Source organism: Dermochelys coriacea, chromosome 8, assembly GCF_009764565.3.
Source record: "Dermochelys coriacea isolate rDerCor1 chromosome 8, rDerCor1.pri.v4, whole genome shotgun sequence".
NCBI lineage: Eukaryota > Metazoa > Chordata > Testudines > Dermochelyidae > Dermochelys > Dermochelys coriacea.
Window position 1 is genome coordinate 61,616,138 of NC_050075.1, and position 72,089 is coordinate 61,688,226.

Genomic DNA, 72,089 nt, shown 5'->3' on the forward strand with positions numbered 1-72,089 from the left:
TGAGTTGATCATATTGGATATGAGGCCTCCAAACTGGAGAAATTAAGGTGGTAAGAAGTCACCATCTATTATTTAAGACGTTTTAGCCAAAAAAAAATGTCAAGGATAAAGATAATTATCATTGGATTTCTGTCAGCTTGTAATTCACACATTCAAGCACCCTAGATATGAATAAAGATGGTATATTTAACTTCCTTGGTTCAAAAGTAGTAAGAAGAACCTTACCTTATAAGAGGATAAGTACTTGTTAGGGCCCTGGAGAAATCCTGACTATCAAGGGGTTTTATCTGTCTCTTGAGCAGCCTGTCTCTTTAATGTTCCAGTCCACAATGCACTGTGACCCTGTCAGATCCTAAACTTATCTCTTGAACCAGGTACTGCCAGGATCTGGGAGTACTGTGAAGATGTAGGTCGGGGGAGGAAAGTATCCTATTTCTCTTTATCCAACCCACTGTGGTTGATGGAAAATGCATAATTTCTGTGAATGCAAGAAGTATTGTGTCCAGTTCTCTTTGTCATGACAAGGTTTTGGATATTAGTGTGCATGTGGAGGGGTAGAATATGAAAAAGCAAAGGGAATAGATAAGGAATGCTAGAGGGCTCAAATGAAAACTAATACTCATCATCTATTTTTACAAAGTCTTTACAAAGACTAAAAAGCTAGGAAAAAATGTGCCTCATCCAATGAATTGTGCCTGGTTAAATCTTTGTCACTGCAGAGGAGGAGGAGTACATTTTTTCACCTACTCTGCCAACTGCACTGTAGAGTTCTCAGATCTAGATTGATGTGTGTAGTAGTGGCAGTCGACCAACCCACCAATATATTAAACAGAGATATCAGGCATGATTAATTAAATTTGAAAATGATGAACCGTTGGTCTTTGTTTGACAGCTTTCTTTTATGTGCGTGTATGTTTGCAATATGTAGGGAGACTGTTCTCTGCTTTTGCTGAATCTGGAAATAAAGAGAAAATAATGGGTGAAAATCTCCTGTCGGTTACGTCCATGCAATTTTATTGAAGTCAAGAGGGTTGCACTGGTGTCAGAGGAAGCAGAAGTTGACCTATTGTTTTCAAAATTTGTAAAGATTCCTTGTTGACTTCAAGAAAGTAGCTGGTGATATGGTAAGTCAGGATTATGCTACTTGGCAAAAGGTATGTAGGCATCCAGTTCTTCTTTTGGACATGTGTTAAATGAAGACTTGCATTCAGTTTAGCATCACCACATTTAAAACTAACTTTTTTGGAGCATCAGAAGCCCTTCTAGCATGAATAAAAATAACAAGCTATATTGTGTGATACAGGGTTTAACAATATAGATGTCAGGAAATGGTAATCCGTCTGATTTTACAGTATCTTGGAAAATGGAACAATTTTTGTGATTAAACAGATGCCTTGTGACCACACCCATCATCAAAGCTTTATTCATAGTAACAAATATCTGGATGCAAACAGGCACTAATATTGTGGTTTGGCTGGGATACATTTAATGTGGGTGTTCAAAGATCCGTAGGAATAAAATTCCAGTTCCTTGTAAAGGAATCTTCGTTTGCTAAAGTGATGGAGACCTGTGCTTTCAGATCAGAAAGAATAGAGATCATGAAATTAATTGACCATGGTTCTAGAGATTGATTACAGATGGTTCTATTTGAATTCATGTGAACCTGAGATATTTGAGGATGAGCTTTGTCTAACTCAAGGGAATATATGTTATTGTTTATGCATAAATTTCCCTCTACTTGGGTGGATGATTTGCCTGTTTGTGATTTCTTTCTCTCTCTCTCTCTCTCTCTCTCTCTCTCGTGTTTTGTTCACAGAAAATAAATGTAGGCCATATTTTTCAGATTTAATTTTTTGGTTAAAAAGCTATGGGGCTTATGTTATTTTTATTAGTATTTTTTAAAATGTAAGGTTTTACAAATGCACATTTTTGGGTTTATTCAAGATCTGTGGTAAAAGGTTTCTCTAAAGACCCTAGAATTATTTAAAAAACAATAATTCTAGCTCTGAAATGAAGTACCCTGAATAATTAGTGTCGACTTCAATGCTAGTTCTATAATGCTATTTTGTTCAAATTGCTAACCAATGTTTAAATAACAATATTTGCATTCATTGCAATTTTGAGGTCAGTGGTGGCAATGGCAAGAATTCAGTCAGTTCTTTTGTATGTCATAAACATACAGCTAAGGGTAGCATAAAATCCCTCCTTTACCTGTAAAGGGTTGAGAAGCTCAGATAACCTGGTTGGCACCTGACCAAAAGGACCAATAAGAAGATCCTTTCAAATCTCTGGGGGAGGTTTTGTTTGTGTGGTCTTTTGTTGTTCTCTCCAGGACAGAGAGGGACAGGGCAGGAAGAACCATCTCCTAAAATTCTACCTGAAATAAGCATCTAGATTACAAAAATTGTAAGTAAAGGAAGGAAATGCGTTAAATTACCTTTTGTTTTAGCTTGTGAATTTTCCCTATGCTAAGAGGGAGGTTTATTCCTGTTTTTGTAACTTTGAAGTTTTGCCTAGAGGGGAATCCTCTGTGTTTTTAAATCTTATTACCCTGTAAAATTACCTTCCATCCTGATTTTACAGAGATGCTTCTTTTACTGTTTTCTTTATAATAAAGTTCTGTTTTTAAGAATGATTGGGTTTTAGTCTCCTAAAAATCCAAGGGTCTGGTCTCTGCGTACCTTGTTTACCTATTTGGTTGGTATATTATTCTCAAGCCTTCCCAGGAAAGGGGGTGAAGGAACTTGGGGGGACATTTTGGGGAAACAGGAACTCCAAGTGATCCTTTTCCTGAATTTGTGTCTAACTCACTTGGTGGTGGCAGCGATACCATCCAAGGATAAGGAAGAATTTGTGCCTTGGGGAACCTAAGCTGGTAGAATTAAGCTTAGGGGGTCTTTCATGCGGGTCACCACATCTGTTCTCCAGTGTGGGAAGGGAACCCTGACAGTATGTTTTGGAGGGAGAAGTCCAAGAGGGGCAGATGGAGCTGAAACAGCACTCAAGGAGATTTTTTTTGCGATAGACTTTTAATGGTCAGACAAAGCCTCTTATGTGCAAGCTACCTCTTTTCCAGCACAGTGAATTTGAAGCATTGACTTTCTGATCATCCAGTGGTGCAATGCTATCCACAAAAAGTCCAGGTCAGATGGTGGCTGACATATGAGGACGCATACCTGTTTGCACTTTTGTCATGCCTTCCATTTCTGGATCTCAAAAGTACTTCATGCGGGTGGGCAGGAATCATTATCTCCATTTTAGACATGGGAGGTTAAGAGGTACCCAAGGACACAACATAACTGGGAATAGAAATTACATCTCCTGACTTCCTGTTCTGTATCTGTATTCAATGGCACATGCTGCTCCCACTATCTGACCTATTCCAAAGCTCCTTGAAGTCAGTGGAAAGACTTTCATTCATTTCAGTTTTCAGAGTAGCAGCCGTGTTAGTCTGTATTCGCAAAAAGAAAAGGAGGACTTGTGGCACCTTAGAGACTAACAAATGTATTTGAGCATAAGCTTTCGTGACCCATAGTGCGGTTTGGTTCAGGCCCATGATATGCTAATTGCATATTCAGCACTACCCGGATAGTATTTTAGATTTGCTCTGGGTGTGTAACTATGTCCCTTTAGCTGGATGGCCTATAGAAGAAACGTATTGTAATGCCATTATTACAGCAAACAGATTTTCATTTAATTCAAGTGATAGTAGCCTGTAGTTTTTGGAGTAAGTGTCCTTATTTTTATTCCCCATCCTGCATGGCTTGTGATGACAATGTCTACTTATAGCCATGGATTTGTTACAACATATTGATCAAGTCAGATGACTTAGTATTTGGTCCAGTGAATGTTCTTTTGGAACATATGCATTATTTAATTATGCTGCCACCCCTTGAACTGTAAGAGTGGTGTTTCTAAATAGTTTGCTATGTCAAGAACATATTTCAGGACATCTGAATTTGATGTGACCTACATTTTGCTCTCAATTTAACTTTAGTGGAATTCCTAGAAAGTGATGTAAACACTGAATGTAGGAGTGTGACAGATATGACAATATGGTGTAATACAGGGGTGGGCAAACTATGGCCTGTGGGCTGGATCCTGCCTGCGAGATTGCCAGCCCCCATGGCGCCGCGGGCCCCGCACTGCTTCTGGAAGTAGCTGGCACCACGTCCCTGTGGCCCCTGCGGAAGGAGGAGTGGGCAGAGGGCTCCGTGCACTGCCCTCGCCTGTGGGTTCCACACCTGAAGCTCCCATTGGCCGCGGTTCCCTGTTCCCAGCCAATGGGAGCTTAGGGTGTGAAACGCACAGATGAGGGCAGCGCTTGGAGCCCTCTGTGCCCCCCCCCACCTGGGACTGCAGGGACATGGTGCTGGCTGCTTCCGGGAATGGCGCAGGGCCAGGGCAGGCAGGGAGCCTGCCTTAGTGGTGCCACCGCCACCCCGGAGCAGCTCCAGGTATGCGGCACAGGGCCGGAGCCCGCAACCCGCTGCACCCTGCACCCCAACCCCCTTCCCTGATCTCGCTCCTGCACCCCAAACTCTGCCCTGAGCCCCCTCCCGCATTCTGCACCCCCTCGTAAACCCCGCACCCCTCGTCTGCCCTTGCCTTGAGCCCCTTCCTGCACACTGCATCCCTCCTACACCCCGAACTCCCTCCCACACCCCAACCCCCTGCTGCAGTCCTACATTCATGGCCCTGCATGCAATTTCCCCACCCAGATGTGGCCCTCGGGCCAAAAAGTTTGCACACCCTTGCTGTGATACCTTGGACAAACCTTACAGAACTAACTTAAACCTTATTGAATTAAGTTTAAGTATTTTAGAAGTTCATTGTATTAAAAATGCAAATGTTTATGTACTATTGAAGGATTGCATGTAATTCCATGAGGGAGGGGGACCATAACCCTCCAGGTACTAAGTTCAGTGGGGAGTGTTAAGTAAACTCACTCGGGTTATAATGCCTCCAGAGAACTACCACCACCTGGAAAGAGAGCTTGAATATACTGATGCAAACTGGATTCTCCAGGGACCAACTGACAAAGAAAAGACTTTTGGATAAATAGCTCGAGTTTAAACTTATTCAGGGCCTTCTTTCTGACCCGGCAAATGGACAGGACCTCTGGTCCAAGCTGCAGGGTGTGTGTGGGGGTAATCCTTAGAGAAGTATTGGGAGGACTTTGGCCCACTGAGGCCCCCCAAAAATGAGCTTATCCAGAGCTGAAGTTTTGATGAACTTGTGACTACAGGAAAATTCCTGCATAGGGTTTGACTGATCAGAGCCCTTGTTGGAGTCAGAGGGTGACCTCGGGTGAGCTTAATAGCTTATTGTGTTTAAATGTTTTCTTTGTAATGCTTGTATCTTAACAATACGTGTACTCTCATAAAAAGAGCGGTGGGGTAACTCAGCTGTGGCAATGATCCTGTGAACCGTCTCTGAGGAGAGAAGTGAAGCAGCCCTGCTGAGGCAGTCTGCCTTTTACTGGGGATCTCAGAGTATAATCATGGTGTTCAGCCTGGAAATACCCCAGGCAGGAGGGGTAGAAACACATGTCTCTATCTAAGAGCAGGGACCCCCGAGGAGCTTGGGGCCTGGAATGAGTACCAGCCCGGAGAGAGTGAATACAGATGTAGTTGCCCTGAACTGTTTCAAGGAAAAATGACTAAATTTCATGATTTTTGCAAACATTCTTCTTTTTGAGCACTTTCGTGACAGTGTTTCTTCTACTGGAGTTTAGCAATAGCTATTAATGCATGTTACTTTGAAACTTGTTACTGTTCATGCCACCTGTGGCACTAAATCTGGAAGATCACTCAAATAGAGTCAACATATTTATTAATGAACAACATTTCATATTGTTTCTACAATAGGGATATGTTATGGATGATCTTAAAAAGGGTCCCAAATTCTCATATTTGAAAATTTTCTTAAATTGGCAAAATCCTGACATCTAGTTACATATCTCATTTGAGGTTATTTTTATTTTAACAAGATGCCCCCAAATAAATCAAACCCTTAGTTTATATCTCAACAAATGTCTATTTGTCATTTTACATTTAAGCAATCATCTTGTTGTGTTCCAGTATAAAGCTTCATTGAAATTCAATGTTATATGTAACAAAACTGAGGATAATCCTCCTATGGGAAAAATTGCTTTTCTTAAGTTCTATGCCTCACAAATGTATGTTCAGTTTTTTTTTTAAAGCCAATAGAGAAAACTATTAAAGGCAAAATTTTATTCTCATTAACACTGGTGTAAAACCAGAAGACTGCCGTTGAAGTCAATGGTTTTTTTCTTGCTTTACACAAGTGTAACTGAGAAAAGTATCCGCAAAAAGAAAAGGAGTACTTGTGGCACCTTAGAGACTAACAAATTTATTAGAGCATAAGCTTTCGTGAGCTACGGCTCACTTCATCGGATGCCTCCGATGAAGTGAGCCGTAGCTCACGAAAGCTTATGCTCTAATAAATTTGTTAGTCTCTAAGGTGCCACAAGTACTCCTTTTCTTTTTGCGAATACAGACTAACACGGCTGCTACTCTGAAACCTGAGAAAAGTATTTGGACCTAAATTCTTCAAAATGTTCACTTATTTGTGGAGTTTGTTTTACTCAGTTAATTTTACACTTTCTCCATTTCTGACTTTCTGAGGCTAAAAAATAAAGCCCATTAAAATATTACTTTTGAGGGCTCAGTCTATCTTCTTCACCAGCTTTCTCATTCTGTTGCTGATTTTTAAAACAAGTGTATTTATTTAAAACGATGTTTAATGCTGTTGTGCTACATGCTACCTTTTTTGTTTGCCTAGTTCTGACACTTATAAGCCCAGCTGAAGCCTATCTCGGACATAAAACTAGCAACAGCAACAATCACATTTATAACACATTGATCTCATTTGGAAGGTTACTCATTCAATTCAGCAGCTGCATTGACTTCTACATTTGTATCCATTTGTATTTCCAGCCATTTTAGAGACACTTGAATCCCAAGCTTTAATAGGTGCCTTCAGATTCAAGATATTGGGCAAATGAACAGTACTCTGTGGCCAGTAACCAAATGGCAATTTGGGCATCAGCTGGGATTTTAGATGTAGCATTTTGAATAGTTTTCAGAGTAGCAGCCGTGTTAGTCTGTATTTGCAAAAAAGAAAAGGAGGACTTGTGGCACCTTGGAGACTAACAAATTTATTTGAGCATAAGCTTTCGTGAGCTACAGCTCACTTCATCGGATGCATTCCGATGTTAGTCTCTAAGGTGCCACAAGTACTCCTTTTTTTTGAATAGTTTGTTTCTCATCACTGGACTCTGCAAGTCAGCACTATGGAGAGCATCCTCCTAGAGTGACTGCACCACAACTAAAGAGGGGCAGATTTTGTCTGGGGCTTACCCAAAGAAGGGCAGCTCTGCTTTGAGAGGGGGAGGAAGAAGGTCAGAAACTGCTGTAAAATGGTGCGTGGTGGTCAGCTTTGCAGCAGTGACTCACCCCAGCACCCAGGAATGTGGATAAAGGTACAAAACCTGGGTGGGGCAAGTCTCTTTGCTCCACGCGGCGAGGAAGCCAGCAATCGGAATTAAGCAGTATGGCTCCAGGGGCATGGAGAAAGGTGAGCTCGGGAAGACGGGGCTGTTTCCCCCTGGCCCTGGAGGCAGGCAGAGAAAAATTATAAGTGGGACACAAGGGCGGTGATTTAGCAAGTAAAACTCTGTGTCTTCTGCAGTCAGGAGGGAGGCAGCCAAGCAAATTGCTGGAGCCTCCTTTTGGCAGATTTTCAGTGCAAGTACTCCATAGGGAGGGCAGCCAGTGACCAGATAAATGGCCTGGTAAAGGACTTAAAAGGAGGTACTGGATAATGGAACAAAATGGGGAGGGGGTTGGGGACTCCTATGATTTGGTAAACTGGGACCACTCCCCTTCCCCGCTCTCCCCCCCCCCCCCGGTTCTCATAGCCCTCCTTAAACCTCTTATGAGGGTGGTGGATGATAAGGTCTAAGCCATGGGTCGGTTGGGGGACCTGGATGGAAACAAAGGGGGGGGGGGGCTGGTGGAAGCCCCAGAGAATTGATTTGAATCAGCATGGATTGCACTGTACACTTTATCTGCCTGGTAGTCCCAGACAGCTCTATAAAGAGTTGTGGCCTGACTAAAACCCATAACAAGTCTCCTGTCCTTCTTGCGGTGTACCCAGACAATGCTGCTGAGGAAATAAAAAGGCTGAAAGGCAACTGTTGGAAGTGGCTGAAGTGAGTGTATGAATGCAGGAGACTGGGAATCAGGATTCTTGAATTCTGTTTCTGTCCTTGCCACAGGTTGTCTTTATGACAGTTCGGCAGGTCACTTAACTTCGGTGTGTCCCAGCTTTCCTATCTGTAAAATGAGGAATAATAGACATGATTCAGCAAGGAACTCAAGCACATGCCTAATGTTAAGTTTGAGTTCAGTGTAGTTACTCACATCTTAAATACCTTGCTGAATCAGGACCCACTGTACCTGCCTCTGAGATACTGAGACTTAATTTGTAGTTTTATAAAGTAATTTGAGATTTTTCAGATGGAAGCTTCAGTAACCATTCAAAGTATTACGATTTGCTGTGGAAATTATTCTTTCTTAATGATTCTGAACTAACAACATGGAGTAACTAAAATATTTTGATGAATGACAATTTGATTTTCTCTGTGTCCAACACCTGATTGAACTGGGCAATAAGTTGGTGCTGTAGCTCTACTCTATTTGTCTTGTTATTTACTAAAAATTAAAAAGCTAAATGCAGACATTTTTGATATTTTAGCCAGGTATAAATTCATAGAACAGAAGAGTTAAAGCTCCTCCTGCATTTTGGCATTATTGTCTTGGGAAGGTGGAAAAGACTATTATACATAGGTTTGAGTAGCAGCTGTGTTAGTCTGTATTCGCAAAAAGAAAAGGAGTACTTGTGGCACCTTAGAGACTAACACATTTATTTGAGCATAAGCTTTTGTGAGCTACAGCTCATTTCATCGGATGCATTTGGATGCATTAGAGACTGGGAATGGATGAGTCATTACACAAAGTAAAACTATTTCCCCATGTTATTTCTCCCCCCCCCACCCCACCCTCCACTGTTCCTCAGATGTTCTTGTTAACTGCTGGAAATAGCCTACTTTGCTTGTCACCATGAAAGGTTTTCCTCCCCCCCCCCCCGCTGCTGGTGATGGCTCATCTTAAGTGATCACTCTCCTTACAGTGTGTATGATAAAACCCATTGTTTCATGTTCTCTGTGTGTGCATGTAAATCTCCCCACTGTAGTTTCCACCAAATGCATCTGATGAAGTGAGCTGTAGCTCACAAAAGCTTATGCTCAAATAAATTGGTTAGTCTCTAAGGTGCCACAAGTACTCCTTTTCTTTTTGTGTATTTTACATAGTGCACTAATCATGTATTTTATTGAATTACTATTGATCAGCACAGGATTTGGGAATAAAAAATTCCGTGATAAAGCTAAGTGAAAGGGCAGATACCGTTACGCAAGTGGAGAAACTATCTGTGTCATCACAAAAGCATTTTCAAGGACATTAAAACATCAGTCTCGACTGCAAGTATTTTATTAGTCTGCTAAGCTTCTTAAGTTTCTGCAGACTTTTCCAGTTCAGACTTTTTCTTATAAAAAAAAAAATTCAAAATTTTGTGAGGTTCTTTTAGCTGTTTTTCCTTTCTTTGAGTGTAGTTTTGTGAGATTTCTCTCCATTTCATAGCAACTGAATAAAAAGAGATTCTTATTCACAGCTGTAAGGGCCAGATTGTGATAACCTTGCTCATGTTCAGTAGTGCCTTACATCTTGAGTTGTCTCATTACACTCTGTATGAGGAATAATAAGGTAATACTCATTGGGTTATACTTGTGGCACCTTAGAGACTAACCTTAGAGACTAACAAATTTATGTGAGCATATTTGTTAGTCTCTAAGGTGCCACAAGTACTCCTTTTCTTTTTGCGAATACAGACTAACACGGCTGCTACTCTGAAACCTGGGTTATACTGTGACTAGACGTAGCTCTGATCAAAGAATTAAACATAAGCCGCACCACCCCAGCAGTAGCCAGATGGTGCCACATCTCTGTGTTACAATTCCTACCCTGTTTCCTCCTTGAGGACATTTACTACCGATCTATATCAGCAGTCAATTACTATCCACGTTGTTCTGACTCTGCTCCAATGGCCAGAGAGCAGTGGGGCTGGAGCCCATTTCCTGATGCTCCTCTACCACTTCCCAATAGAAATGGCCGAGAAACAATTTTTTCCAATTAAAAATTCTAGATATTCACAAGCCCCCAAAATTTCAATGAGAACAGATTGTTTTTTTCCAGCAAATTTTTGTTTTTGTTTTAAAGTTGTTTCCAGTTTTAAAAAAAGAGGGTTTGATTGGATTTCTTCTTCCTCCTTGTGTGTAGCTGGGTAGTCCAAGTCATGGTCTAATTCTATATGAGTAAGGATAGTGCACTCTAGTATTCCCAATAATACCATCCCTTGCAGTAAAAATTAATTGGATTTGGAATCATCAACAGCAGTATAGAAATTAGTAATGGATACAGATTTTCATCTCTTCACAGTTTATTATGCACAAAAATGCCAGTGGGATAAGTGAAGCTCTAATCACAAGAGCTGCATAAGGGGAAGGAGATTCTCTGACTCTAAAGACTGTTGTAAACAGTAGGGAAACAAACTGCAAAGATTAAACAAAGGATGGAATGTTTCATTTTTCATTCTGTTCAAATAACTATATCGATATTGTGCAATACTGCATGCCAGTAAGTTCAGCCTGTAAATTCTTCATAACAGAAGAGGCATGTGATATATAATACAGAAGAATGTACACTGCAAGTAACTTATAAAAGTGCAAACATTTCCTATGAACTTTTTTTACAGTACCACTTTCCCAGATGTGCCCAATTACTGTATTAACTTTCAGAGCTACCCAGACATAGAATTATATATGCAGTCTGTTTTGGATTTTTCCTGCTTTTTGTGAACACTGAAGAAAAGTCTACATTCTAAGCATCTTGAAAGTGTTCCTGTAGGGACCTATATATGGACATATCAAGTTGTCACAAATGCACTGGTCTCATAGGGCAAAATTTTCAAAAAAAAACCTCGCTCATTTCTATACATGACAAAAACAATTATGAGAGAACTGGAGAGTATAATTGCAATTGTGCACATGAACACTTTCAACAAAGGACACCATAAATCCTAACACGCCTAAATCGGGTAAAATTTAGCTTTGGTGGAGCCATCTATTTAAAGTCACAAAAAATTTTTATATGAACTATTAAAAGGCCCCCTGTTTAGAATGCTGTCTGTTTGATTTCTTGCAAATCAAGGCCTTGATCTTGCCAGCACATATACGCACGTTTTACTTTACACACACGGAAGTCACCTCGTTATCTCGTGTAAAGTTAAGCACATGTGCTTGTGGGATCAGGGTCCAAATGACTGAGAGAGAGCGTGGTTTGTGTGTGGATATAGCTAGGGATTGTTTTTTAAAATTTCCTTTCTGTTAAAATTGTAGTATTAAAAATAAGTCAACCAAAATAAGAAATAATAATGGCATGTATTAATAAGAAATAAAAATAAAATAAATAAATATATATAATCTCATATCTGAATAACACTTGTAATGGAAACACCTTATCCACATCTGAGTTACTCATTTGCTCAGGTAACATAAAATTCAGTAATATGTTGTAGTTCATATGCATGCACACACACACACACACGGCTGTCTGATCTCAGTGAAATCAAAATGATCTCTCTGCAAGAGTTAAAAAGGTGAATGTGTGTTTGTGGTGAGAAGAAGTAGGGGGTAAGTAGCGAGGAGGATATTTTACTGTTGGGATCTATTTCTAAAGCTTCAATTCAGGAAAACACTGAAGTATATGCTTAAATTCATCACTATTCAGCAAAGCACTTCAAGCACATGCTTGAGTCTCATTAATTTCAACCTGTTTAAGGTTAGGCAAGTGCTTAAGTGCCGTGCTGAATTGAGGCCTAACAGAAGAAAGTAGCAGAGGGCACATAATACAGTGAATGAACCTAGAAGTTCTCTACTATCTTCTCAGCCACCAGGAAAAGGAAGCAAGATCTGTTCCACCAAACTCCTCTGCTCTTAGCCCCACTCCCATTGTGACAGAAAAATAAAACTTAAATTTTAATGGCAATTTTGCCATTTGATTTCAGGGATGGCAGGATCACGCCTACTGTGGCTGATATTTTTGGAGTCCTTATTGCAAATCTCTGGCACATTTATCAGTTAAAGATGACATGCCATGTAATGGTTCGTTTGCTATCATAGTTACTTATCGTTGATGAATAGCACTTTACCGGTATTAGGATAATAAAGTAATTATTCCTGGACAGTAACGGATAAATCCCTTGAGATTCTTCCACTCTTGTATTCTACACTTTTTTACTTTAATTTTACTGAGGAAAAGGGGCTTGGAAGGGATGTACTCTTGCTGATAAAATGAGTTTATTGAACTTCAGGTTGATACATTTTGTGTAGAGTAAATGTGGGTTCACCTTTGTGTTGAATGATCCTAGGAGAATCATGTGGAAAGGGATAGGGAAAGGAAGCGAGTCAGGCATTAAGCTATTGAATTGCAACTAATAGGTATTTGTTCGATGAGTCTTATAAATGTGAGTTAAAATCTAACTAAAATTATAGCACATTTCATTAGAGAAGATGATTTGTTCCTTTAAAAAAATGCATTACAACCCAGTTGGAACCTAACTGAATATTTAGAATGTTTAGAAGGTAGATCGGTTTTGTGGCTTTGGAAAGAAGAAAAAGCCCGACCCATGCCTAGAATCCCGACCAGGGATATTCTGTTTGCTACCCAAGATCCATAAACCTGGAAATCCTGGATGCCCCATCATTTCAGGCATTGGCACCCTAACAGCAGGGTTGTCTGGCCCTACAAAAGTTTTTCTCCTGCTGATAATAGCTCATCTTAATTAGCCTCTTACATTTTGTATGGCAACTTCCACCTTCTGTGTGCGTCTGTCTATCTATTCCAGTCTATGCATCTGATGAAGTGCACTGTAGCCCATGAAAGCTTATGCTCTAATAAATTTGTGAGTCTCTAAGGTGCCACAAATACTCCTGTTCTTTTTTTTTCTGGGAAGGTGTGTGGCCTCATGCCCATTTTTCATTGTTGGAATAGAGGCCTGGAGGAATAAGGAATGGATTTGAGGCCAATCTGCCAAGGTGTTTGGAGAGCAAGGTTGAATAAAAAATCTTTCCCCCCCAGCAATTAAGGGTATGGCTTCACTACCCACCAAATCGGTGGGCAGTGATCGATCCAGCAGGGATCAATTTATCGCGTCTAGTCTAGATGCAATAAATTGACCCCCGAGCGCTCTCCTGTCGACTTCTCTACTCTAGCGCCATGAGAGGCTCAGGCAGAGTCAATGGGGGAGTGGCAGCAGTCAACTCACCACGGTGGAGACCCCACAGTAAGTTGATCTAAGTACGTCGACTTCAGCTACGTTATTCAAGTAGCTGAAGTTGCATAATTTAGATTGATCCCCCTCCTAGTGTAGACCAGGGCTAAGAAACTGTTAGTTGTTGCTAGTTATATGTGAGATGCTATATCAGTTTAAAGTGTGTGTGTGTGTGTGTGTGTAGAGGGGGAGAGAGAGATTGATTGAAGCTACAATACGTATCTGCAAGTTGGAGCCTGTGAGATGATAAAAGATGAAAGTCATTTGACGATGGAGGATTTGATGCACAGATTTCTGTCCCCCTGGCATTTAGCAGCTCAGCAGGCTAAAGAGATTGTGAGAGACCACAAAGCAGGTATAATCAAATCTCCCTAGAGATATTTGCAAAAGTCCAAAGGGACGGAATTGAAGTTTGGATAGGTGGTTTGGTGATTTTCAGTGATATAAAAGAGAATTTATTACCTATTTTCTTGCTCATCACTGACTTCCTACAGTGTATGTAGAAATATTTTTTTCCACTGTAGACAGGATTGTTTGGTTGTAGACAAGATGTGGGATGGACATGAAGGGAGAAAATGTGGCAAAATAGGCATGTGACTCAGCTTTGTAATTTTCTGCAGCTTCCATATAAACTCTTTCTGAAAGAACTCAGCACTGAATAATTTATATTAGAATCTTCGGCAACCTAGGTGAATTCTTTAACTAAGGGTAGACTTTTCCTAGTCAGGCTGTATGGGAGATACGGTACTGAATATGTGCAAAAGAGAAAATGGTCTGATATCAATTAGCTGCCACTGGTTACAGAAGGATAGGTGTCAAATCTGTGGAAAGGAGTATAATGAATGACCTGATGAAACAACAGTGCTTTACTGGCATGTTAAAAACTCGAAACAAAGTATAACATTACATGACTTTCATCTGTAGTTTGATAAGGACTTATTGAATATATAAACCAAAACTAAGAACTAGAAGATTTACTCTGAGATTGTTCTAGGCATTATCCACGTTCCATTGAAGTCCGTAGCAAAACTCTTTATAAGAGATGGCCTTTCCAACTTTCAGCCTTCATATCTTTATTGGGCAGGAGGGGGCATGAACTGGGTACCCAGTTTCACATATACCAAGGAAGATGATTAGCTGTTAGTGGTATCCTTAATAAGATGAAACATACTTGCACAGTTGGATGGGGCTCAAAAATTCAAAAGCTGCTTTTTTGTATCACTAATGGAGACGAGAATTCTGAAGTGATGTACTCATTTGCATGTAAATACACGCAATTAAGGCTGCTTGAAAATTTTCCATCAAAATTGTATTTAGATAGTAAATAGGTATTCAAAAGGACAAAAATCATTTGTGAAAAGTGTGATTTATGGCTGTACATGTCTGTTTCAAATTGTGACCTTCACTTGATGTTGTAACCACCATTTTGAAAAATGTGAAATGAAATTGCCTAGAGATGTCAAGGCTGTTTATTGTAATCTGTCACTTTCCTGAAGTGCCTAATGGAAGAGTAATGGATGCTGATTGCCTTAACAATAGTTTTGGTACAGAGTGCGGCCATGCTAACGCTAAAGGAAGATGCTTTTCCCAGTTTGACTGCAGGGGGTAAAAGGAATGTATAATCCCAGCTAATCACCTGACCAGGGCCCTGAAGCTGGTCAGTTAGGGGAAAAAAACAGGACGGGGGACAAAAACCTTATAGGGCACGATCTGTCCAGGGTTTCTCTCTCACTGGCTAACCTTTGCCAAACAACAGAAGGACTGCAGGAGGCTGAGGGCAGAAGCAGCCTGTCTACCTGACACACTGAGCGGGCTTGAAAGACTGAGCATAGACTCAGAGGAGAGAGGTATCAGAAGGGTAGCCATGTTAGTCTGGATCTGTAAAAGCAGCAGAGTCCTATGGCACCTTATAGACTAACAGACATATTGGAGCATAAGCTTTCGTGGGTCCAGACATTTCTGGACATCTCTGGAAATTTCCACTACATGAATCCGACGAACTGGGTATTCACCCACGAAAGCATATGCTCCAATACATCTGTTAGTCTATCAGAGGAGAGAGTGTATAGCTTATAATTTTTTTTGCCTAAAGATCTGAAACTCTTGTATGCTTTGAGAGTAAAATGAGTGTGGTTTTAGAAACTCTTGGGCAAAGCCTGTGTTCCTTACTTTACCTTGTTGCATGGCCCTGCAAAGTTAAACAATAAACCTCGGTGCTCATGGAGTTGAAACTCTTAGGAGGAGAAATACAACTGGGGAGGCTTTAGAGGTCAGAGACCACTGGGTTCAGGCTAAAGGGCAATGTGATTGCAGAGTCCCACATACCAAAGAAGGGGTCAAGACAGACTGTGTGTATATGAGTGTGTTCCTTAGAAACTCTGAGTGAGAAACAATGACTGGCCTCTGCTCAGACCCAGCTGGCTTGGGAGCACATGGGATCCAAAAGTTGGGTCCAGTTACAACAGACATGTCTTTCCATTAGAGGGACTCAGCCAAGTCTGTAACAAAAACTGTTTTGCTTTCTGCAGAAAAAATTGAGGTTTTATTGAAAACTTTTCATATTAAATCATTTCAGTTTTTGGCTCAAAATGTTTCATTTTGGGATTTTGGAAGAAAAGTCAAAATTTTCCTGTGAGAATATTTTTTTTCCAACTAGCTGTACGACGCAATGAGAGAAAATGTGCTGCCCGCTGGCTAGATGAAGATGAAACAAAATGCTCCTGGCCACTGCTTTTATTTGAATGTCCAGGAACAATGCTGCGTTTAGCAGCAACCTCAGACTATGCACTACTCTGGCAACCAGGGCAGGAAAGGGACTGGAAAAGTGATGCTCTTAATAGTGAGTGAGGTCGTAACTCTTGCCAGTCCTCGAATGATTCCTTGTTCTTATGAGCATCCCCGCTTCCCGTCTTCCCCAGCCTGAAGTCAGCTATTTTTCATCCAGGTTCTCAATTCCACCAAACATTAAGGCATCTGGGAAACAGCACTGAAAGTGGTTACTGGGGCTATGTCTACACTGGCACTTTCTTTTGTTACTAAAACTTTTGTTGTTCAGGGGTGTGAAAAAACACCCTGCTGAATGATAAAAGTTTCAGTGTGTGTGGACAGCATTTCGTTAGTGGGAGCCACGCTCCCATTGATGAAGCTACCACCCCTGGTTGGGGGTGGTTTTATTTTGTTGCCAGGAGAACTCTCTCCCAGCGATACAGAGCAGCCACACAGTGCACCTTACAATGGTGCGGCTGCAGTGGCACAGCTAAGCTGTTGTAAGGTGTGCTGTGTAGACATGGAAGTGTCCTCCTCCAAGACTAAACTTATTGCATTGATATAACTAGCCTTACTCCGAGAGCTAGCCAACTCTGGCTGCATATATAAGGGGAAAAAAGTGGCTGCAATTGTAGGAACTATAGCAAGAGTAACATTTTAAATAGCACAACAAAACCAATGTTGAAACTTGGTAAAGGCTGAAATCTGAAGCATGAGACATATAGTTCCACTCCAGTGTCAGTGCCCCTTCTTGCATTTAAAACCAGCAAAAAGTCACCCTTGCATATGAAATGTCAACTGTGCATGTCACTTAACTGTAACTTTGGGAGACAGCTTGGTCTAGTGGATTGGGCATTGGACTGGGAATCAGGAGATGGCTTTCCAGTTCTGCTACTGACCTACGGTGTGACCTTGGGAATGTCACTTTATCTCTCTGTGCCTCTAGTTTACCTCCCAGCCTTCGTCTTGTCTCGTCTCTTTAGATTATAAGCATTTCAGAGATGGGACTGTATCTCGTATATTTGTATAAGTTACATTTGAACAGTGCTTTGCACAATAGGGCCCTGATCTTGATTGGAGCCTCTAGATGCTACTGTAATACAAATAATAATAAATAATAAAAAAAACTGTTCACCCACTTGTTCCATTGCTTACAATGGACTAATCCTAGCTCTGCAATGGTAATTTGTATTACAGTACTCATACAGTATTCCATATCCTGTGTCAGAAATAACTGACAGGTTTCAGAGTAGCAGCCGTGTTAGTCTGTATTTGCAAAAAGAAAAGACGTACTTGTGGCACCTTAGAGACTAACAAATTTATTTGAGCATAAGCTTTCGTGAGCTACAGCTCACTTCATCCGATGAAGTGAGCTGTAGCTCATGAAAGCTTATGCTCAAATAAATGTTAGAAATAACTGAGTTTTCTTTGGTTCCTTGCTGGAGTTTTCCAGAAAAGAAATATAATTTGTTGACTTTACAACAGGTTTTATCCTTATGCTTTTTTCTAGTGTTTGGTTATTCTGCCAAACACTAGCAAAGTCATTTGCTATAGATAAGTCTCATGCTTTTAAGTAGGCTTTAAATATTAACTGTGTGTTGGTATATTTAGTAGCTCTACCTGAGCAGCATCTAAAGTAATTGGGATGTTAGTGAGAAAATTAATTTGCAGTTGTTTAATGTATTCAGCTGCAAAATTAATACAATGGTAGTTGTCAGATAATTTGAGCAATGAATTTATAGGAGTAATTTTAATTTACATCAAGCACTGCAGGCAATTTTTACACTTCAATTTGCATTTCACTGATTATGCTCAGATGAGACAAAATGGTGGCTTTTTTGAAAAACGTGCTTGTGTTTCACAAACATGGTCAATGCAACATTGAAGGGATCTGGGAAATAATGAAGAAAATAAAACTTTCCTCGGTGCATTTTTAAATAAAATCTTGAGTGTAAATTTTAATAGCAGCTTAATATATTTCAATTGGAAATATAATTATGTTTGTCTGCATCCTATGTGCAGTGCGTGAACAAAGTTGGCATTTAGCAGTACTTTAAAAAATGCAAAATTTCAGTTGGTGATTACAAAAAAGTTATCAAAGCTTTACCTGGAACACAATGAAAACTTTACTATTAGGTATTTAACAATTTTGTACTGCATGCATCTGATGAAGTGAGCTGTAGCTCATGAAAGCTTATGCTCAAATAAATTTGTTAGTCTCTAAGGTGCCACAAGTACTCCTTTTCTTTTTGCGGATACAGACTAACAGCTGGTACTCTGAAACGGTTAAAGTGACACATGGTCAAATATTATTTATTCAATACTATCTATAGAGGTGTCTGAATAAAGAAAAAATATTTTTGAATAATTTATTTGAAGAAAAATATTCATACATTAATTGCAATGAATAGTTTAGCCAACTCTGTATGATCATGGAACTGAAAGAAAAAGCATGTAGATGGTCTGATTTTCAACTTGTGTACACTGGGGTTGCTTCACTTAAGTCAATGTCAATTTACATCCCCTGAGGATCTAGATCACAATATTTTATAATCTTACACAAGAATAGGTGTTCCCATCCTGCAAGTATATGAACCTCCCCAACCGTGGGAAGCAATTATTTGAAGAGTTACAAAAAGATGTTATCAAAAAGTGTAATTAGAAAAATGTTCATGAAAATTTTCCTTTTTTTTCATTGGAGAATTTCATAAATAGACATTTGTCAACCAGATCTAATAATTACAATAGAGTTTAAATGGAGGTTTAGTGGGCCTCCAAATTTAGAAATAAGTGGTTCTGTGCTTTAAACACAAAGTTATTAATTTGTGTGTTGGGAATGAGGCCTACATAGTGGCACTGCATGGCTTGATAGTTAATGCTTGCCTTTCACTTCTGGGTCCAATCTACCTTAAAATTTTAAGGAAATTTAATTTGAGCATTTCAGCTCAGCCTTTAGTTTGTTTAGTCTATCCTCTTGCTAATGCAGGATTGTTCAATATAATGTGGCCCCTTTTTTGACCTGAGCAGCTAATCAAAATTTGGGGCCTGCGGAGGTTCAAGATGGGAGAAGAAATTGATGGAGTCTGGTATTTTCTATGTAAATAAACCAGATTGAAACAAAGAATATACAAAGTCTTACTTCTCCCAATGCAGGAGGAACCAAGAACAAAAGGAGCAGTTTCTTAGCTTACAGCTCCAAGCCTCTTTAGCCACCAGTCCCGAAAACGCACGCTCTTGTTTTTTCCCACAGTGACACTGTGCTCACAGGCTACTTTTTGCCTTTCTTGCTTTGCCTCTGCCTCTCCCTCCCTGTGTGTGTGTGTTCAGTTTCTGCATGCACTGTCTCTCTCTCTCTCTCTCTCTCTCTCTCTCTCCCCTTCTCAAAACACAAATAATACTCAGCAAAATCCTGCTGCCCGTTCAGTCCAAACTTGTGGATTGATGCATCCCTTATTATACTGATATGTTCTAATTTGAAAGCTTGGTAATGTGAAATCTGCCAAATATTCTGATAACCAAGGCTCTTCAACCACTGAAGTATCACAAAGCGTGTTCTTTTAATTAACCTTTGCAGTATTTGAAAATCAGCAGGGCCTGAATCTATGCTCCCTAAAACCAGGTGAATAGCTCCATTGAAGATGGAGTTACACTGATGAATCTCCCCTAATTTAAAAGGTCTGTATCTTTTCCCTATTATTTTGTCTTTCAACATTTAAACATTTTATTCTTATACTAATGTTCTTAATAATAATTAGTACCAAAAATAAACTTAAAGCATTGAAAGATTGCAGTGATTCAGACACCACACACTCTGCCTAACCTAGCTCCAAATTATACCAATTATCTTGTGAATCTATTATTACTTTTCTAAAGGCAACACTGTACAGAGACTGCTTCTGTAAAATTTTATTCCAAAGGGAAAATTCACACATTGCTAGCCCCTTTGTGAAATCCTGTGTACAAAGTGCTTTATGTTGCAATGTAATGATATCCTTGCTGGTAAATGCCTGCACTTCTTTTTAGGGCATTAGTTGATAAGAACAGGGCTATGAGGTCTCTGCTGATTTTAATTTCTTGCATGCTGAGTGGTAGCACCAAAACCATCTGTATTGCAGAGTAATATAGCTCTGTAATACATCATCTGAGATACAAATCTTCTCCTTTAGAGCATGAGTTTGGCATACATCCTCTAATAGCAGTTAAGCAGGCCAGATCAGCTGGCCTTGTCTTAGCAGATCTTAAAAGTGTCATGAAATGGGTGGCTGCTGCATGAGCAATTGTTCTCTGTGACTCACTGTCCAAAGATATCAGGGATTCTGCCATTTTTTCACACTTCAAATCAAAACTGATGACTTACTTATTGTCCCTTTCCTTGAAATGATTAGTTGAGTTGCAGACTGTATTATTAAAGTATTTGTATAATAGCACTTTTGTAAAGTGCCTTGAAATGCTTTGGCATGATAAAGCATTTTATGAATGGATGTTGTTTTGGCTGCTTTTTAGAATGTCATAGCAGCCTCTGTGAGAAGAAAGAAAGTGACAATAAATCAGTTGTTTAATTCAGAATAGAGTAATGCTGACATTTTCAAAATTAGTGTCTAATTTTTGGGGAACCTATTTTTGGGTGCCCAGGGCCAGATTTTCAGAAGTGCTGGGCACTCACTACTGCAAATGAAGTCAATGGGTGATGTGAGTGCTCAGCTGTTCTGAAAAATTAAGACCACAGGCATCTTAAATTGGGAACCCAAAAATAGGCAGAGATTGTCTTCACTACTGGCTAAGTCAGTGCTGCTGCAATTTATGGAGGGGGCATCGATTTAGTGGGTCTAGTTAAGACATTAAGTCGATGGCAGATCGCACTCCCATCAACTTCAGTACTCCACTTCCTCTGAGAGGCGGAAGCTATGTTGATGGGAAAGTGTCTCCTGTCAACATAGTGCGGTGTAGACACTGCTGTAAGTCAATCTAAGTTACTTCGACTTAAGTTACATAACTAATGTAACTTAGATCGACTTACCTTCTTAGGCCTTGTCTACATTACTATGGTAAGTAGACCTAAGTTATGCTACTTCAGTTACATGAATAACATAACTGAAGTTGACGTAGCTTAGGTCGACTTAGCGCAGTGTCTACACCATGCGGTGTCTACAGGAGGTGCTCTCCTAATGACTTACTTTACTCTTTTTGTGGAGCTGGAATACTGGAGTTGACGGGAGAGTGCTCTGCCATTGACGTAGCATGTCTTTACCAGACCCACTAAATCAACACCACTGCATCAATCGCAGCAGTGCTGATCTACCTTTAAATGTAGACATAGCCTTAGTGTGGACCAGGCCTCAGAGACAGATGCCATGTACAGAAATTTAGTCCCAAGCAAACACTCGTGTTTGTATCTCCAATCACTGAGGACAACCTTCTCTTGCGTCTACAACATGCATGGATCTGATACCAGATATACAGTATAGAAAATGGAGGCTTAGATTATCTCCTTTTTTAAGCAGTTGTTGAAGCAAAGGTATTGAGGCTTCCCCTGAAAATGACACTACTATTCTGCATCAAGATTTACTAACAAAAAAAAAAACTGTAAGGGCATGTCTACACAACAATTAAACACTTGTGGTCAGGTCAGCTGAGGGGGAAGGATCCCAGAGCCCATGCTTGAGCTCAAGCCCAAATGTCTACACTGAAGTTTTACAGCCCTGCAGCCCAAGCCCTGTGAGCTCAAGTCAGCTGACATGGGCCAGCTTCAGGTGTTTAATTGCTGTGTTGACATAGTCCATCTTCCTTGTGCATCAAAAACTCCAACTGAAGTCAGTGAGACTTTTAGGCCCACAAGAATCGCAGGGCAAACAATGACATACTGTTGATTTATGTAGTAACACTTTTTAAATGAAGATTATGCCAAGAAGGCTAGGTATTCACTGCTGGTTAGAGCAAGAACTCATTGTCAGGAGATCTAGATCCTATTGCCAACTCAGTCAGCAATTTGCTTGTGACCTTGTGAAACTCAATCTTTCAGTGGCTCATTTTTCCATTATTGAAGCTACTTTTTAAGCAGAGCTTTGAGATACTGCAATGTAAATGAAAAATACTAGTGGTTTATTGTAATGGTGAGAGGATCATTAGTTTGAAGGGGTTTTTTTGGTTTTCTGTGAAGGTTTTTAAAATTCAAATTCATTAGTGAAAACATTTCATATCTGTTAAAACCCTTTTGTATATTTTCCTTTTATCACAATTATGTTTTCTATTGAAAATTAAAAGGTATGGAACAAAACCACCAGCTCTCTTCATTGAAAAGGATTTTCTGCTTCAAGAACTATCAGACATTACAGCGAGGGCATGAGTTGATAAACTACTAACGGAAGGGCTGATATTTGTAGAAATCAGGAGTAACTCCCTTTTGGATCAGTTAGCTTCTCAATGTTGTAAGTGAGAAAAGAACCAGGCCCATAATTACAGCTGGTCAAAATTTTTCCAGTGGGACAGTTTTCCATTAGAAAACACTGATTTGACAACATTGGTATGTTCTGCTGGAATATATCAATCCTGTTGGAACTTTCAATAGAAAACAGGCAGGCTAACTAGCTGGCCAACCAGGATGCCTCACTGCTTCTCTCCTGCCAGATTGCCTACCTGCTTAACCATCTCTCTTGCTCCTCCAGTACTCTGTGGGCTCCCTGCTTCCTCAGCAGTTCACCAGGTTGGTTGCTGTGAATTTGAGGCTTCCCAGATTAGGAAGAAGCCCTGAAGAAGAGGTCTGGTGGAGATCAAAAGCTTGTACCTTCCACCAACAAAAGTTAGATCAATAGAAGATATTACCTCATGCCCTTTGTCCTTCTCCGATCCTGGGATGAAGATGGCCACAACAACCATATAAAGCTGTGAGAAATAGAACCTCTGACCTTGTTCCTGGAATCAGTGATCACAGAAACTATTACCAAGATTAGTCATTCAAACAAGTCAATGGCCCTTTATTAATCAGCTTTACCTGGAAATAAAATGATCTTTATTTTTATTTTTTCAATGCTGTGATTAATTTTCACTGATCAAAGAGTTATTTAGATAGTCATGATGAGTAGAGTTCAAAGTCGGAACCTTGAAAACAAACTTCAAATTTTAGGTGTTTGCATCTAAATCATAGGACTGGAAGGGACCTCAAGAGGTCATCTAGTCCAATCCCCTGCACTCATGACCAAACTAAGCATTATCTAAAACATCTGACAGGTGTTTGTCTAACCTGCTTTTAAAAAAGTCTCCAATGAAGAAAATTTCACAACCTCCCTAGGCAATTTATTCCAGTGTTTAACTGTCCTGACAGTTAGGAATTTTTTCTTAAACCACCCTTGCTGCAATTTAAGCCCATTGCTTCTTGTCCTATCCTCAGAGGTTAAGAAGAACAGCTTACATCCCTCCTCTTTATAACAACCTGTTAGGTACTTGCAATCCTTAGATCCAAGCCATTTCCTACAGTTTTAATTTTAGCTCAGATATAAAATTAATTTTGACAAACTACAAGGGACCTATCTCCCAGTTTGTTTGGGGTAAAATCTACTACAAGATTGGCCTATGATGGCAGAAAACTCACAGGACGAGTGGCTGTCACAAGATTTCTACTATCCAGGAGGGCAGAAATCACATAAAATCAACTCAATTCATAAGTGTTTTGAAGGCTGGTGATTTTTCAAGATAAGCTCTTGAGATTTCAATACCTAATAATTTAAAACCTAGATCTGATTTGGCTTTGAGCCCAAACACTGATCACTCTCTTAAACCCAGTCTGTATTTGAACAACCAGTGTTTAGTTATTACATTGTTTCATCTCTGGAGAGGGATTATATTTTTTATTTTATGGCCTCTATTCTAAAATACTTGGTCCTCATAAAATGGAACATGTGACTAAACAAAATTCCAGTTTTCAGAGTAGCAGCCGTGTTAGTCTGTATTCGCAAAAAGAAAAGGAGTACTTGTGGCACCTTAGAGACTAACAAATTTATTAGAGCATAAGCTTTCGTGAGCTACAGCTCACTTCATCGGATGCATTTGGTGGAAAAAACAGAGGAGAGATTTATATACACACACACAGAGAACATGAAACAATGGGTTCATCATACACACTGTAAGGAGAGTGATCACTTAAGATAAGCCATCACCAACAGCAGGGGGGGGAAGGAGGAAAACCTTTCATGGTGACAAGCAGGTAGGCTAATTCCAGCAGTTAACAAGAATATCAGAGGAACAGTGGGGGGTGGGGTGGGGGGGAGAAATACCATGGGGAAATAGTTTTACTTTGTGTAATGACTCATCCATTCCCAGTCTCTATTCAAGCCTAAGTTAATTGTATCCAGTTTGCAAATTAATTCCAATTCAGCAGTCTCTCGTTGGAGTCTGTTTTTGAAGCTTTTTTGTTGAAGGATAGCCACCCTCAGGTCTGTGATCGAGTGACCAGAGAGATTGAAGTGTTCTCCAACTGGTTTTTGAATGTTATAATTCTTGACGTCTGATTTGTGTCCATTCATTCTTTTACGTAGAGACTGTCCAGTTTGGCCAATGTACATGGCAGAGGGGCATTGCTGGCATACCATCATAGGGCCTAATCACATCAGCCACACTATCAGAGGCTCGTTCACCTGCGCATCTACCAATGTGATATATGCCATCATGTGCCAGCAATGCCCCTCTGCCATGTACATTGGCCAAACTGGACAGTCTCTACGTAAAAGAATGAATGGACACAAATCAGACGTCAAGAATTATAACATTCAAAAACCAGTTGGAGAACACTTCAATCTCTCTGGTCACTCGATCACAGACCTAAGAGTGGCTATACTTCAACAAAAAAGCTTCAAAAACAGACTCCAACGAGAGACTGCTGAATTGGAATTAATTTGCAAACTGGATACAATTAACTTAGGCTTGAATAGAGACTGGGAATGGATGAGTCATTACACAAAGTAAAACTATTTCCCCATGGTATTTCTCCCTCCCACCCCACCCCCCACTGTTCCTCTGATATTCTTGTTAACTGCTGGAATTAGCCTACCTGCTTGTCACCATGAAAGGTTTTCCTCCTTCCCCCCCCTGCTGTTGTTGATGGCTTATCTTAAGTGATCACTCTCCTTACAGTGTGTATGATAAACCCATTGTTTCATGTTCTCTGTGTGTGTGTGTATATAAATCTCTCCTCTGTTTTTTCCACCAAATGCATCCGATGAAGTGAGCTGTAGCTCACGAAAGCTTATGCTCTAATAAATTTGTTAGTCTCTAAGGTGCCACAAGTACTCCTTTTCTTTTTGCAAAATTCCAGTGTTATACTGTCTTCATGTCAGCTAGACAGAATTTGAAAACTGTCTCTTTTCCTCTGTTTGCTTGCTCTTGAAATTTCCTGTTGATTACTCAGCACCCTTTGCCTCTTGAATGTATGAGACATGAATTAGTTTGTTGATTTTTGACCCTATGCTATTTAACATTTATATCAGTGATCTGGAAGAAAACAAAATCACTGATAGTTTTCAAATGACACAAACATTGGAGAGTGGTAAATAATGAACAGTTCATTGATTCAGAGTGACCTGGATCATTTGGTAAACTGGGTGCAAAAAAACAATGTGCATTTTAATTCAGCCAAATGTAAATGTACACAGCTAGGAACAAAGACTGTAGGCCATATTTACAGAGTGGGGATCTTATTCCTGGGAAGCGGTGACTAAAAAGATTTGGTGGTCATGGTGAACAATAAGCTGAACATAATTTCCCTGTGCAGTGCTGTGGCCAAAAGAGCTAATGTGATCCTGACGTGCATAAACAGGAGAATCCCAAGTAGTAATAGGGAGATTACCTTTTTTTGTCACTGGTGCAACCACTTATGGAAACTGTGTCCAGTTCTGTTGTTCACAGTTCAAGAAGGATGATGATGAACTGGAGAGGGTGCAGAGAAGAGGCACGAAAATGATTAAAAGATTAGAACACATTCCTTAGTGATAGACTCCAAGAACACAATCTACTTAGCTGAACAAAGACAGACTTCAGGGAGTGATTTGATTATAGTCTATAAGTTTCTACCTAGGGAAAAATATTTAATAATGGGCTCTTCTGTTTAGCAGGGAAAGATATAACATGATCCAATGGCTGGAAGTTGAAGCTAGACAAACTCAGACTGGAAATAAGGCATAGATTTTTAATGCTGAGAGTAATTATTCCTGGGAACAGCTTACCAAGGGTCATGGCAGATTCTCCATCACTGATAATTTTTAAATCAAAACTGGATGTATTTCTAAAAGCTTTGTTCTAGGAATTATTTTTGGGAAGTTTTATGGCCTGTGTTACACGGGAGGTCAGACTGGATGGTCACAATGATCCATTCTGGCCTTGGAATCTTTGAATCGGTTTTAAAAGATATACCTGAGTCTTTGGGGATTTTTTGATCTGTAGCACTGCAGTACTTTGCATATTTAAGATTAAATTATCTATTAAATTAGCACAGTTGGAGGTAATAGTCCTTATTTAAGATGATGATTTGAAAACCTTCACTGGAAAAAAAAATAGCTTAGCTGTGGTGCCAGTGTTTCAGCTATATCTCAGCCAAATTGTTCTATGATTCAGAAAACATCCCTGCTTTGTTTTAAATAATTCTTTACATTTGTGTTAAATGAGGATGTATAAAGTCAGGTGATGAAGAGCCAGATCCTTGACTGGTGTAAATTGGAACAACTGCATTGAAGCCAATGGAGCTATGCCACTTTACAGCAGCAGAGGCTCTGGTCCATTATGTATCTAATATTTGCAATGACTATAACTCATTTTTACTTGCATTCTTTGGATCCTTTCAAAATTTTCCCATTGAAAATGAACATTGTTCTACCATCAAATTCTTTAATAAATCCATCTACAGCAATTGCAATCAAAATAAAATAACTACAAAGTGCTAAATTCTGCCTTCTGATACAGAAGTGCCATTTCCAATGCCTCCTTGTTAACACCCCAAAACCTTTACTCATATGAATAGCACCATTTGCCTCATGCAGTTAAGGATTTGCAGTTTGGGCCTCCCACTGGAGTTGCATGTTACTTCTCTGTGCAAGGAATTTGGCCAATAAACTGCATCATTACATACTCCAGCCCAATCCTGCAAACCTTTACTCTCAAGAGTAATCTTTACTCACGTGATTACAGGATACCACTAAAGTATACATGCAACAGACCTTATATGAGCCATTGGAACAGCTGGGCAAAATTCATTCCAGGTACAAGCAGATACAACTGGGCTGACTTTAGTGGAACTGCACCAATTTACTCCTAGCTTGAATTTTGCCCTGCTACTTTAAAATGCTGTTCAAGTCACTGGGATTCCTTGTGTGTGCGCATGAGTACAAGATCAGGACCATGGTTGGTTTTGTTTGAAATTTTTATACAACATATCCCATGTATAATATATCTGTATATGCACTTTCCGTGAGCATATTAGAGCTATGACACAATGAGAATGAAATATACCCCTAGTGAGGATCTGTGGATTTGGAACATAGGCAGTGGATCCCTTAAACTCTAGATTTTTAATACCAAGGCAGGACACAACAGAAGACTGACAGAATACATAAAAAAAAAAAAAAGGCACCCTGAGGATCTCATTGCCAGTGTCTTATAACCAAATCTCTCTGGCTCTGAGAGGAATGGGGATTTAGCCCCTTTCATGAACATTAACTAAAGCTGCCTTCTGTTTGACTGACTGGTCACTACTGAACCCTCTAGTTTGTATTTACTTAGTCATAGCAGCCTTTCACAGAATGCTCTTCTCTAATAATTGTCTCTTTACATGTGGGAGAGACCACCAGCTGCAAGCCTGTCAAGGTTCCTTCCCCACTCTGAACTGTAGGGTACAGATGTGGGGACCTGCATGAAAAGCTCCTAAGCTTACTTTTAGCAGCTTAGGTTAAAACTTCCCCAAGGTACAAACTATTTTATTCTTTGCCCTTGGACTTCCACTGCCGCCACCAAACGTCTGAGTTTACTGGGAAAACGTTGTTTGGAAACATCTTTCCCCCCCAAAATCCTCACCAAAACCTTGCACCCCCCTGCCAGGGGAAGGCTTGATAAAAATCCTCCCCAATTTGCATAGGTGACCACAGACCCAAACCCTTGGATCTTAACAATGAAAAAAGCATTCAGTTTCTTACAAGAAGAATTTTAATATAAGAAAAAGGTAAAAAAAATCACCTCTGTAAACTCAGGATGGTAAATACCTTACAGGGTAATTAGATACAAAAACAGAGAATCCCTCTAGGCAAAACCTTAAGTTACAAGACAGACACAAAGACAAGAATATTCATTCTATTCAGCACAGTCTAATTTCTCAGCCATTTAAAGAAATCTTAATCTAATGCATATCTAGCTAGATTACTTACTAAATTCTAAGACTCCATTCCTGTTCTGTCCCCAGCAAAAGCATCACACAGACAGACACAGACTCTTTGTTTCTCCCCCCACTCCAGCTTTGAAAGTATCTGGTCTCCTCATTGGTCATTTTGGTCAGGTGCCAGTGAGGTTATCTTAGCTTCTTAACCCTTTACAGGTGAAAGGGTTTTTCCTCTGGCCAGCAGGGATTTTAAAGGTTTTTAACCCTTCCCTTTATATTTATGGCACAGCCCTTTTGCAGTTTACTGTTGGAGGTTGCACTTCCTTCCCTTCCAGGTGGCAAGAATTTTGACCCCTCCTGTTCTAACCAGACTCTCTTTCTTGCCTGAGGAGAGAGCACATCCTCACATCCCTATGTTGTCTAACATAGATCTAGACTGACCATTGGCCCATGTCCTGAGATGCTTTGGGGTGGTTCATAATTATATCCCAAAGAGGAAGCCCAGGGAAGGGCATCACAGTTCCTTTCTGCTCAACCCTGGTTCCCGGAGGAAAGTATCTGTGCTCCCCACTTGACAAGGTCAATTTAGCAGATGACATCCCACCCTGGCTCAGCTCTGTTGGCCAACATGTTTGGAGAGCAGAGCTAAGGGTCTGCTTGCTTCCGGCTGCCTTTTTGCCCCTTCCTTGTCTGTCGTCACCTTTGTCTGTCTTGTCCTTGTCCATCCCTCCAAGAAATGCAAGTTGACGCCACACTATTCTATTTTGTTGCGAGCACGTTCTTTCCATTTCTGGCCAAAGAGTTTTGTCATGGATCAGCCCAACATGTTTTTGATCTGTCCAGTGGTTGCTTGTGGTCTCTGGGGATCCAGTCACTGATGCAGATTGTCCACCTACGGTCTTGCCTGCGGATTACATGACACACCTATCTTTGCTTTACGTCGTATGTGACCTGCACTATATTGGTCACCTCTGTACACCTTCTGATCTCCTGATTTGGTGGGTGATCATGGAGTGATCTTACACATTCGCCTTTCCATTGCTCTCTGCGTGACAGGGAATTTCTTTTCCTCCGCTTTTGTCATTGACCAGCTTTCCCCTCCATACATCATTGCTGGCAGAACAGTGGAGTTAAAACAGTTTTCCTTTTCTTCATGGGCAGTTCATCATCCGTTAGAGCTGTCTTTATTTTGTTGAAACTTCCCCACCCCACCTTTCTCTTACTGCATTCCTCTTCACATGAGTTGTCTGCCCAGCTGCTGACCCAGATAAATATATTTGTTGACCTCCTTGATTTCTTTCCTATTTACAGTGATGATTCCTTCTGCACAATGCTCATTCTGCATCCACTTCGTCTTCGACATGTTCACTTCCAACCCAATATAATGCAAAAGTGTTTGCAGTTGCTGCAATTTGTTCTCCAGTTCTGCTGCATCTTTTGCCAGTATTACAGTGTCATCAATGAAGAGAAGATGAGTTAACTGTTTATCAAGTCTATCTGTTGTGAGGAGGAAATATTTGGTCTGAGTCATGCCCTTTCCTCTCCACTGCACTTGAAGGTCCAGGGAGGCCATATGAGTGGCTGTGTGTGTGTGTGTGTGTGTGTGTGTGTGTGTGTGTGTTTCTTCCTTTACTTATGCTTCTGCATGACTTTGTTAGGGCTGGTCATGATCTTGTCCATATTGCAGTGATGCATACATTTCTTGCCGTCATACCCTAGTTCATGGTAAGAGCTAACAGTTAAATCCAGTTGAAATTTTGACCCAAATCAACATTAACTGTGTTACTACAGGGGTATTTTTTTATCCTCATCTCTTGACAATGGTGCGCCTGTCACATGCTATCACTTTGATTACTTAACAAATAAGGACTATATTCTACCTTCAGCTGTTAAAAATTCCCTGTAATTTTAATGGGAAGTCTTCATGCAACAGACATATATCCAATACAAAACTTTCTGTACATAAGGTTCTGTAAATAGTCTGCTCGATATGTATCCCTAAATATCTGTAAGTATATAAGGGAACTGTTTGAATGTAGTTCAGGAAATGAGTCACTTAATTTCAAATTCCAGTTTCAAAGACTACATCTTTAGCTTGGGATGTGTCATATTTTGTGCTGACAGGCTCATTTTTACGTTTATTTTTCAAGCCTAAAATATGTGAAATGCGTCACATTTTTGATCTCCCTTGCATTTTAGGGATATTTTCATATCCATGTGGTCTGTCTATTCTATAAATGAACTCTATTTCCTACAAGTTCATATCAAGAAAAAAACTTCAGCTGTCATTTCACCTTGTTAGCAGAAAGTGGTGGTGTAAAGTGAACATACCTGGGGAAAAAAGTGATTGGCAACAGATAAACTGAATTTGAGGAATAAGTCTTAGTGCATCATGAAAAGAAAAAGAAAAATTCTAGAAAGATGATATGCCACACAATACAAGAGACCAAAACCAAGGCATGGCAACTCATTACAAGAACAGACATAAAAGCAGGAATGAATACAAGGTCAAGAATGGAATTGTCACTTAGGACCTCAATTTCAGGAAACAAGTCATATATAGCCAAGATGTTGTCATGAAAGATTATTTCTTGCCCTTTCAGACTTTATTGTATTTTTGATTGATTGTCTCAAATGCAAGCAACAACAATATAGCACCAAGCAAAATTACTGAGTACATATTTAAACAGCATTATAAATAGGCAAGTAAGACTGAGTGCAGTGGCTGGATATTTTAACCCATCAGATCATCGATTTACAAAATAATAAGTGCTTTTTCTCTAATTAGGGCTTTTATTATTGTAATTGAAGCTTTTTCTTATCAGAGGTTATCTTTTCTGTTCTTTTCCATGCTTTTTTCCCCCCTTTGGGTCTAATTCTTCATTTATTGACTTAAACGAGAGTTCTGGGTACTCAGAATGTAGGGCTGAGCCTTTGGTTGTTGGAAATGCCTTCAGTATACTCTTCTGGTTTTGTTGCCCCAGATTCCCAGGACACACTGTAGTTCCTGTAATTAAATGACTCTTCATAACAAACAATCTCCCAAGGGCTCATCAGATTTTCATGAGTCCTTTCATTTTGGTTGCCATTTTTATTTTTAACTTTTTTTTTACTCTTAACCCTAGTTTGCACTTGCTCATGTTATAATGTTTTTTCATAAGAATAGATTTATCTTCTGAAGGTTTAGATCAGGGATAGTCTATTTTTTTGTCATGGTCCAAATTTCTTGGGTAAGGTATAGTTACCTGGATCCAGACTCCAGAGAAAAAAAACAACAACAAGTAAATCAAATGATTTAGAGGTCCAATCAAAAGCATTTGGCAGACTGGAGTTGGCTCATGCCTATTGCCTGTTGACTACCTCTGGTTTAGATAGTGGTTTGGGATGCTTCATATATCCCTTTCACAAGAATGATCATTTTTGCAGCAGGAAAACTACAAGGGAGGGAAGAAAATGATAATCTATCCCCTTCAGAGGAGAGATGTATTTAAATAAGACTGAGGTTTCTCTCACTTATGGGGGTGGGATTATTCCAGATTTAGCCTGGTATGACCAAAATAAGAATCGAGTTGTGTTTGTATGAAGCACTTTCCTATTATTTGTGGTAGGCTGCATCGATGGCTCAAAACACTATTAGTTTGATTGTGAACTCCTTGTTCATATCAGTGGGATTTACTCACACAAGCAGTCCCACTGGAGTCATAGTAACTGTTTACTAATGTGAGCAAGTAGGTCATCGTGAATCCCTATAGGAAAACAGTCTTTTGGCCCACTGCTTCACAATTCTGTAGTGTATTTTAGAACTGTACATGGGCATAGGCTATTGATGCTGAGTTATGTCTCATGTTTATGGTGCAGATGAACAAAAAGGAACTGTAAAAAAAAACTGATAGTCACTAATTCATTAAATAACAAAAGTGACTGTCTTTGTTTGGAAGTTGTGAATGCTTTCTCCTGATCAGCTTATGGCCACATTTTGTTCTCAGATGCACGTGTATAGCTCTCATTAAGATTAGTGAAAACTGTATAAGTGAATCTGAGAGCAGAATTCGGCCATTAAATAGCAAACTGCCTATGGTTGTTGGGGAAATCTTAGCTATGGGAAGTGCAGGAGAGAGGAGGGAGAAGGAAGGGAAGCAAGAGAAAGAAGACTGTGCTAATTTTATTTTTACTGTGAACTTAAGATAACTTTCATACACCCCACGGGGAAGAAAAAAATTAAATCTGCTAAACATAGTCAGGTTTCAGAGTATTAGCCATGTTAGTCTGTATCTGCAAAAAGAAAAGGACGACTTGTGGCACTGTAGACTAAAATTTATTTGAGCATAAGCTTTTGTGAGCTTATGCTCAAATAAATTGTGAAGTGAGCTGTAGCTCACGAAAGCTTATGCTCAAATAAATTTGTTAGTCTCTAAGGTGCCACAAGTCCTCCTTTTCTTTAAACATTGTGTGTGGGGGGGGGGGGGGAAATGAGAGATAGGGTTATATCATAGGGTTAGTTATAAGTTTGTTCTTTTGGGGGTTTCCTTAGGTAAATATTCTCTGTGTGCAGGGGCCCAGCAGTACAGCTTGTGCTAAGCACTCCATAACTTAAATAAATCTGGCAGTATATCTGACATCCTAATTTATACTTATGAGGATAACTCTGACCAGAAGGGCCATGAAAATGACTAAATTTATTCACATTTGATCAATTATGGTCTCTCTCAAGGTAAAGTAGTGTAATATGTATACATATATATTAGTATACTTCATACACAATATAGGAAATCTATGTCAGCAGCATATATATGACTTAAGGGTATTAAGTTTTTTCCATTAAGAGTAGTTCCGAAGGTTATTCCCTAAAACATTTTGCCAAGCAAGGCAGTAGCCACAAGCTGTGTCACCTGTGGGCCAGACAGAGTTTGCACCACAGCCATCTTTGAGCTTTCTGCAGAACATGTCACTTGTCAGTTATTTGACCTAAGGTGAGTTAGGGGGTAGGGGGGGAATCTGGTAAAATAAAAAAGGAGGGCCGGAATCTCAGCTACAGCCAGTGGGAGTAGCTCTATTGTTCATTGGAGCTGCACAGACCATCACCAGTGGAGGGTCTGTAGCAGTTACTTTTTCTTCTTCACCTTGCATCTGTTCTCTATCTTCCTCTTCCCCTCTTTTTCTGTTCCTCACCTTTTTATTTGTGCCACTTAAACAGTTAGATTTCCAGTTTCTATTTTCTTTTTAAAATTCGTTTTAGGAAATAAAAAGACCATGAGTTACAATTAAGTTTGCGATGGTTGGGTGTTAAAAATGTGCTTCCTCCCATCAAAGAAGGAAAACCTTAAAAATGTATTTTGCCTGTGGCTCCAGAAGCAATAATCCTTCAGTAGCTATTGCCTCCTTCCATATACCAATGAGAGCTGCATAATTCATATGAAGCAAGTTATTCAGCCAAAAAGGTAAGCTGCAGAAGCAAAAGGAGGAACACTGCTTTTTATTATTATTTATATATAACATGATATTATTGCACTGGAGATAAACTACCTTGAATTCCAATTTATAAATCTTGAAAACTCTAAAGTAATGTCAGTGGCCAGGTATAGTTTTTTTCCATTACTTTTATAGTTACTGCTAAATACAAGAGCTGCTAATGCAACAATGCTTTCATATCATCTTGGTGGAGATTTTGAGGTACACCACTGTGGTTGGGAAAGTATGGGGGAATCAAGATAAAAGTTTAATATTTTGGGTTTATTGTCCTGTCTGTCTAGGGATAGATCCTCAACTGGTATATCTCCATTAAAACCCCAGCCATTTTGGATACATAACTGTATCCAGGACATATCCTTTGAGGATTGGATAATAGGAATTATTTCAATTTCACTGCCTACCTGAAGTACTGTGCAGGAAAATTACTCAATAGGGCCAGGAGTATAAAATTCTAATCTTAGATGTGTCCTCAGACCTCTCAACATGCCAAGCCTCATTTTGGGATGCAATGTGGGTTAAAGACCCAATATGAGGGGCACACAGAAGCGATGTGTACAAGGAAGTTAAAATACCAGGGGTGTATGTGTCCCTGCCTTTGGCATAAATTACTCTCCAATTTCAGTTCATTAATTTTTATTTCTGCTGTAAATTATTATAACAGTGAAAGTGAGGAACTCTCAGATTTGTGTAGAATGTAGGTAATGAGGCTAAAATGAGTGACAGGGACTTTTGAGAGGTACGTGAGCATCATGTATTGGTATCTGTCTAATCCCCTTCTACCTACCGTAATCATTTGACTGGACTGGTGGATCATAATTTGGAGAGCCTGAAACACAGAGCCCCAGTAGTTTTAGTAATGGGCAACTATCCAAAGTTTTAGATGCTGCTAAAAGATTGGATCCAAAAACATATATTTATACTTTCTGGACTTGTCCAGGAAGCCCTCACACTAGTAAAAGTATTTGAGGCTTCATCCTGTGCTCTTCTGATAGAGCAATCTCTCACTGAAGGCAGGCCTCAAAATATGAATGCAGATCAGGCCCAGAATTAAGAAAGCACAGCACAATATGAGTAAAGGAAACTTAAAAATTAATTCTCTTGTAAGGCAGGGCCTGGTTGAAGTCTGAGTTTTCAATCATTTTGAGAAAGTGTTTAAAAAAAAAAAAAGGCTGAGTGGGATGCTTTTTTAGCACTGACTCCTTTAGTGGCAATCAGATATAAAAGAGGAGTTTCTTCGTGGTCCATCAGGCAGAATGAAGAACAATGCCCTCCCCGATGTCATTGTCCATTGATGTATTTGGTGATTGCTACTTTTTGATCGAGAATACATTCAATCATGTAGCAGGCAGAATTTCATCTGGATGAATGAGCAGTTGAAGTGGAAGGTTTTCCATTTAGCTGGATTTAGGAAAGACTTTCGGGAGCTTTCATAAAATGGTTAAAGTGAGTACAAAAAAAACAGTCTTTATCTGTGTCAATAGTATCAGGCAGGAATAGGATGTCATGGAGGCAGGCTTTTTTTTTTTGCCCTTTTTCACAGACTGAAAGCATCATCTGTAACGGGGTCAAACATGGGTGAAAATTATTTTGTGGGTACTGGGACCAGAAGGGCTGAATATTCTGAAACACTGCAAGATTGGCTAGTGATCTTATTAGACTAGCCTAATTGGTACAGACCACAAGAGATATGGATAACTACCAAACATTTCAAAAACTTGCAGAAACCCAACCCCAGAAGGGCCACATTTTTAGAGGAGTACCTGTAGATATTCATGCCTTATTTGCATGCAGTTATTTCAGTTGCACATGCTGTCATGGTATTTGCATACACAAGTGACCAGTTACACATCCAGCAGGTAATTTGTGTGGGCAAATACTGTATTTACACATGAAATATTACATATACAAGTTAGTCATTTGTATTGTGCACACATGAATGCATTTACTTTTCTAAAAACTTAAGCCTCATGTTCTATTGGGACTACTCATTCATTTATAGTTACACACAGGCATAAGGTTTGCTGGATTACAGCCAGAGAAACTAGCCTTTCTCCACATGATTTTTCTGAAGCCAGAAAGTAGAGGAACAACATGAATGAATATATATTTTGTGGCAGAGCTCCGACCTTGTCCCCCTGGGTCCCACACTTTTAGGCAGTTTATGCTAGCCTCAGAGGCTCACTGTGACCCTCCATATAGCCCTTCTCTCTCTACTGAGCCCTTTTCTTCATAAGCCAGCAAGGAAGTTGGTGAGAGAACTCCCAGTGTCTGTTTTCCTATGGGCTTATACCTGAACAGTTTAGCCTCCTGTCCTGACAAGGGCCTGTCTTCCCCTCCCAGGAGATGTTTCTGTAGTGGCAGGTTAAGGGGAACCCAGGCCCAACCTCTACCTCGGGTTCTGGCCCAGGGACCCTAATGGTAGCAGCTGTTAGCAGCTGACCTGCCAGAGTTGCTGCATTTTCCTGGGCCACTTCCCCACAGCTCTCCCACTTCTCTTCTTCATCCTTACCTTAGGACTCCCTTACTGATGGCTTGAGGATGTCTTCATTAACTAGCAACCACACTTCCTTTCCTCTGGTTCTCCTCAGCCTGACTGGAGTGAGCCCTTTTATAGTATCAGAAGGGCCTTAATTAGAGTCAGGTGGTCACATTAGCTTAATGGCCTCACCTGACTCTTTGCAGGTTAATTGGAGTCAGGTGTTCTCATTAGCCTGGAGCAGCTTCTGCTCTGGTAGCTCAGGGAACAGAAACCTGTTCAGCCAGTGGCCAGTAGAGTTGTCTCTAACTCCTCTGCTGAACTCAACTGGCTCCGAGGAAGACTCCTGCTCCTGGGCCTTAGGCTCTTGCTGCTGCTGCCGCCATCGGGCTAGCTACTTCTCTGGCCCAGCCCAGCCAGGGACCACCCACCCCTCTTCTCTGCTACCTGGTTGCTGACTAGCTGCTGGACTCCCCTCCTCTCCCACTTGGGTGCTGCTGCTGCTCCAACTGCAGCCCCTTGGGAGAGGGGGGGCTACTGGCTGTCGCTACTGCTCCTGTGGACACCACCATCACCACCACCTGTGAGGGTCCTTTCTGCCTGCCTGGCCACCGGGCTGCTGCTGCCTGGGAGCTGCTGGACCCCGAAGGAGGAGGGGACGAGGCTGTCGTCTGCTGTGGGGGGATCTTAAGGCTGAGTAACTTTTGAACTGTGCTCTTGTGGTGGGGGTTTTGACTGTGTTTGTGGGGACACAAGGGGTGTGGTGTGGAGCCTGCCCCCCAGTCCATCTGTGTGGTCCCCTCCCCCCAACACCCACCACCACCACCGTCGCTGCCTCCTCCACCACCCCCAGTGGACGCTTCCCATCTGCCTCACGCTCCTGCCTCTGGGACTCTGCTGCTTGCTAGGCCTGCCGCGCCTTTCACCACCTTTTGGGCCTGAAGCAGCAGCCAGCCTGCACTGACTCTTTGCAAGCGCATGTGGGCGCACGTGCCCACCCCGGACTGGACCCCTTTAGCGAGCCCCCAGCTTTGTCCCTTGCTACCTGCCCCATTTTGCCTTCACAGAATGGGCTTCCCCAGGATCGAGAGGGCAGGTAAGAGGGCGGCATTGGGAAGGAAGGGAGGGACTGAGGTCAGGACGAGGCGGACACCCAGGTTGTCCAGCGGCTCCAGGGGAACGAACATGCCCCCCCCCCACCGCCAGGCCCTTCTCCACTGCCTCCTGGGCTGCAGCCTCTGATGTTAAAAAGAAGACTATCTTCCCATACATTTTGGAGGCCGCCACAATGGCCGTGGGCCACTCCACCCTCGCCAACACCCTCACGTACGTCTCCACGTGGGGCAAGGCGGGCACCACATCCGGAGGGACTGCCTGTTGACCCAGCAAGGAAGGGCATCCGTGACCCCCAAGCCCCAGCGGGGCGCCAGCCCCATCATCACTAGCGCCCCTGGTTGCCCAGAGCCGCCCCTCCTCCTCCTCAGTCCACCACTGCTCCTGCTCGGCCCAAGGGGTGCTCCCCCAGCACGTCCAGGTGAGCGGGAGAGCCCTGCCTGCAGTCCAGCGGGGCATCTAGAGGAGGGTGCGGCAGGGATACCACGAAGCATGGGAGAGGGCCCGCCCCAAGGGGAATCTTCTCTCTCTCATGCCGCCCCACCGCTGCCTGTCATAGTCCCTGAGCCATCGCCCCTGCCTCCCGACCCGACCTCTGTTAGCCGGCCCCCTGATGATGCCATGGAGGGCTGGGCCCTAGTCCAGGGGAAGCGGGGCAAGCGGAAGGCTCGAGCTCCGCTCCCTTCCACTGATGAGGAAGCCCCCAGGAAGACCAGAAAAGGGGGCACTGATGCCGAGCCCTCTGCCTTGCCCGTGGGCGCGTTCCATCCCCGGTGCCGGCTGGGGAAGACGTGGCAGCACGGGAGGGCACTACCATCCCTCCATTGGAGTCCCTTCCCTCCAAGGCCCCTGATGGAGCCCCTCCTGCCCCATTACCATCTGGAGCCCCTGTGAGCCCCGAGGCGAGTGTCACTTCGGGCATTGGTGAGGAGACCTCCGGGGTGGTGGAAAGAGAGCTCCCTTCCATCTACGAGGAGATCGAGGCGCTGGGTCTGACTCCAGTCACCCAGGGGGAGGAGGACCCTCTGCTAGCGGGCCTCAATCTGAGCTGTGTTGGCGGTCCCTTCGGATGAAAGCCGGGGGCTAGTGGCCCCGGCACCCCAGACACTGTGAGAGGAGCTGCGGGAGTTCCTTGAGGACATCCGTGGCTCCCGTAACAAGTTGCAGCTCGCTCTCCGCAACGGGGGGACTTCCATCAAATCCTCTGGGCCGTGAGGGCCCTCATGGGGGAGGGTAAAAGGACCGGGAAGCAGAGTGCCGCGGCCTACCAGCGGGTTCGCCTCTTCCGTGACTCCTTACTCACCTATAGGGTAGGTCATGGACTGTTGCACAGCCCGTCGGGAGCCGCGAGCGTCCCTGCCGGCGAGGATGCCCCCAGCCCTCCTCATGGCACCTCTTACCATCGCAACGTTGAACGCCCGCGGCTGTAGGATGGGTCTCCGCAGGTCCCAGGTGCTCTCCTTCCTTCGGGAGGGGGGGAACTCTGTGGTTTTCCTGCAGGAAACCCATACAGTTCTGACCGCCGAAGACAGCTGGCGGCTGGATTGGGGGGACAGGGTTTGCTTTAGCTTTTGCTTTAGCATCTCACAGTTCGTACGGCTGGAGTGGTGACCCTGTTCTCCCCCGACCTATGGCCCGAGGTGCTGGGGGTCACTGAGGCTGTGCCAGGCCGCCTGCTGCACCTCCGGATCTGTATGGAGGGGCTCGTGGTCAATCTTGTCAAGGTCTATGCCCCGACGTCGGGCCCGGAGTGGCTGCATTTCTTTCAGCACGCATCCCCTTTCCTCTGCACCTTGGATCCTCGCGAGTGCCTGGTCCTGGGCAGGGACTTTAATACGACTCTCGAGGAGTGGGACCGCTCAGCGACCGAGCTGTGCCCAGCTGCCACGGATGTCCTCTGGGAGATAGTCAACTGTCAATCTCTGGTGGACGTCTGGCACGACCACCACCTGGACGACATCTCGACGTTCACCTTTGTCCGGGTGGAGGCCCATTGGTCACACCACTCCCGGTTGGACTGCATCTACTTATCATGTTTCCACCTTTCACGGGCCCACTCCTCCAGCATCCATCCGGCCCCGTTCTCCGATCACCATTTAGCCACTGTGACGGTCTCTCTCTCCGTAGACAGGCCGGGGCCGGCCTGTTGGCATTTTAACAACAGCTTGTTGGAGGATGTGGGCTTCGTGGTGTTCTTCCAGGAGTTCTGGCTGGCCTGGCGAGGGCAGCGGTGTGCCTTTCCCTCAGCACAGCGGTGGTGGGACCTGGGGAAGGTGCGCAATCGGCTCTTCTGCCGTGACTACACCCGGGGCGCCAGCCGACGGAGGGATGCGGCGATAGGGCAGTTGGAATGGGAGGTCTTAGAGCTGGAGAGGCATCTGGCCGCCAGCCCTGAGGATCCATCCCTCTACAGGGCATGCTGGGAGAAGCGGGAGGAGCTCCGGGCCCTCGAGGACCATCGGGCCCGGGGTGCTTTTGTTCGATCCTGCATCCGCCTCCTTTGGGAGATGGATCGCAGCTCCCGCTTCTTCTATGCCCTGGAGAAAAAGAGGGGGGCTAAGAAACATGTCATCTGCCTACTGGCAGAAGATGTCACCCCTCTCATGGATCCAGTGGAGATGTGCGGGAGGGCCACGGCCTTCTACGCATGCCTTTTCTCCCCGGATCCGACTGATCCTAACGCTTGCAGAGTGCTCTGGGACGAATTCCCAACGGTCAGTGCAGGTGACCGAGACTGGCTAGAGCTACCTCTCACTGTGGCCGAGTTCTCGGAAGCCCTCCACCGCATGCCCACCAATAAATCTTTGGGCATGGACAGGCTGACCATGGAGTTCTACCGCATGGACGTCCTCGGCCCAGACCTAATCACCGTCTGGGCCGAGTCTTTGCAGAGCGGGGTCCTCCCTCTTTCATGCAGGCAAGCTGTGCTCGCCTTATTGCCAAAGAAAGGGGACCTCTGCGATTTACGGAATTGGCGTCCCATCTCGCTCCTCAGCACGGACTACAAGGTCGTAGCGAAAGCCATCTCACTGCGGCTAGGGTCCGTGCTGGCGGACGTGATCCACCCAGACCAGACCTACACCGTCCCAGGCCACACCATCTTCGACAACCTGTATCTGGTCCGGGACCTCTTGGAACTCGGGTGTAGGGATGGTCTGTCGTTCGCCCTCCTGTCCCTGGATCAGGAGAAGGCATTCGACAGGGTATCTCCTGAGCACTCTGCAAGCATTTGGCTTTGGACCCCAGTTTGTGGGTTTTCTCCAGGTGCTGTACGCCTCCACAGAGTGTCTGGTCAGGCTCATCTGGACCCTGACCTAACCGGTCAGCTTCGGGTGAGGAGTACGGCAGGGGTATCCGCTCTTGGGCCAGCTGTACACTCTGGCAATCGAGCCCTTCCTCTGTCTCCTCCGCAGGAGGTTGACGGGGTTGGTGCTGCGGGAGCTGGAGCTGCGGCTGGTCTTGTCGGTGTATGCCAACGATGTGCTCGTCGTGGTCCAGGACCCGGGCGACTTGGCGCAGGTGGAGACTTGCCAGCCATTTACTCGGCAGCCTCCTCCACCCGGGTCAGCTGGGTCAAAAGCTCTGGCTTGGTGGTAGGGGAATGGTGGCAGGTGAGCTTCCTCCCACCTGCGCTTCAGGCCATCCGGTGGAGCGCGGGTCTGCTGCTCTATCTCGGCGTTTACCTTTCTGCCACGCATCCGTCTCTGCAGGAGAACTGGCACGGTTTAGAGGACAGGTTGGTAGAGCGGCTCTGGAGATGGGCAGACTACTCCGGTGTCTCTCCCTTCGAGGGAGGGCACTGGTGCTTAATCAACTAGTCCTGTCCATGCTCTGGTACTGGCTCAACACCCTGATCCCGGCCCCGGATTTCCTGGCCAACCTCCGGACGTTGATTCTGGACTTCTTCTGGTCAGGACTGCACTGGGTCTCTGCAGGGATCCTTCATCTACCCCTGCAGGAGGGAGGGCAGGGCATGAAATGTCTCAGCACTCAGGTCCGTGTCTTCCACCTCCAGGCCCTGCAGAGGCTCCTTTATGGTGCAGGTAGTCCGGCATGGAGCGTATTGGCGCACGCCTTCCTATGCCGCCTCCGGGGGCTCTGATATGACTGGCAGCTCCTTTATCTCCATCCGAGAGGTCTTCTGCGAGACTTCTCCGAGCTGCCGGTCTTCTACCAGGACCTCCTCTGGACCTGGAAATTGTTCACAGTGACCAGGTCTGTGGCGGCCTCCGTGGGGGAAGACCTCGTTGCGGAGCCCCTGCTACACAACCCCCAGCTCCATGTGCAGGTGCCCTGCCCACCCTCCATGCCAGGCCCTCCGGACCTTTTCATCGGGCCCCTGCTCCGTGGACCCAACCGGCCCCCCCACCCTTTCACTGTGAGCCAGCTACATGAGCTGCAGCCGGTCCATTTCCAGTCCACGCCAAGGAAACATCTCTACACGCTCGTGCTCCACGCCCTTCACGTCCTCACCCTCGCGTCCTGCTCTGACACAAAATGGCGGGACCTCCTGCCACCCCTAGAGGGTCAGGCCTCTATGCCACCTTGGTTCCGAGGCCCACCGGGGATATCAGTTGGTGGCTCCTTCACGGGGCCATGAGCACGGACATGTACTTGGCGCGGTTCACCCCAATCCCGGACACCTGTCCCTTTTGTGGCGTGAGGGAAACCCTGGCACACATTTACCTGGCATGTGCCAGGCTGCAGCCCCTATTCTAGCTCCTCACGAATATTTTGTTAAGATTTTGGTTGCACTTTTCCCTTCACCTCCTTTATCTATGCACTCCCTGTCTGTGGCCCCACTAAGTCATGGGACCTCCTGGTCAACCTGGCCCTGGCTAAAGTGGCCATCTATAAAACCAGGGTGAGGAGGTTGGCTGATGGAGTCTCCTGTGACTGTTGGGTCTATTTCCGATCCTTTGTCCGTTCACGCCTCCAGGCAGAATTCCTCTGGGCGGCATCCACTGACTCTCTTGACGCCTTCGAGGAGCAGTGGGTGCTATCCAGGATTCTCTGCTCGGTGTCCCCATCCAGTTCCCTTCATTTGACCCTTTGACCACACTCCTGTCCCTGTTGTTCATTAGTTGTCCCCTGTAATTATTTGGCTTTCCAGGTCTTGTGGACCCCCCTCTTAGGCTGGGGGGGGATCCTTTAGGGATCCTTTATCCTTTAGCACTTCCTGGATCCCAATAAGACTACTTCATTGTACCCAGCTGGCCTGGGTCTATCACAATATATATATATATACTCTACAAAACCACAAGAACATAATCCCAACTGTATGTAGATAATGATGCATTACAAATTATCTGTTACCACTCAAAAAGAGTTCTTGGAGTATTTGTGGATAGTTCTTTGAAAATATCTGCTGAAAGTATAGCAACAGTCAAAAAAAGCTAACTAATGTTAGGAGCCATTAGAAAAGGAGATAGATAAGATAGAAAATGTCATAATGCCACTACATAAATCCATGTTACATCCATACCTTTAATACTGTGCGCATTTCCGGTTGCCACATCTTTTTTTAAAAAAAAGCTGTATTAGAACAGAAAATGGTACAGAGAAGGGCAACAAAAATAATTAGATCTATGAAGCATAGATTAAAAAGACTGGACTGCTCCGCCTGGAAAAGAGATGGCTAAGGAGGGTGGCTATGATATATGTCTATTAAAATCATGAATCCTGTGGAGAACGTGAATAGGGAAGTGTTGTATACCTTTTCGCGCCACACAAGAACCAGAGGTCACCTATTGAAATTAATAGGCAGGGGTTTGAAACAAACATAATGAGGTACTTCACACAATTCACAGTCAACCTGTGGAACTCATTGCCAGGGGATGTTCTGAAGGCTAAAAATATAACTGGGTTCAAAAAAGAATTAGATAAATTTGAGGATAGGTCCCTCGATGTTGTTAGCTAAGATAGTCAGGAACGAAATTCCAGGCTATAGCTGCCCCTAACCCTCTAACTGCCAGAAGCTGGGAATGGATGACAGGGGATAGATCACTTGATAATTACCATGTTCTGTTCATTCCCTCTGAAGCATCTGGCACGGGCCACTGCCAGAAGACAGGATACTGGGGTATATGGACCATTGGTCTGACCCAGGATGGCCATTCTTATATTCTAACCAGAATAACAAGTATCATCTTGTCTGGCTCTCCTCATCCCTAGTTAATTTGGCACCAGTGGAGTGGAAATTTGGATGACAGTCCTTAAAGAAAAGGAGTACTTGTGGCACCTTAGAGACTAACAAATTTATTAGAGCATAAGCTTTCGTGAGCTACAGCTCACTTCATCGGATGCATTTGGTGGAAAAAACAGAGGAGAGATTTATATACACACACACAGAGAACATGAAACAATGGGTTTATCATACACACTGTAAGGAGAGTGATCACTTAAGATAAGCCATCACCAACAGCAGGGGGGGGAAGGAGGAAAACCTTTCATGGTGACAAGCAGGTAGGCTAATTCCAGCAGTTAACAAGAATATCAGAGGAACAGTGGGGGGTGGGGTGGGAGGGAGAAATACCATGGGGAAATAGTTTTACTTTGTGTAATGACTCATCCATTCCCAGTCTCTATTCAAGCCTAAAAATTCGTAAAACTATTTCCCCATGGTATTTCTCCCTCCCACCCCACCCCCCACTGTTCCTCTGATATTCTTGTTAACTGCTGGAATTAGCCTACCTGCTTGTCACCATGAAAGGTTTTCCTCCTTCCCCCCCCTGCTGTTGGTGATGGCTTATCTTAAGTGATCACTCTCCTTACAGTGTGTATGATAAACCCATTGTTTCATGTTCTCTGTGTGTGTGTATATAAATCTCTCCTCTGCTTTTTCCACCAAATGCATCCGATGAAGTGAGCTGTAGCTCACGAAAGCTTATGCTCTAATAAATTTGTTAGTCTCTAAGGTGCCACAAGTACTCCTTTTCTTTTTGCGAATACAGACTAACACGGCTGCTACTCTGAAACCAGTCCTTAAAGAGTAATGACCAATTCAGATACAGTAGTTTTTTCCTGCATTTAAAGAATACATCACTGTACTGACAGAGCTGTGCATGTAAGTCAATCTTCACAGAATTGTGGCAAGGTAGTTGTGAAAATGAAGATACAATATGTTCCTAAAAGGAAAACTAGAATTTAATTTTGTCCTGGGGGGAGAAAAAAACAAAGGTGGTTCACTCACCTTTCCCTTTCTCTATTCCCTTCAATTTGAGGCTTGTGCTTCTTAGCATGGTCAAAGTAATGGTCAGGGGGCCTAGGCTGGAAATCTTTTGTCAATGTATAACCCCCTGTACAGAAAGCAACTATTATGATATTTTGATAGAAGTGTCCCTCAAGTGCTTTTTCTCTCCATTTGCAGCATCATAAACCCTGTTTAGTTGTACTAAACAATAGCATATGAGTTACTAGAAAAAGTTTAGCAGTGAAATATCTGAAATTTATCTAGACCATAAAGTTCAGTAGCTTCAAACAGTTCTATGCTAGACTCAAATGAAATGCTGCCATTAACAGCTATCTTAATCTGTTCTATCAAACACAAGTTAGCTTTCTTGGACTAAAGGGCCCTTTTTAATTTGGATATATTAAAGCTAGCAGAATAATACAAAACCACAGTAATCCCACTGATCTCTAAACAATTGTATTGGCCTCATAACAAATTAATATGGAGAGTTGTAGGTACAGCTCATCAAATTAGAGAGCAGTATCACTCACAGCTTAGATAATGACAGGGAAGCAGAGGGACATCTTCAGCCTCTTGGAGTGCTTGCGCTGCACACATCTTGCAGTTATTAAATTACTGAGCCAGGAAATTTCCCGTTCTTGAGGGGAGATATCATAGGCTCCATCTGCTCTCACTTTCCCCATCCATGACTCTAGGAATTTCCTTTGCAGATCAGGAGCATAAAATGGCCAGTAGCTTCCAAGGACATCCTGGGGACATGTCTGGTGACAGTAGGGTGACCAGATATCCTGATTTTATAGGGACAGTCCTGATTTTTGAGTCTTTCTTATATAGGCACCTATTCCCCCCCCCCCCCCCGTCCTGATTTTTCACATTTGCTGTCTGTGTGGAGGATTAATGTGATATTATACATTTATGGACTATTATCATCACCACATTCTTAACCAGTGTGCAGCACTAGCCAGTCAGAATGCTGTAAGTCAAATCTTGCAATCCATACTTCGTTATTACTCAAGCAAGTCTCCAATCAACTTCAGTATGAGTTTAGCCTAAGTAGGGACATTAGGATTTAACACCAAATTTGTAAATATTTCTATTACAATCCAAGGTAAGTACTTGTCTGGCACAGTCTGTGTGAGGATGGTGTGGTAACCTGAAAAGAATTTGAAAGTGAGGTGCATAGGCTGAAGGGGAGAAGAGTTTGGAAGAGGCCCCAGAAAGTCAGTGTGTTAGCACATGGATTGAATGTTAGCTGCATCTAACAGCATCTCTGTAAATAGCTCTTTTAATAAAGAGCCCAATTTACCTTTAGACACATGGAATCCTCTCATGTTATTGCCCATTCACTTGGTACATGAAGCAGATAGCAACAAACAGGAGAAGGAGAGCTTCTCCACACACTTGTGCTGTTCAGGGGTCTCTCAGTGCTTGTAAGAGATTTGGTTTGTTCTGGTTCTAGCTGTGCCTAAAAACAAATAGAGTTTCATGGCACCTTGCCCCGACTCGCTGGGAGCTCATCCCTTAAAAGCTCATCCTGAATACCAAATCTTCCCTTCTAAACCAAAACTTAATAACAATAAATTTTAGTCTTCAGTTAGTCTGGGCTGTTGCTTTCTACTTGAGGAGCTCCCCATGAAGTTCAGCACTATTGCTTTCAGGAGGTGGACATCCATTTGTTTTGGTTATTTCATATTCCGGGGCTCTGTTGTGTCAACCTGCTGTGTTTGTTTCCTATCGACCCTCTTGGACAGACTCAGTGCCCCTTATCTCTCTCCCTTCTCAGATTGTCACCAGTTCTTCCATATTATGTGTCCATTTGGAGTAATAATCTTATAATATTGCAGGGCAACCTCCTGGGACACCATTGTTGTTTTGTGTCCATTGTTCCCCACGGTACAGAAACACAACATCACTTTCATGAAGTGGTGTCAGCTCCCAGGACTACAAATCACATTGATTTTTTTTTTTATCTTGCCTTATCTGTCTCTTTGTACATCTGCAAGTCCCCAGTGACTCTGACATCAGTTTCAAACTGTACAAGTATTTTTATTTACAGTTTTCTGTTGAAGAGGATGTCAACAGGTGAGAATGCATACTTCACTGATGATCTGTAATTTAACAGTGCTAAATATGGATCCAAGTCTGACTCCACTGTCTTTTTCTCTTTATTACTTTGATTTCCATTAATTCATTGGATTGGAGATAATTGGGACTAGTGGTTACAGGTCTAACAACATACTTCACCGCAGACTGCTTAAACTTGTGGCTATTAAACTGTAGTAACCAATGTCTGACATTACTATGTCAAGTATTCTGAGTCTAGTAAAAGTAGATTTGATATGCACAATTATCTGTTTAGCTGAACTATTTTAAGATGATCTCAGGGACGTGAGAATAATAGTCTAGGACAAGTGTATAGATTTTTTTTTTTTTTTTCCAGCCAGTGAAAACAAACTCTGTCTACTTCATTCTGGGGGCAATTTTTCCTGTGCCACTAACATGGGCTCTCTTATTTTACTTGGCCAATATTTTTGGCATATGCCACAAGCCTTAATAGCTTCCTCAGTATGGTTGTTCATTTGAGGCCAATATAAAACATATCTGGCCTGCTCTTAGATTTTTCAAACCCTAAATAACCTTCACTTATTCTTTTTAACCTTTTTCTGAAATACCATAAGAATCACCTCATGGGTCTTTGAAGAAAATCCCATCTAGTACTGAGACCTCTCCCTTAAATTGATAATAGGGACTGTGAACGTACTGTTCTGGCCACCTTGTGCTAATAGCCTTATTTATTTTCAGCAGGTTTCATCTTGAGCTGTAGCTCTGACCATCACAGTCCACATTTCATGTGACACCAGACATGTCCTTTTTTTATCATCAAATTGACATTTACAAATCTAGCCCTGGATGTTTCTCCAGTGCACTTTTGTCAAATGACCCAGAGAGTGTGCGCCTGCAACCATAAAATCTCTCCCAAGTTTTTATTCACTTTGAAAATCATACATTTGTAGCTGAAAAATAATCTCTGTATTCTGGGGAGGGAAGAGGGAGTGGTTTGATTGCCATGCCCCTTTTGACAATGGCAATAAGTGGTTTATCAGTTTCAGCGAAAAGTCTTGACACTTTTTACATCCATGGGCTAAGGCTAAAGCCTCCTTCACTACTGGAATATATTGGGACTCATTTTTTATTTGCACCTGTGATGCATCAGCCAATGGTCTTCAGTTTTGACCATAATGTTGTAACAGTCTGCGCCAATACCATTGTTAAATGGACAATTTAATTGTGCGCTTACTATAATATCATCTCAGGGCTGAGAGAACACCTTTTTAACACCTTCAGTTTCTCAAGCTCTTTATTAAGATTTGCATCCCATGTCCATTGCACATTTTGCATAGTGGTACTCTCAGATTGCTGGTTTGGGCAGATAGATTAGGCACAAATTTGCTTCCATAGTTCATCGTTTCAAGGAATCTTTGTACTCCTTCCTTGTCAACTGGGCCAGGCAGGTTTGTGATGACTTCCACCTGACTGTGATCTACCGCTACGCTTTGCTGTGTTAACTTCTGTCCCAAGGATGTTATTTCCATTACACAGAATTGATGGGTTTGGGGTTTTTTTTTTTTTTGTCCAGCAGCTCTGGTTCTTTCCAAAGCTTCCAAGACCTCTAGTCATACTCTTCTATTGCTTTTTCCAAGATCAAAATATCACCTAGGTAAGACTTGGTATCCTCTATATGAAAAATTGTTGTTTTTTCCTGTGAACACTTCAGATGCTGAACACAACCCAATGACTGTCTGTGGAAACAGTGTCTCCCAAAGGGGGTGTTTGAATGTGCACAAGTGTGTGTTCTGTTTTTCTCAGGGCACCTGCTGCTGCATCAAGTGGAGAAAAATATTTAACATCAGCCATCACCCCCAAAATTTTTCCTCTTGTAGGTAGTAGAAAATGTTCCCGTTTTACATATTTATTTATGTAAATACATAAGCAAAATTTTTTCTTCTTTTTTCTATAACAACCAATGAATGTACCCACTCTGGTGATTCTTCTGTTTGTTCTGTGGTTCCCAGAGTATTATGCCCATCCACTCCTCTTTTAGTCTCCATCTTAGGGCAAGGGGGCTTTCTGAAGGGTGAGAGTTGTGGGGCGTTGGGCTCTGTCAGCTGTAATCTGCACTTTTGTTGCTTGGTAAACTCCTAAATATTTTGTCAAGGGTTCATTCTGGATCTTCCAGTATAATCTGGCCTCTTAGAAAAGATGCAATTAGCCCTCGAAAATTGTGAGAGTGGCTCTTCAGCTTCAGATCTGTCACAAGCTCTTCTATTTTTTTCAGAGTAGCAGCCGTGTTAGTCTGTATTCGCAAAAAGAAAAGGAGTACTTGTGGCACCTTAGAGACTAACAAATTTATTAGAGCATAAGCTTTCGTGAGCTACAGCTCACTTCTTCGGATGCATTTGGTGGAAAAAAAAAAACCTTCTATAAAAGCTCTTCTATAGTTTCACCTTCCTTTTGTACCCTATTATTAAAAACATATCTTTTATATTTATTTTTACATGGAGTACAGTGCTCTTCAAATGTCTATAATACTGTTGCAAAGTTAGCCTCCACCGCCTGAGTTAACTGAAAACTGTTAAACACATCAGTGTTTCAGAACCCACCACTGTCAAAAAATAAGCTATCTTCTGAATGTCTTTCTTTTTATTGGCACTCATCCCTTGCAAGTGCACAGTGAAGAGCTGCTTGCCCTTCCTCCAGTTGTCTTGCACGCTACCAGAGAATTTCAGCTTCAGTGGAGCTTTTAACTGCTCCAGTCTTCTACTTAGACTATTTTCTTAAAGCATTACTCCACAGTTTGGACTAAGGACGTGTGAATAGCAGTGTGCACCAAAGTGCTGCACTGTAAGTCCCCCTTTTGGACGCTGCAGGCACAAACTTAAAGCCCCCGTGTTCACACTACTACATTAGTATGAATTTGGGGTTGTGAAGTTCATACCTGAAGCATCTACATGGAGGAGTTGCAGTTGCAGTGAAGCACTTAGCGTGCACTGCTATTCACACCACCATAATCTTAAGTGAAGATGTGCCCTTTTTTTTTTTTTTTACTCCTGGCACCATGTGATGTCCAGTGATCACTCGGTGCCTACAGAGCTGCAAGGGATGTGCTTTATTCTGCGTCTGGTCTCAAGTGGGTGTGTGAGCTGGGACTCGGATTCTGTTTGAGAGATTGGAGTTGAAGCTCTTGGAGCTTGTTGAAGAAAGTGCAAATGCAGTGCTTCAGAGAGGCTACTGGGTCTGGAGAAGAGCGGTTGGAAATGTGAAGGGGCGGTTGATAGGGGAGCAGAAAAGTGTTGACTGAAGGCTTGGCCAGGAGATTACAGGAAGTTGCTGAAGCAACTAATCTATGGGTGATAGACTAGGACCCCATGCAATATGCAGAGGATGGGGGTGGAAAGAAAATGGGAATATATGTGAGAGGTTGGTGGGGACAGCTTTGTGATCAGTGAGAAGCCAAGAGTCTCTGGTTGTATCTGGCAATGCTGATGGCAGAAGAGAGATGGATAAAGAGTATGGCCATCTAGTGACTGGAATGTGAGTCTGGGAGGGGAGCTGGTATATTGGTTATTTATTTAATGTGAAGGAGGGCAGGTTCTAGTCTAGTAATGGAATAACTAACAGTCCCCTTTCAGCCACATGTTGCTCTGTCTTCTTCTATCAGCGGCATGTGGTAGAACCCAGGCCCCCTCCTTCCCCTCTAGCCATGTCAACTACCAAAGATTGTCACTGAGGAATATGGATCTCTGACAGAAACATTCATTGCCAGGCTATGTCAGTAGTATTCTTGGATGGCTGGGGAGAGTTACATGGATAGTGTTCTCCATAGTTCTGGAGCAGGGTGGACTAGAAACAATTACAATAAAAATTTTTATTTAAATCATGATTTTTTAAAAAAATTTAAATCAAATTTTTAATTTACTCATTGCTAGTTGTTTACTTTCTCATTTTGTATAGTTTTACATTGCTAATGTGGCTGTTTTCTAGTGTGGTGCCTAAGTGATATAGGAGCATAAGTCTACATGATTTAAGCACTTAGGGTGGCAAATGATGTAGAAATAGTGAAATTTTTCATAGGTGCTGTGATAAATGAAGGGAGGGGTGTACCTCCCTTTTATGAAAACCCCTCCAGCCAGTCAGCTATAAAGTCCCTCTTGGTGGCTGTTCCCTGCTTGCAGTACCAGTAAAGGGTTATAAAAGTCCCCCAGGTGAAGGAAAAGGAGTGGGCACCTGACCAAAAGAGCCAATGGGAAGGTTAGAACTTTTTAAAATGGGGAAAAAACTTCCTCTTTGTCTCTGTTGTTCTCTGGGGAAGAAGGAGCAGTTATGCTATGAGAAGCTTTAAGCCAGGTATGATCATAGATCATCAGATCATACCTAGAACTACTTATTTGGAACCCCCAGGTGTGTAAGTAGATTAGGAATGTTTAGAAAGATGCAATTAGGTTTATTTCTGTTTATTTCTTATGGCTAGTGGACTCCTCTGTGTTAACCCCAGAAGCTTTTGTTTGCATGTTGCCTTTAAGCTGAATCCCCAAGAAAGCTATTTTGGGTGCTTAATTTTTGGAATTGCTCTTTTAAAATCTAGCAAAAGCCTAAATTCCAGATGTGTATTTTCTTTTTGTTTTAATAAAATTTACCTTTTTTAATAACAGGATTGGATTTTTGGTGTCCTCAGAGGTTTGTGCATATGTTGTTTAATTAGCTGGGGACAACAGCTAAATTCCATTGTTTTTTTTTCCCAGCTCTTCCCCGGAGGGAGGGTGGTGAAAGGGCTTGAAGGTACCCCACAGGAAGGAATTCCCAAGTGTGCCTTCCTGGGTTCCAAAGGGTTTGCATTGGGGTGGTGGCAGCATCTGCCCAACCAAGGTCAGAGAAAAGCTCTAACCTTGTGAGTTTAATACAGGCCTGGAGTGGCCTGTATTAATTTTTTGAATCCTTGGGGGCCTACACCTTCTGCCAGAGTGGGGAATCAGCCTTGACAGGTACCTACTTGTCTAACTGCCATGGGTCTATGTGCAACCACTCATGTGGGAATTAGGCACTTAAGTGCTTTTGAAAATCCCACTAGATGCTCTCTACACTATTAGGCACCTAAATATCTTTAAAATCTGTCCCCAAGTTACATTTGAAAGTGGGATCCCAAATCAGTTAGGCATTTTTGACATTTTACCCATTGTTTCTTTCATTAGTTTCCTAATTGTTAGAATTTCAGATTTTACATACTTCACTAAAAAGTTTTCCTTATGTTTAAAATGCTTGTGTATGCTGAAACAGACAATTGAGGGCCTGATTTACATCCTTAATGTGAGAACCATCCAACTTGCACATAAAATTGGTAAGCAAATAGCCCGGGCTGTACTTGCAATAAACACACCATCTTCTCAAATAGTGAACTTGTACCAGTCGAGAAAGCTGAAATGCTTCTGTCACAATTCTCAAGATGATTTTAAACATGGCCATCTGAAGCACCCTACTTTGGTTTGAGACCTCTATCAGTCACCTTTCTTGAGGTAAAGTCCCATGATCCTCTCGCTTCAGACCTGGGCCTGAGGCAAAATTGCAGAATCCTGCAATTTATTCTGGTGACCTCAACAGGTCTGATGTTAGTTCAGCATTTTCAGCCCTGTTGTCTTGGGGCAATAACAGAGCTAACCACAGACCAGCCAGCTTTCATACAACCAAGTACTATTTATTCAGAAAAAAAGCATTACAGAAACAAACATATAATAAAAAACCCCGACAGTTTATATGCAGGTGTAGCTTGCCAGGCAGGCACCAATCTTTCCATATGGAAACTCTGGTAGGATTTTTAAAGTACTTCAGGTCTCTGCAGGGCCTGTCCCTCTTGGACACAGGCTCATATCTGTTCTTGGACCAAGGTGAGGACTGTCTTCTTAAACAGTTTTTTACTTTCTTTGTCTGCTAGGCCTTGTGAACCAGGTCAAACCAGTAAATTTTCTCAGAGGGTGAAATTTCCACAACTTGTTACTTGTTTCATTTCAGCATTAGCCATTTAATTACACTTCCACTGCCCCCCCCCCCCCCCCGTGATTTTTAGTTCCTATTAGAAGCATTGCTTAGTGAACCCACTGAGCCAGGAATACAATTACTAGCCAGCCCATAAAGATGCATATAAAATTTATAAAGTTGATGCAATAATCTTTGAATATTCCATATGCCCATAGCATCTGTCACATCTCAATCTATAATCTTGGGATAGTGCACGTTTCCAAAGCATCACATCTGTCAAAGTTTCAACCAAGTTATACTCCTCAATCAGGGTTTGCAAATAGAAGCCAATGGGACTTGTGCTCCTCTGTCACTAAGGGTCTGTCTACACAGCAGCTGGGAGCAAGTCTCAAAGCTTGTGTCATAAAAATAAAGGAAAGGATAACTTTCTGTATACAATGCAATAAAATCCCTCCTGGCCAGAGGCAAAATCCTTTCACCTGTAAAGGGTTAAGAAGCTAAGGTAACCCCGCAGGCACCTGACCCAAAATGGCCAATAAGGGGACAAGATTCTTTCAAATCTGGAGGATGGGACGAACAAAGGGTTTGGGCTGTCTGTGTGATGGTTTTGCCGGGACCAGAGCAGGAATGCAAGCATTACAACTCCTGTAAAGTTAGTAAGTAATCTAGCTAGAAAATGCGTTAGATTGTCTTTTGTTTAATGGCTTGTAAAATAAGCTGTGCTGGAGGGAATATATATTCCTGTTTTTGTGTCTTTTTGTAACTTAAGGTTTTGCCTAGAGGGATTCTCTGTTTTGAATCTGATTACCCTGTAAAGTATTTACCATCCTGATTTTACAGAGGTGATTGTTTTACTTTTTTTTTAAATAAAATTCTTCTTTTAAGAACCTGACTGATTTTTCATTGTTATTAAGATCAAAGGGTTTGGGTCTGTGTTCCCCTGTACCAATTGGTGAGGATATTATTATCAAGCCTTCCCCAGGAAAGTGGGTGTAGGGCTAGGGGGGATATTTTGGGGGAAGATGTCTCCAAGTTGTCTCTTTCCCTGTTCTTTGTTTAAAATGCTTGGTGGTGGCAGCATACTCTTCAAAGACAAGGCAAAGTTTGTACCTGGGGGAAGTTTTTAACCTAAGCTGGTAAGAATAAGCTTAAGGGGTCTTTCATGCAGGTCCCCACATCTGTACCCTAGAGTTCAGAGTGGGGAAGGAACCTTGACAGCCTGAGTCAAGAGACTTGTGTTAGCAAGACTCATGCTAGCAAGCTAAAAATAGCAATTCAGACATTCCAGCTTTTAGGTTGGTGCTTGGGCTCTTCAACCTAGGGAGGAGTGTGTGCTTCAGAGCCCAAGCTCCAGCATGAGTCCAAATGACAAAGCAACATCTACACAGTTATTTTAGCATAGTAGACCAACCCTAGTAGCCTAAGGGTATGTCTACACTACGAAATTAGGTCAAATTTATAGAAGTCGGTTTTGTAGAAAGCGTTTTTATACAGTCGAGTGTGTGTGTCCCCACACAAATGCTCTAAGTGCATGTAGTCGACGGACTGTGTCCACAGTCCCGAGGCAACAGTCGACTTCCGGAGCTTTGCACTGTGGGTAGCTTTCCCGCAGTCTCCACTGCCCATTTGAATTCTGGGTAGAAATCCCAGTGCCTGATGGAGCTAAAACATTGTTGTGGGTGGTTCTGGGTACATATCGTCAGGCCCCCCGTTCCCTCCCTCCCTCCGTAAAAGCAAGGGCAGACAATCGTTTTGCACCTTTTTTCTTGAGTTACCTGTGCAGACGCCATACCACAGCAAGCATGGAGCCCGCTCAGCTAACGGTCACCGTATGTCTCCTGGGTGCTGGCGTACATGGTACTGCATTGCTACACAGCAGCAGTTTATTGCCTTTTGGCAGCAGACAGTGCAATATGACTGGTAGCCATCGTTGACGTAGTCCTGGGTGCTCTTTTAACCGGGCGCCTGGGCAAACATGGGAGTGACTCAGCCAGGTCATTTCCCTTGTTTCATCTCATGACGATTGAGTCCTACCGGCAGTGCACTGTCTTTTAATTTGCAGCCAGCAGAAGACGATGGCCAGTAGGTGACAAGGCCGAGCACCCAGAAGGTGACAATGGCTAGCGGTCGTACTGTACAGTCTGCTGCCAGCATGTTGCATAAAGATAGATGAAGTGGCTCAAACCAAGAAATAGACCAGATTTGTTTTGTATTCATTTTCTCCTCCCTCCCTCTGTGAAATCAACGGCCTGCTAAACCCAGTTTTGAGTACTATCCTTGAGGTGGCCATTCAGTTTCTCACAAAGCCACCCCCTTTATTGATTTTAATTCCCTGAAAGCCAACCCTGTAAGCCATGTCGTCAGTTGCCCCTCCCTCCATCAGGCCAACAGCAGACAATCGTTCCGTGCCTTTTTTCTGTGCAAACGCCATACCACGGCAAGCATGGAGCCCGTTCAGATCACTTTGGCAATTAGGAGCACATTAAACACCACACACATTATCCAGCAGTATATGCAGCACCAGAACCTGGCAAAGTGAAATTGGGTGAGTAGGCGACATCAGCGCGGTAACGAGAGTGATGATTACATGGACACAGACTTCTCTCAAAGCACAGGCTCTGCCAATGTGGGCATCATGGTGCTAATGGGGCAGGTTCATGCGGTGGAACGCCAATTCTGGGCTTGGGAAACAAGCACAGACTGGTGGGACCACATAGCGTTGCAGGTCTGGGACGATTTCCAGTGGCTGTGAAACTTTCACATGCATAAGGGCACTTTCATGGAACTTTGTGACTTGCTTTCCCCTGCCCTGAGGCGCAAGAATACCAAGATGAGAGCAGCCCTCACAGTTGAGAAGCGAGTGGCAATAGCCCTGTGGAAGTTTGCAAAGCCAGACAGCTACCCGTCAGTCGGGAATAAATTTGGAGTGGGCAAATCTACTGTGGGGTCTGCTGTGATGCAAGTAGCCAACGCAATCAAAGATCTGCTGATATCAAGGGTAGTGACCTTGGGAAATGTGCAGGTCATGGTGGATGGCTTTACTGTAATGGGATTCCCTAACTGTGGTGGGGCCATAGATGGAACCCATATCCCTATCTTGGCACCGGAGCATCAAGCCAGCGAGTACATAAACCGCAAGGGGTACTTTTCAATAGTGCTGCAAGCACTGGTGGATCACAAGGGACGTTTCACCAACATCAATGTGGGATGGCCGGGAAAGGTACACGATGCTCGCATCTTCATGAACACTGGTCTGTTTCAAAAGCTGCAGGAAGGGACTTTCTTCCCAGACCAGAAAATAACCGTTGGGGATGTTGAAATGCCTATAGTTATCCTTGGGGACCCAGCCTACTCCTTAATGCCATAGCTCATGAAGCCATACACAGGCACCCTGGAGAGTAGTCAGGAGCTGTTCAACTACAGGCTGAGCAAGTGCAGAAAGGTGGCAGAATGTGCATTTGGACATTTAAAAGTGCGCTGGCACAGTTTACTGACTCGGTTAGACCTCAGCGAAACCAATATTCCCACTGTTATTACTGCTTGCTGTGCGCTCCACAATATCTGTGAGAGTAAGGGGGAGATGTTTATGGTGGGGTGGGAGGTTGAGGCAAATCGCCTGGCTGCTGGTTATGCACAGCCAGACACCAGGGTGGTTAGAAGAACACCGGAGGGTGCCGTGCGCATCAGAGAAGCTTTGAAAACCAGTTTCATGATTGGCCAGACTACGGTGTGAAAGTTCTGTTTGTTTCTCCTTGATGAAATCCTCCGCCCCTTGGTTCACCCTACTTCCCTGTAAGCTAACCACCCTCCCCACCTCCCTTCAATCACCGCTTGCAGCGGCAATAAAGTCATTGTTGCTTCACATTTATGCATTCTTTATTAATTCATCACACAAATAGGGGGATAATTACCAAGGTAGCCCAGGAGGGGTGGTGGAGGAGGGAAGGACAAGGCCACACAGCACTTTAAAAGTTTAAAACTTATTGAATGCCAGCCTTCTGTTACTTGGGCAATCCTCTGGGGTGGAGTGGCTGGGTGGCCGGAGACCCCCCCATCGCGTTCTTGAGCGTCTGAGTGAGGAGGCTATGGAACTTGGGGAGGAGGGCGGTTGGTTACACAGGGGCTGTAGCGGCGGTTTGTGCTCCTGCTGCCTTTTCTGCAGCTCAACCATATGCTGGAGCATATTAGTTTGATCCTCCAGCAGCCCCAGCATTGCATCCTGCCTCCTCTCATCACGCTGCTGCTACCTTTCAGCTTCAGCCCTCTCTTCAGCCCACCACCTACTCTCTTTAGCCCGCCACCTCTCCTCCTGGTCATTTTATGCTTTCCTGCAGTCTGACATTGTCTGCCTCCATGCATTCGTCTGTGCTCCATGCATTCGTCAGTGTGGGAGGACAGCAGGAGCTCAGAGAACATTTCAGCTTGAGTGCGTTTTTTTTTTGCCTTCTAATCTTCGCTAGCCTCTGGGAAGGAGAAGATCCTATGATCCTTGAAACACATGCAGCTGGTGGAGGAAAAAAAAGGGACAGTGGTATTTAAAAAGACACATTTTTATAGAACAATGGGTACACTCTCTTTCACGGTAAACCTTGCTGTTAACATTACATACATAGCACATGTGCTTTCGTTATAAGGTCACATGTTGCCTTCTTCTCCCTCCCGCCGTGGCTAATAGCGGGGAACATTTCTGTTCAGCCATAGGCAAACAGCCCAGCAGGTACGGGCACCTCTGAATGTTCCCTTAAGAAAAGCACCCTATTTCAACCAGGTGATCATGAATGATATCGCTCTCCTGAGGATAACACAGAGAGATAAAGAACGGATGTTGTTTGAACGCCAGCAAACATACACTGCAATGCTTTGTTCTGCAATGATTCCCAAGTACGTGCTACTGGCCTGGAGTGGTAAAGTGTCCTACCGTGGTGGAAGGAATAAGGCTGCCCTCCCCAGAAACCTTTTGCAAAGGCTTTGGGAGTATATTCAGGAGAGCCGCGAATGCCAGGGCAAATTAATCATTAAACATGCTGGCTTTTAAACCTTGTATAGTATTTTAAAAGGTAGACTCACCAGAGGTCCCTTCTCCACCTGGTGGGTTTGGGAGGCAGCCTTGGGTGGGTTCGGGGGGTACTGGCTCCAGGTCCAGGATGAGAAACAGTTCCTGGCTGTCTGGAAAACTGGTTTCTCCGCTTGTTTGCTGTGAGCTATCTACAGTCTCCTCATCATTGTCTTCCTCGTCCCCAAAACCTGCTTCCGTGTTGCCTCCATTTCCATTGAAGGAGTCAAACAACACAGCTGCGGTAGTGGTGGCTGAACCCCCTAAAATGGCATGCAGCTCATCATAGAAGTGGCATGTTTGGGGCTCTGATCCGGAGCGGCCATTTGCTTCTCTGGTTTTCTGGTAGGCTTGCCTCAGCTCCTTAAGTTTCACGTGGCACTGCTTCGGGTCCCTGTTATGGCCTCTGTCCTTCATGCCCTGAGGGATTTTCACAAATGTTTTGGTATTTCGAAAAGTGGAACATAGTTCTGATAGCACTGATTCCTCTCCCCATACAGCGATCAGATCCCGTACCTCCCGTTCGGTCCATGCTGGAGCTCTTTTGCGATTCTGGACTCCATCATGGTCACCTCTGCTGATGAGCTCTGCATGGTCACCTGCAGCTTGCCACACTGGCCGAACAGGAAATTGAAATTCAAAAGTTTGCTGGCCTTTTCCCGTCTACCTGGTCAGTGCATCTGAATGCTGTCCAGAGTGGTCACAATGGAGCACACTGGGATAGCTCCTGGAGGCCAATACCATCGAATTGCGTCCACAGTACCCCAAATTCGACCCAGCAAAACCGATTTCAGCGCAAATCCCCTTGTCGGGGGTGGAGTAAGGAAATCGATTTTAAGAGCCCTTTAAGTAAAAAAAAAAAAAAAAAAGGGCTTCGTCATGTAGACGAGTGCAGGGTTGCATCCATTTAATGCTGCTAAATTCAACCTCAATGCCTAGTGTAGACCAGTGCTAAGTCTGTAAACCTGGGCTTCAAGACTCATTCCCAGCAGCTGAGTAGACACACTCTAAGGTGCTATGGATAATCCCAACCTTCTGTGACTAAATATGAGAAAGGAGCTTAATTTCAAGTTTCTATTTTAAAAAGTCTGTGTGTGTGTGTGTGTGTGTGTGTGTGTGTGTGTGTGTGTACACGTAAAAATGTTCACAAGAACTTTGTTAATGTATAGAAAGTCTAAACTCTTCATTGTTAACACCAAGGCAAGCTCCTTTGAAATGACAAAGACTTTAGCCACTAAGAAAAAAATTTGAGTAAAAATACAGTTTTAACTCCATATGGTGTAAACATTTATGTACATGCTTAATTTCAAATACATGAGTAAAGTTATGTATCTGTTTAAAATTCGGAAGGATCAGGACCTCACTTTCAATATCTTGTTTTGTTTATAGTAGTTTTCTAAAATTCAAACAAGAAATCCTATCTCTAATACTATTAAAATATAATTTAGTTCATTATAATTTTTAGTTTAAGGTTGCAGTAGCACAGTTTTTCAAATTAATTTTCCAAAGCCTCAACCTGATTGAATTACATTCAAGCAATTTGGAATTACTGATTTAAATCAACTTCATTTAAATCACTCCCCATTGTTGTGGGTCTCTCAGATGAGACAGGATTACTGTGTGGCATTTCACCATGACAGAAGAGCGCTCAGAATGTTGGCAGTGAGTGGTTGATAAGGAACTGATGATTTAGAACATTAAATGAACAAACAAAAAAACAATATCTTGGCAGAGATTTTAAAGGCATAACAGTCAGTACATGAAAAATTAGTTTCCATGACAACTGTATTTTAGCTCCTTATAAATCAATAAAATTTCTTGGAATGTGAAATATGGCATAGCTGTACTTTGAAGAAATGAATCACTCATCATCATTAGAATTTGTGTGCATTATAGTTCCACCTAGAAACTCCAGACTGGAGTTGGAGACCTTTTGTGCTAGGGGCTTTATACACACATTATGAAAAGATGGTTCCTGCTCTATAGAGATGACAATCTAAATGGTCAACACAACAGTGCAATTCTCTGAACAACAGGATCCCTACATGCATTAAGAACTTCCACAAACTTCTTGATGTGCTTCCTAGAAGACCCCAAGTATACAGAGAAGGGCTATATGGGATCAGATATTCAATGAATATGTGCAATGTGAACAAACATGCTCTAGATGTATAATTCTGATATCCATGAGGTAAATTACAGAGCTATGTTATAACTTGCACTTATCCCAAAGCTTTGATTAACTCATTAACTCACTTTGACAACTAATTTGTCACCACCATGCTATTTTTAAAATTCTGCTTCTCTTGCAACTTGCTAATGACCACAAGGAGTTAGGATTAGAGATCGTTGGGAAATTTTTCAGCAAAATTTTGTTATTGAAACCAAATTTTTTCACAACAACATTGGTTTTGATGAAATTTTCTCTGATCAAGGTTGGGGTTTTGAGAGCGAACTCAACAAGAATAGTCCAGTCCCAGCTTTGCCTGATTCAGACTAGGGACTTAGATCCTATGTTGTAGGTAAATGCCCTAGCCAGCAGCTACAAAGTCAGTCTTTTTCTCACTCTCCGGCCCAATTATTTACACAAAATGGAACAACTCCAACAGGCAAGATTCAGATGTAGTGTCTAGCTGGATGGTTAGGGCAGTTGCCTGGAATGTAGAAAACCCAGGTTCAAATCACTGCTCTGAATCAAGCAGGCTTGAATGTTGGTCTCCCGCATAAGAGCCCCAACCTATGAACTGTTCTGGAATGATGCTTCCCCTCCCCTTATTAGGGTTTCATTTTTCTCAGCAGAATCTTAAAAGAGGTAACCCTGTGCGCGGGGGGCTCTGCAGCAGAGCTAAGGGTGTATTAACTTTCCTCTCCAGTTAGTACTTTCTATTGAACGTGAGGAAATTATGCTTGCTTCCCGCATCATTCACTTTCAACTCCCTTCTTCCTGCTGAATTCCTGGATCTAAAAGGAGCCCTTTATAAGGGAGAAGGAGAAATGCTGATGCAGAGATGGCTGATCTTCTGCATCTCAACATCAAGAGGAGCATATGTATGCATAGTTTTCAAGGGCATGGCTTATCTCATAGTTAAGGAACTGGGGCCTAATCCAAAGTCCTTTTAAATCAATGGAAAAAAACCCATTGCTTCACATGGGCTTTGGCTCAAGTCCTCAGCCTGTTAGTGCAGTAGCAGTATTTCAGTACATTTTAATATTTTGTCCTGATGTCTTTGTTGTGCAGAATGAATAAAATAAGCAGACTTTTAAAAGTAAAATCATGCTTCAAAGCTCTAGGGAAATCCTGAAACTGGGGGCTGCTGAGGATTTGTATAAGGAGCGGCACAGGAGAAAAATATTAATTACAGGCTTGAAAACAACAGCACCTATTGTAGTGATGTGTCTCAGAGGCAGACATGAGCTAAGCTATAGTGATGACTTGCCATAGCTGAATAATTAAAAGCACACATTATATAGACAGGCTAATTAAATTGTAACGTACATAATTACTTTGGATATCTAAGCAGTGAAGTATGGTGAAACAGAGCCCATTGGCCCTTCTTTCTCATCTTCTGTTTCGCTAAAACTCTCCTGTGTTTTTCTCTAGATATAGCAAGATGTCTATCATGAATTTTTCAGTGTTTGTTGTGGACTGTAAAGTTTAGAGTGCGGTTAAAAATTTGGTTGAGTGAATGGAACGTTTTAATTATGCATTTACTGGAAGAGGCTTGGAGACACACAAAACTTTACCTTGCTCTTAACTAATAAAGAAAAATCTCCCATGCTCCCCCTTCAGATGTCACTGCGATAAGTTTAAAATAAAATAAAAAATAAATAAAATAACATTTTATTAGCATGGTGGTGCTGTGGGCTGTTGAAATGCCAAAAGCAGTCATTTAAATTGCATTATCACTTAAATAAAAGGATTAAGACACTAAACTTGTCATTTGTCACCATGAACTAGCGATGTGCTGACAATTTTATGGGAGTTTCAGGTAGGCCACCTATTAGCTCCTGGGTGCCATGGGTATATTATACCAGTATTATTTATTTATACTTCAACCAGTTAAAGCTACTGTTGTTACTTGCTCATTAAAAGTGATGCATGAATATCAAATGCTGAGAATAATGATGAGTGATGTTAAGCAGCTCCATTTTATTTGTATTGGAAATCATGTTTTTTTAAGAAAAGGAAAATAGAAACTGGTGATATGATAAAGTGTCAAGACATGGGTGATCTTAGAGAACTATTATTTTATAATTGGCAACATCTGTCCCTTAAAAAGACTCCTATATATAGGACCTATAAAAAGACTGCATATATACATCATTATTTATTTTGGAAGGAGGAAAAAGGGAAGCAAACAATACCAGTCTGGAATCAGACCCAAGAGAGGGCATCATGTATTTTAGCTTTCTGATTCTCACTTACAATAGTCAGAGGAATTAATTCAATTTATTGTTTATGGATTTATTTATATTTTAAACAGTAATAAAAGCATTGGAAGGTCTAAACACCGTGAAAGACAATCAGTTTTATAAGATAATGAAGACCACCCAGCAGCTTTAGAAAATTATATATGGATAACACACTAACTCACACTTATGCACTACTTACTTGTAGCAGTAGTATTAAGGTTTATAATCTCAGTGGGACAGCTACTAGTGAAATATGATCACATTTACTTGATTGGGGGGCAATAGTACACAGTAGCTCAGTGCTTCTCAAACTTCTTCAGCAGAAATCTTCTCATGTATAACCTCCTTTCTCATCTTCTATGTCCTAATTCTGTACATTTCCTGAGGAAATTATATTGCTTAGTTTCACTTCAAAGGTAAAAAGAGGGATATCTGTGAGAACATGCCTATAAAGAAGGAGGCTCTCAGAATATAGGGGCAGAGGGCGTCAGGCCAGAAGCAGTTACTGGGAAGAACACATGATTGTGAGAGAGAGCAAGAGAGCACACCAGGCTAGGTCAGCCCAGAAGCAGAGAAGTCAGGGTGGCAGGAAGCCAGGGCTTCTGGTTCAGTATGATGCCTGAGAGAGGTTGGGAAGCCTGAAGCAGGACAAAAAAGACAATCTGGAGAGAAGCTTGAAAAAGAGCCATCCAGGAATTGAGATTCTTGCTGTGGGGATTCTGTAACAGGACCCTGTAAGGGACTAAAAGACTGGGACAGGACTTTGGTGGTGAGTTAGCCAGGTTGTGTTAAGTGGCTTACATTGCAGGTACCGCAGTGCCCAGGAAGGAAGACCCAAAGACTGTGTGCCTGCAATTGTTGATTTATCTATTTTGGACTTGGGACTTTGATACCCGAAAAGGGGGAGTGACAGTGTCTAATGTAGCCCAGGCAAAGTTGCCAGAAGAAGAAGGGATGACTGAAAGGCCAGAAAGTTGGCTTAGTCACACCTGGCCACTAGGAAGTATGCTAACCAATGATTTCTCCCTGGATATTATGTTAAGATAGTATCAAAATAAACTTTCTCTAATGCAATAGGTGCAGCTGCTTTGTCCCCCATTTCCATATCTGTGCAGTCTATTTCCTCTCTTTTACTTTTACTAGTGCTGAATCTCTTCTCACTACCTGCAGATCCTGTTGCTCTAATCTATCCAGGTCAGTTGGCAGTTTCCTTCTGTCCTCCTGTGGGCTTGCTACTTCTCCAGACATAGTGGTGTTGGAAAATTAAGTTATCAGTTTGAATTTACACCAAATCAAAGCTGACACAGAAAACTCGATGACAGACTTGAGATGCTCTGCAACAGATGAACAGAAGGGAGTTCTCCTTAAAGTCTGACACGTGCACAATTGAAGCTCCTTTGGCGGCAGGACCTTCTTTTATTTAATGGACCTTCTTTCTTTATGTGGTTACTGCAGTTTGGTGAGTCACCAGTGGTCCACAGAGCAAAATATTAGCCAGGACATTATACCATATATCTACTAATTCTAGTAAGACTCATCCTAAAACATTCCCATTCCAGTGGCTAAAATTGGGACTTAAGTACCACCATAAATTGTTGGTACAACAACAGTATGTTCAGATGACTTCTGGCTGTTGTGATGTGATCATTTATTGCACCTTCTTGGATATATTCTGCAAATGTGCACACTCTGAATGATTTACAAAGGATTAATAATGTATTTATAAACACATGTTAGTAGTAGCATAACATCTATAAATTTTTAACATTTTTATAGTGCATTCACAACACATTATAAATGATAAATAGGTGACAATACATGCCTTTATGAAATATTTATTCTGCACTGTGGTTATTGTTAGGCTATAAACTGCTCAGGAAAAGCACTATTAATAAAAAGTGAATGGAATTAAAAGGTTATAGTAAGCTATTTATAATGAAATGTGCAATCCTAAAATTAAGTGTTGCAAATAATGACAACAGAATGACATGCTACAATATTTTAATAAACCATAGTTAGATATAGAATAGCCCCCTGAGATGTTCCATCTTCTCTAGAAAGGAGGCATATATCAGGGGTTCTCAACCTTTTTCTTTCTGAGGCTCCCCCCCACCCCAACATCTTATAAAAACTCCACGGCCCACTTGTGCCACAACAACTGTTTTTCTGCATATTAAAGCCAGGACCAGAATTAGGGGGTAGCAAGCAGGGCAACTGCTTGGGGCCCCATGACACAAGGGACCCCGTGAAGCTAAGTTGCTCAGGCTGCAGATTCAGCCCCGGTTGGCGGGCTTCAGCCCCATGTGGTGGGACTTCGGCTTTCTATCCTCGGCCTCAGCAAGTCTAATTCTGGCCCTGCTTTGTGGACCCCCTGAAGCCTGCTCACAGCCCCTCGGGGCCCCTGATTGAGAACCACGGCATATAGAGTACTTATGGCATATTTTCAATATCTGGAGGTTAGTAAAAAGGGATTGCTTTCATCACACAGTTCCACTACTGAGCGTTCTAAGAAACGCATAGTAAATCTGAAACCATGATTTGGTTAAATAAATCTTAAACCATGATTTGGTTATTCCTGTTAAGTAATGGTGTCTTTGGTACCAGTTAAGACACTGACAAGAAAGATTCAAATGTTAGGATTTTCTCCATATAGATTAATTTCCTTCCTTTATCCAGAGATAAGAATAAGATTTAAGCTTCAACATCGTAATTGCGCAATCCTAACTTTCCCCTCTCCCAAACAAGCAATGAAAACATTCTAATATAATTTGCATCTCTTAAGTCCTCTTTTCCTTGTTCAATTGCATTCACTGATAGGCTTGCAAGGAACTTCAGATATGGAAGCTAACAGACTCTGAAGATGAAAAGAAATGGAAATACCAGACCAAATTAAATTAGGATACAATACCAGCTATTATCATACACACACCTTCCTTTGAAGAAAGGTGAACATAATATTCTCTGAAACAAAGGTCCTTTAATAGATTAACATCAAAAGAATATAGTCTGGGAATAGTCTATTTGGATTTTAGACTGAGGTTAGCCTATAGAATTTAGGCTGAGAATGGCCTTTATTAGGCTAACTTCAAAAGAACAACATTTGCAATATAGTTATGAATCTGTTTTGATTTTGAGGAGTTTCATAATATATAAATTTACCTAGACTGATTAATTCTGTTCTATTTTAAGGTTTCTTTTTAAGAGACAAAAAGAACAAAGCTAGTAATCAAGTAAGGGGATGACTTGATAGTTTCAGAAAATGTATTTCCTCTTATTACCAGAGTAGGTACAGAAGAGACATTTCTGGGCAGGCTTCCTCAACTGTCCCGCTATGAGCTCAAAGCCACTCCTGGAGGGCTCACTTTTAAGAGAGAGTCTGCATGTCCATTCAGCCATTGGCTCCTTTTGCTGAGATAGTCAATAAGGCTGGAAAGTATTGCAGAAAACATCAGCACGTTTGCCAGTGTGGACTCTTGTTGCATGGGAGCTGTTCTGTCAGTGCTACATTTAGTCTGGGATTTCCAAAGAGCCTCAGAGAGCTAGGTGCTCAAAATCTCATTGACATGCAGTGGGACCTTCGCACCTAACTCCCATAGACATCTTTGAAAGTCTCATCCTGAGTTCATATAATCAGTCTTTAATAAGGCTAAAGAGGATCTTAGGGATAATGGTAGCATGACAAATGGGAATGAGGATATAGAGGTAGATATTACCATATCTGAGGTAGAAGCGAAACTGAAACAGCTTAATGGGACTAAATCGGGGGGCCCAGATAATCTTCATCCACGAATATTAAAGGAATTGGCACCTGAAATTGCAAGCCCATTAGCAAGAATTTTTAATGAATCTGTAAACTCAGGAGTAGTACCGAATGATTGGAGAATTGCTAATATAGTTCCTATTTTTAAGAAAGGAAAAAAAAGTGATCCGGGTAAACTAACAGGCCAGTTAGTTTGACATCTGTAGTATATAAGGTCCTGGAAAAAATTTTGAAGGAGAAATTAGTTAAGGACATTGAAGTCAATGGTAAATGGGACAAAATACAACATGGTTTTACAAAAGGTAGATCATGCCAAACCAACCTAATCTCCTTTTTTGAAAAGGTAACAGTTTTTTTAGCTAAAGGAAATGCAGTGGATCTAATTTTCCTAGATTTCAGTAAGGCATTTGATACCGTGCCACATGGGGAATTATTAGGTAAATTGGAGAAGATGGGGATCAATATGAACATCAAAAGGTGGATAAGGAATTGGTTAAAGGGGAGACTGCAACGGGTCCTACTGAAAGGCGAACTGTCAGGTTGGAGGGAGGTTACCAGTGGAGTTCCTCATGGATCGGTTTGGGGACCAATCTTATTTAATCTTTTTATTACTGACCTTGGCACAAAAAGTGGGAGTGTGCTAATAAAGTTTGCAGATGATACAAAGCTGGGAGGTATTGCCAATTCGGAGAAGGATTGGGATATTATACAGGAGGATCTGGATGACCATGTAAACTGGAGTAATAGTAATAGGATGAAATTTAATAGTGAGAAGTGTAAGGTTATGCATTTAGGGATTAATAACAAGAATTTTAGTTATAAGTTGGGGACGCATCAATTAGAAGTAACGGAAGAGGAGAAGGACCTTGGAGTATTGGTTGATCATAGGATGACTATGAGCTGCCAATGTGATTTGGCTGTGAAAAAAGCTAATGCGGTTTTGGGATGCATCAGGAGAGGCATTTCCAGTAGGGATAAGGAGGTTTTAGTATCGTTATACAAGGCACTAGTGAGACCTCACCTAGAATACTGTACTTCAGGGTAAATAGGACTAATCCCCTGAGATGGGATATTAGAAGGATGGGATCTGAGTTACCCAGGAAAGAATTTTCTGTAGTATCTGGCTGGTGAATCTTGCCCATATGCTCAGGGTTTAGCTGATTGCCATATTTGGGGTCGGGAAGGAATTTTCCTCCAGGGCAGATTGGAGAGGCCCTGGAGGTTTTTCGCCTTCCTCTGTAGCATAGGGCATGGTTGACTTGAGGGAGGCTTCTCTGCTCCTTGAAGTCTTTAAACCATGATTTAAGGACTTCAATAGCTCAGACATAGGTGAAGTTTTTCATAGGAGTGGGTGGGTGAGATTCTGTGGCGTGCGCTGTGCAGGAGGTCGGACTAGATGATCAGAATGGTCCCTTCTGACCTTAGTATCTATGAATCTATGAATATAGATACCAAACAGCTATTGGACAGTAATAATTTGTTTATTACTACCTTGTTGGGATGAATACAAGCAGTGTTCTGGAGACGTGGAGATTCCCCCTATGTTCCTATATAGGCTTTTTTTCAGGGGCACTCTTATTTGGATGTCTGCAGAATTACTATTATTTTTTGTGCTTATTATGTCTATTTAAGGTCTCTATTCCTCTGGTAATAGACACTTCTAAATAGAGCATATTTTCAAAATTTACTATTCTCCATCTATGACTCTTACTGTTACTTCCAGCAGCAATTCTAGCTGAAATTAAAAATAAAGGTAAGTGAAACTTAAGTGGTACATGGCCTTCTTTTTTGGGTTTAATTTTACTGCCCTAATCCTTACAAGGTTAAGTACAAATCTTTAGCTGTGCTGAAGGAGTTTTAAAAAATGGTAGAAGCACCTGCGTAAGTGACTACATGTAATATCATCTTTGATGCTGGCAGACCAGGTGCCAGCTTATGCCATGGCCCAAGACATCACTGAACAGTGACAAATGCATAGTTGGAAACCATTCTGGCTTTAGGGTGACCAGACAGGAAGTATGAAAAATCGGGACAAGGGGTGGGGGGTAATAGGAGCCTATATAAGAAAAAGACCCCCAAATCAGGACTGTCCCTATAAAATCGGGACATCTGGTCACCCTATCTGGCTTCCCTGTGGGTTAGTATAGTTAAAATAGATATTAGTGTTATAAGAATGTGTTTAGACTTTGTGACATGCTTGTAGGATGCTGCATGTATTAATCCTACTTATAATATCTGTATCCCATGGTATGAAAGTTATATTGAATGTTTGCATTGTAAACCTCTGTAATTGTGTAACTCTCCAAACAGGAAAAGAAGCATTAATTAAGGTAAAGTGCTCATCCTGTACACAAGGTGGACCCCTGAAGGCAAATGAGGCATCAAAAGACGTAGACCTTGTTGATTGCATTCCTTTCTCTCTCCTGGCAGGGGGAATCTGCACATGAAATCATCAATCATCTTCATCTGAGATAAAAAATCCTTGACAAGGAGAAACTTTATGCTATCTGAACTCTGTGACATAAGTGAGAGATCCCCATGCTGCTCAGCATGGGCCAGCCCTACAAGATGTATAGAGCTGCTTAATATATCACCTTTTAAAATCTAATCCTGTAACTCATTTGTGTGTGTGTGTGTGCTTCATGTTGTAACCTTGAAAATAACTTTTTTTTAGTTAATAAATCTGTAGTTATTTTATTATAGGATTGGCTGCAAGTGATGCCTTTAGTTTGAGACTGAATACAAATGACTAGGGGTAAATTGACTGGTCCTTTGGGACTGGGAGTAACCTAAATGTTGTGATTTTTGGTGAAAAGGGACCATCTATCACATAGTCCAGCTTGCCTGGGTGGTACAATAGACTGGAATGCCCAACGGGACTATCTGTGACTCTACGGTAAGACTCTAGTAGTGTTTTCGGAATTCACACTTGTTACTGGGTTGGTGAAATCGAATGAGAGAACATACAACCAGCTAGGTATTTCTGAGGTTGGCACTCAGTCATGAGCCATTCCAGACAGAGTGACACAGTCCACCAGAAAAGATATGGATAACACAATTAAAATGAAGGAATTTTAATGTCTTTTTGTATTGGGATGTCTTGAAGCGGTTGATGGAGGAAAATTTAACTTAATGAAAATCTGAAGATTTAGAATTTCTGGTCCTGAAACTTGCTCCATGCATTTTCCCACCCCCAACCTTCCCCCAAAAGGCAGAAGGGAGGGGAGGCTGAATAAATTCACTGTTTTTATCTCTGTGAAAAACAGTTTTTGTGTCAGGCTGTTTCCTTTCAAGTTGCCATATCACACAGTAGATGAGGGGAGAAAATATTTTCAGTACGTTTGCTTACATGCAGGACCCACGTGTTGTGCTGTGGTGAGTCTTTGAAGTTGAGAGCTTTGGCTTTTTGCACATTGCTATGTAGAAGGAGAATTGACTTTCTTTGACATTGTGGTAAATAAATAAAACGGACAAAGAGTGCTTGCAATGGAACACAAATATGATCATCCAGTACAACAGAAAAATGCAGGTATTGAGTAGGAGGAGCACCACTGAGGAACAAACAGTGAACTGAGGCTGTTGTTGTTGGGAGACTGAAAGTAGTGAGTGAAAATGGATTTTTAGGAAATATTGATAATTTTACTCTTTCTATTTTTCAAAGGAAACAGTTAATATTTCCCATTTTAGAAATGTTAAAAATGCATAAATATTTAGCTGAAACTCAGAATTCCTTTTTACTGACAGTCACAATGAGAGGATTAGAGGGCTACTTGCATTTCTGTCCCCTTTCAGTTCTCTGAGTGCAACTCCCCAGGTGTTAGACCTTGACCACTTAACTATGCTAGGGAGAAATTTTGCAACTCTTAGAGCAAGGCCTTGGCTTACAGCACTTTGTGTATCTACTGTTCACATCTTGCAGGTCCAACTGAATTTGGGCAGCTGCATTTCTTCTCTTTGGGAGTCTGGCCATGTACAGTGATCAGACAACCTTCTTTAAACCAAAGTATTATTTATTTTAGCAGACGGAAGAAATAATAAGAGAATTAAAAAGACGTGCATAGACGGTGGTTTTTTTATATCTTACCTAAAGTCTTACCTTCCTCTGATAGTAATCTAGGCAGGCCTAATTTCTTCAGATACTGCCAGCAGGTACTGCCTCTCAGTCTTGTTCCCCCTGAGGGTATAGCTACCTTGCAGCCCTGAGCAAGCCTCCCAGCCCTATTAGACAAGCTTGTGCTAGTGGTCTTGAGCTAGCATGAGAAAAATAGCTGTGTGGACATTGTTGCACCAGCAGAAACTCAAGATAGACACCTGAGCTTGGACCCACCCAAGAACATGGGTCTGAGCATGGGTGGTTATCTTTGCCAGTGCATTAAGGCCCACATTTGCTCGAGCCCCACTACTGAGAATCTGTCTATCCAGACTCTGAGTCTCGCTCTCAGCTGCTTGTAGACATACCCAGAATCACTACAGCCTCTTTCTAGAGAGAGGATCCCTTTTAATCCTACCTGAATACTTTTGTTCTCTTATTTATGGGCCTTTTCCTGTCCAAGACAGAACCAGTTTTGTAAGTTGGCTAGGGAAGAGGCAAAAATCATCAGAACTACTAGGCCTGGCATTGTCCTTTAACAACTTGTAATTGTTTGAGAGGTAGTTATCTTGAGCCTATACATTCTTTACATTGGTGTGAGAGGAGAGTCAAGTCCTTAGACTTTAAAATGAGAATCAGGATTGGTTGCATTTTTCACACGATGGCTTTCAAAACAGGCCCAAATAATCAAAAGGTAGGGATAGCAAATTTAAAATATAAATACAATGCATAAACAGTGGTAAAGGTAATATTTTAAATATAGCTTCAATTGCTATAGGCACATATTCAAATATGAATCCAATTTAATTCAGTTCAGTGAATCATAGAACTGGAAGGGACCTTGAGAGCTCATCTAGTCCAGTTCCCTGCACTCAAAGCAGGGCTAAGTATTATCTAGACCAGGGGTCGGCAATGTTTGGCACGTGGCCCATCAGGGTATGTCCCTGGTGGGCCGGGCCGGTTTGTTTACCTACCTTGTCCACAGGCTCGGCTGATTGTGGCTTCCACTGGCTGTGGTTCGCCGCTGCAGGTCAATGGGGGCTGCGGGAAGTGGCGCAGGCAGAGGGATCCCTGATCTAGACCATCCCTGACAGGTGTTTGTCCAACCCGCTCTTAAAAATCCCCAATGATGGAGATTCTACAACCTCCCAAGGCAATTCATTCCAGTGCTTAAGCACTCTGACAGCTAGGAAGTTTTTCCTAATGTCCAACCTAAATCACCCTTCTTGCAATTTAAGCCCATTGTTTCTTGTCCTATCCTCAGAGGTTAAGAAGAACAATTTTCTCCCTCCTCCTTGTAACAACCATTTATGTACTTGAAAACTGTTATCATGTCCCCTCTCAGTCTTCTCTTTTGCAGACTAATCAAACCCAATGTTTTTAATGTCCCCTCATAGATCATGTTTTCTAGGTCTCTAATAATTTTTGTTGCTCTTCTTTGGACTGTCTCCAATTTGTCCACATCTTTCCTGAAATGTGGCACCCAGAACTGAACACAATTCTCCAGTTGAGGCCTAATCAGCGCGGAGTAGAGTGGAAGAATTACTTCTCATGTCTTGCTTACAATACTCCTGCTAATACATCCCAGAATGATGTTTGCTTTTTTTGCCACAGCGTTACACTGTTGACTCATATTTTAGCTTGTGGTCTACAATGACCCCTAGATCCATTTCCGCAGAACTCTTTCCTAGGCAATCATTTCCCATTTTGTATGTGTGCAACTGATTGTTCCTTCTTAAGTGGAGTACTTTGCATTTGTTCTTATTGAATTTCATCCTATTTACTTCAGACCATTTCTCCAGTTTGTCCAGATCATTTTGAATTTTAATCCTATCCTCCAAAGAACTTGCAACCCCTCCCAGCTTGGTATTGTCTGCAAACATTATAAGTGTACTCTCTATGCC

The 72,089-nt window shown here is 42.3% G+C and overlaps 1 long non-coding RNA gene across 1 annotated transcript; it reads right to left on the reverse strand.

Annotated features, from left to right (window-relative positions):
• Window positions 1-31,156: 31,156 nt before the first annotated feature.
• On the reverse strand, window positions 31,157-36,617 carry LOC122455558. The gene is made up of 3 exons (XR_006273821.1): window positions 36,570-36,617; window positions 33,911-34,034; window positions 31,157-31,598 (listed from the first exon to the last, which is right to left on the reverse strand). It is a non-coding gene; the product is annotated as an uncharacterized LOC122455558 (long non-coding RNA).
• Window positions 36,618-72,089: the final 35,472 nt, after the last annotated feature.